General features: G+C 51.3%; 1 protein-coding gene and 2 pseudogenes across 3 annotated transcripts; 2 read left to right on the forward strand and 1 right to left on the reverse strand.

Moving 5' to 3' along the window:
• Positions 1-10,601: 10,601 nt before the first annotated feature.
• Positions 10,602-11,680, reverse strand: LOC308519258 (speckle-type POZ protein-like; annotated as a pseudogene). The gene has a single exon. The product of its transcript is annotated as a speckle-type POZ protein-like (transcript).
• A 3,065-nt stretch (positions 11,681-14,745) lies between these two features.
• Positions 14,746-16,197, forward strand: LOC308520628 (F-box only protein 31-like; the record flags this gene model as incomplete). The annotated part of the gene is made up of 1 exon (XM_081093234.1): positions 14,746-16,197. The coding sequence occupies one exon, from the start codon at positions 14,746-14,748 to the stop codon at positions 16,195-16,197; it is 1,452 nt and encodes a 483-aa protein (XP_080949360.1).
• A 10,608-nt stretch (positions 16,198-26,805) lies between these two features.
• On the forward strand, positions 26,806-39,643 carry LOC308519259 (histone-lysine N-methyltransferase PRDM7-like; annotated as a pseudogene). The gene is made up of 10 exons: positions 26,806-26,871; positions 26,974-27,097; positions 27,250-27,357; positions 32,547-32,566; positions 33,726-33,882; positions 34,477-34,578; positions 34,777-35,048; positions 35,466-35,533; positions 36,639-36,832; positions 39,301-39,643. The product of its transcript is annotated as a histone-lysine N-methyltransferase PRDM7-like (transcript).
• Positions 39,644-72,089: the final 32,446 nt, after the last annotated feature.

Genomic DNA, 72,089 nt, shown 5'->3' on the forward strand with positions numbered 1-72,089 from the left:
CTGTCTGGTCCGGTTTTTTCTATAACACCACCAGGCCTTAACACTTGCATGCTCCCACTTACACTTACATCCGCCTCACTGCTCGCCTCACGGACCTTCTCATCTCACGGACTACCACAGCTTGGCCTCGGGAGCACACGGGACAACTCCTTCAAACACAGCCCGCCTCTCACCTACACCACCACAGCGCCTCTACCCTCACAACAAACAGGAACGCCTTAGGGTTCACAGAAGCATGACAATGAAAACTGGATCAACCGACAAACACAAACCACACACTCCACGAAACAATCTTAACGCAAACCCTATCTCATAGGACCGTTCTGCTATAAATACATACAAGGACGATGCAAAACACACAACCACAACAAAACCAAGGACACATCTCAAGCACATGCACAAGAACACTCAGGGACAAAGGCTGTTGGAAGCAAAGTGACCCTCTGGCGGATCCAAGGAGAGGACTCAGCGGGTCCAAATGCACAGCCACTCCCCAATCACATACCTTCTGCACCACAAACCTTGCCTTGGTCCTAAATAAACCTCCTCCGCCCCTTCCTGCCTTCCTTCTTTCCTCCATCCCTCCCTCCCCCCTTCCTTCCTCCCTCCCAGCAACATTAGGACCCTTTCAAATACCCACAGGCACTTCCTCCTTCCAGCTCCTGACAACTCGTCTCAACTACTTTGCACCCCGATGCTGCCCTTGCTCTCTCCTTAAAAGAGGACCTTGTTTTAGACATTGAACATCACAGGAGGACACCTCAATGCATGACTTCAAATCCAGGCATGCCTGAGAGGTGGGGTAGGAGGGACAAAACAAAGTGGACGAAACCTCTGGGCTGAGACAAAAACATAAATACATAAAGTGAGGTGGCTGCAGGACACTTCAGGCTTAACCATTCGCACAATCACAATACAGGGAGTTCTGCTCCGAGCCACAGGGCCAGGGCTAAGCCCTCAGGGGTACGGGAAAACGAAACTTACAAGGGACAAGGATATTTCACAACAATCTCAGCTCACACACAAAAGAACAAAAGCCTCCATCCACATGCAAATACATCTTGCTCAGGGAGCACATTGCCTGAGGACATGAGGAACCAATAGAAAATCCTTTGCAATTCAAAGGTTGGCCTCTCAGGCCATCCTTATGGGAGGCTTTCGGCCTGTTCCTTTGCTGAGGCCACAGTGCACCACTTCCCTCGGGGACTCATGTGAACCTGGAAACGGCACCTAAGACACATCCAGGAATCAACAGACCACAAGCATCCCATCTGCTGTCTCCTACTAAAAAGTCACTTCCATGCCATCACGGACTCCAGCTCAGCACTCAATACTGGGATTTGTGGAAGAAAGGGGCCACATGCTGACCTGACAAGCTCAGGGGGGGGCTGCATGGCAGTTTTGCAGACTCGGAGATGTGAAGTCACCACAAAGGATGGTCTGAAATTAAACCTTAACTAAAAGCAGTGATGGTGGGCAGTTATGTCCTAAGCCGATATCACCTTTACCGTAACTGAGCCTGTCTTTTTGCATCTAATATAACATGTCCTTGGGATGTCTGGGGAACTTGTGACTTCCCTTTTTAGGGAGCCCCTGGGGCACAGCCAGGTGTGCTGGATCCAGGACAGATGCAGCAGATTCCTTCATTTATCATGTCAATTGTTCCTGCACCCAACTAAGTATGTGTCCATCATTTTGCTTTTTATCCTATCACTGAGGTTTCCCCCCATCCTTCGCTTAATCCCACCTCCTTAAATGTGTCACCAATGAATTTCATGTATAAATACGGATGTAACCCTGCTATTCTCCGAAGGACTATCTCCATTCGTTGAGGTTCTGCTTCCCGGCATATGTTGACAGTTTGGCTCAAATAAACACACAAAAATTCTTTACAGGTTTAAATGGTTTTTTTACGTTAACACTGCTTTTACTTAAGGTTTAATTTCAGACCATCCTTTGTGGTGACTTCACGTCTCCGAGTCTGCAAAACTGCCATGCAGGCCTCTCCTGAGCTTGTCAGGTCAGCATGTGGCCCATTTTGTCCACAAAACCGCTCGTCACAACACTGGGGACTGCTGGCCTGCTTCCAACACACTTGCCCGGGGGGAGCAAAAACATACACAACACAATGGACAGGGGGACCGCGTGCCTCAGGGAACATGACAAATGGAAAGACACCTTTTTCTTTAGCACCAGCTGAGCTGGGACACGGTCACACTCAAGCAGCAATTTCAGGGGGGGATAGAGCCAGCAGCCTTAGGCATTTAGGAGAATTGGGGTCCATGGAAATAACACAGGGGCACACACTGGGAGAAGGGACATTACCACAACACAAGCAGGCCGGGGGCACTCACATCTCCATCACACAAGGGAGCAACACTCGTATTTGCATAACACAAACGAAATGCAAATAGCTCACAAAGATAAAGATTTACACAATAAAGACAAAGAAGCCCTGCATTAGGGTGGAAACAGGGAACACCCACAGGGAATGAGGGGCGACAACCTCACGGGGCCCATGGGAGGGTCACCCTTGGAGCCCAGGACTTACTAGAGGAACCAACTCCAAGGGGAATATGGACCCGCAGAGGGAATAGCAGGCAACACGATCTGCACCCTTGACAGGACATATGGAAAGGAACCCACTGGGACCCTTTTCACCCTCCCTATGTGGCAGTCTGCACTTCGTCGTCAACACAGCTCCACACTTACTATAACACTTTCTGTCCAGGAATTCATTCTGCCGTTCCGGCGGGGAAAAAATACGGGTTCCAGTACAAAAACGACGTAGCCACGGGATACCCCACCACCACTTTCATACACCCACTACCAAGGGGCACCTCTGCCCTCAGTGCCCACTCAGGACCCTCACATCGTGCAGGGACGACAAGCACATCTCTCCATCACAAAGACACACACACACACATTCCTCTGGGTCTGCACCCCTTCCCTCCCAGCACTGACAAGGGGTTCGCCACACACTGCTGCACTGAGTGAGCACCCTCCCTGACTAGTATGTTCCTTGGGGTCTGCTTTAACTACAGAGTGCTGAGGACTTCTGGCAGCCTCATGCTCTAGCATTGACAAACACCGGCTACTGCTTCCATTCACTTTTTCAAGTGGCCATTTCAAACCCTTCCCAGCCCCCTGGACCACAAATACACATGTTCTCCTGCGCTTCTTTCTTTTTTTTTTTTAATATATTTTTAATGATTTTTTACAGAGAGGAAGGGAGAGGGATAGACAGTTAGAAACATCGATGAGAGAGAAACTTCGATCAGCCGCCTCCTGCACATCTCCCACTGGGGATGTGCCCGCAACCCAGGCACATGCCCTGGACCAGAATCGAACCCGGAACCCCTCGGTCCGCAGGCCAACGCTCTATCCACTGAGCCAAACCGGTTTCGGCTCTCCTGCGCCTCTTGACACCACTTCCTACACGCCTTTACCCGTCCTAAATGGAACTTTTACCAGCAGGAACCAGTGCTTGTTCATTGATGAACTTTCTCACTCCACCACCGTTCCATCCAGAACAGTCACTGACTGTGTGTGAAACAAACTGATGAAACACAACACATCTTTCACCATCACAACATGGGGGCATCCAGCTCTTCTTCTTTTCACCCCCTTTTGGAAATACATGATACAAAAATGGCTACAAGAACAACATTGGGTCTTTCCGTCTCTAAAACACTCATTCAGAATCGGCATATGCCCCTTCGAATTCACATCTTGACAACAGCATTAGGCTATTAGGAAACTTCCTCATCAGGAACCTCAATGAGAGCCTTTGTGTGTCTGCCTGTCTGTCTGTCTGTCTGTCTTTCCATTTGTGGTGCTGACATAAATCCAGGTGCAAAGACCTGGGCCTGCTTCCACACCAGGGGAGCCAAGTCCAACTGCAGGACCAAGGTTGGCATAGCTCATGGTCGCTCATACACTTCCCTCTCACCCAGGATCTCATGGCACTCACTGGGCACTGACACAACAACAGCACCTTTGCAGGCTGTGCAACAAACAGGGGATCCAGTCACTGCCTCCCAGCTCACCTGCTCTGAAAGACAAACATCTCCTCCTTTGGACAATGTCCCCTGAGCCACGTGGTCACCCTCTCTGCTCTGCTGGGTGCTTCAGCATTCCCCACAGATGTCTTACAGCTGGTCCCAGCGTCGCAATTCCTCAGACCAGCTGCTTCTGTACAAGGTTTCTTGTTAGAGGGGAAAGGAAATTGCATCAATCATCACGTGGAACACTCATTGAAAGGGAGTCATTGAAAAAAGGATGGCATTTCCATGGGAACAATGGGAACCTCTCTGCCTACAATGATTGACAGCTTCGGTGGGTGATCTCAAACTCTCAGAAACAACCATTGAGCCACACCTTCACACTCCCCTTTTCCCACATCAACACAATCCTGACACAGCACCTCGGGACCAGGGGAAATCTGCCCATTGGGATATTGTTTTCTCTGCGTCTCAGCGGACTCGGGAGGAGCCAGCCTGGACTCATGGAGCTGATGACGCCCAAGCAGGGGCCCTGTGCACACTGGGAGGTGGGCTCTCTAGCCCAGATCAGGAGGGGCAACCCCCCACCCCCAGCCTCGCATTGAAACACCACACATTTCCAAGTGGCCCAGCACCTCTGGTCAGCATCTCTCAGAGGGTGAAGGAAAGCTTTGCACAATCAAGTCCTCATTCACATTAAAAAGATTGCTGTCCCCCATGCCCAAACCTCCACATACAGGAAGGTTCTGGTTGGAATAGTCACGCCTTCATTTGTTGAATACATCTTGTCCAGGATGTATTCCAGGATTAGCCTTGATCTTCATGCCCAGCTTTCTCTACCATTTGTTTCCATTTACACTGTGAGACACCTCACTTCCTTTGGAAGGAAATGGAAAATTCTCCAGGATGGGATGCTCGCTGTTTCGGTGCAGATGTGCACACAGGTTTTAAACTGAGATACTGTGAACATTCATGGACTGGAATTCTCACGATGACTAAGGAAGACAAGTGCTGGGTGTTTTCAGTAAAATCTGGTACCTTTTGGGGGGAGAATAGGAGCAGATTTCACAGTTTCCAGTTTTAGTTTAAATCTCTTCTTCTGGATCTGACACAGAGGGACAGGGAGACAGAGAAACAATCAGGGGATGTGCGTGCCCTTACCAGGAATCAGTGTGACTTCTTGGTTCATAGGTCAACACTCAGTCATTGAGCCTCGCTTGCTGGGCTGTGTGTTGCTATTTGGATGACCTGTTTCTACAAAGACAATGAGGCCCTGGCTAGGTAGATTACATGCCAGGGGGATGAGAGCCTTTACCTTGCTGGTGTTCTCATGCTGCTTGGAGCATCAGGCCTGTTTCCATCATCACAGCAGGTGGGAGCTGTGCCATCAGGACAAGCCTACTTCTACCTTCTGCCTATTGCTTCATAACACAGAATGAAGGTTAAACCATGCAGGCTGTCTCGACAAGGAGACCAGTCATTTACCAAACATTCTGCTTTGGTGACAACACATGACCCCCAAAAGTTCCTTGGGCAGCGGTACACAGGAATACTTACTAAGTTGCTAAACATTTCCCAAGTAAAACATTCACACTTACAAAGTTTTTAACATGCTCATTTAATTACACTTAGGAAGGCAACTTTGGACAAGAAATGCCATTTTCTAAAATAAAATCTATGTATCATACAAATGTAGAATACATCACACAGATAACTGCTGGCTCTGATTCATTTTTCATACATATCATAACTACATACAATAAGTTGGACATCACTTTCCAAACCACTGCTGTGTGAATGGCTGTACAAAGGGGGCTTGGGTCTTGGGCAGAGTCACCATGAAGTAGGTGCTGTCTGTGGAAATGGAATCCAGGCTTCTGGAGTCAAAACCAACGAAGAAGGTACCTCGGGAAGAATACAAGGAACCAGCACAGTGGCCACAGGTTCCATATGTCACCTCTCCAGGCCACTGCGGCCTCCATTACCTGTCTGTCCCTCGGTATCTCTGTCCCTCCGTTTCTGTGTCCCTCGGCCTGTGTGTCCCTCAGCCTGTATGTCCCTCGGTCACTGACACCAGGTGAGTCTGCTTGCATCTGCTCAGTGTGGGTGACTCTGGGAGCAGCGACACAATGCAGCACAGGGGAGCGCGTGCAGGATCCTCTGTCCATTCCCTGCCTCCTTCACACCTCGCTTTCCCCTGATACTCCTGGCCTCACCCCTAACGTGGTGGCTTGGGAAACCCTGCAAGGACCCCGCTAGAATGGCCTCGTCTTGTTGTGTCAGGACCTTGCCAGCTGAGGGACACTCGGACATTTTATTTTTATCTTATATACACATCGCGTTGAAAAACATCAGTGTAGCTGAATGCCCTGCTCATCATGGTGCCTTTCTTTAGGGGTATGCTGCTTTTTCACACCCTCCAAATCTTTTCCTTCTTTGTACTACTTTCTTGTTTATGTTTTCGTTAATTCTGACCAGAGGAGATGTTTTTTACAGAGAGAGGGACAGAGGGAGGGAGGGAGGGACTGAGGGAGGGAGGGAGGGAGATAAGGAGGGGAGAGGAGAGACAAGAAACAAAAAAGCAAACATGAATATGCAAGAGACACATGGATCTTTGGCTCCCACAGGAGCCCAGACCGGGGCTGGCCATGAAACCTGCATCCCAGGTATGTGCTCTGGACCAGGAATCCCACCAGCGACCCTTCCCTGGCCATCGAAGGTCGAACCAGCAAACAACGCTGGCTAGGGCCTATTCCTTCCGCTTAGCAGATGACAACACATGTCATTCTTTCTTCTGGCAGAAGGCAGCCAATCTAGGATGATCACTCATCATTGATCTTTCTCTCTTCTTTTCTGAAATAGTAGAAATGTATATTTCTAAAAAAACCACTGTGGCCCTGGCCAGTGTGCTTCAGTGTGGAGAGTGTCAGCCTGCACATGGAAGGGTCCCTGGTTCGATTCCCAGTTCGGGCACATGCCCAGGTTGCACGCTCCATCCCCATTGGGGAGGGGGGCATACCGAAGGCAGCTGATCCGTGATTCTCTCTCATCATTGATGTTTCCATCTCTCTCCTTCTCCCTTCATCTCTGAATTCAATAAAAATATATTTTTAAAAAACACAATGGGTTTCAACACAAAAGGATAGGAAGCAGGCTGAGGAGCTGCACAAACAGTACAAGGTGGACCTGGAGCACTGGCTCAAGAGTCTGTCTCCTGAAGAGTACGCTGCCTACACAGAGAGGACCTCTGGGAAGTGTAAGAACATGAACATGCGAAGAGGGGCCTGGCCCCAAGATCATCAGCACAGATGTGCAGTCTCCATCAGCAAGGACTCTGCAAGGAGGGCTTGCACGGGAGTAGGGGCTACAGGCTCCCAGGATGGCATCTTTAGAGACAAATGGGGACTATTCTCATTCCTCAGGGGGAGCTGAAGAAAAGAAGGAACATGGGGGAAAGGCAGAAAGCAGCAGCTCCTCAGACTCCAGCAGTAGCGATGAAGACGCCAACAGCTCTGGCTCATCTTCCTCGGGGACACCTCTGACTCAGACTCCAACTCAGATGTGTTCATTCCTGGATGGTGGGACAGACAACGTCCCAATTGAAGACTTTGCCATCTATGTACTTTGAAGGACTCTTCTCCCTGTCCCTGTTTATTGCTTTGCTGCTTCCTTCCTTTCTCCTCCTCCTCCTCCTCCTCCTCCTCCTCCTCCTCAATACAGAGTATGATGCATTGGGAAGCAGGGAATCAGGACAGTAGTCTCAATATCAGGTCCACGACCTCTGAGGAGAGAATTCTCCTGGGAGAAGAAATATATGTGCCTTGGATTGGGTACCCCGACACCATCAGTACCACTCTCCCTAGGAGCCCCAAGTCATGAATGATTTTGAAACAAATGGTGACATGATTGGGCAGATGTGAGGAGCACACTGCACTGGACTGCATATTTCTGAAGAAAGAAGTTTTCCTTTCCTCATTTTCTGTCTGCCAGGGGTGGTCGGGGGCCACCATGAGCCTGTGACTCCTACATTCTCTGCAAGAACTCTACCTCTGGACTCTTACACTACATCGGATGTGAGAAAGGAGTTGCCATTCTTTAGGTGACAGTGGGAAGCATCATGTAGCAGGCGATATTCAGACATGTATATTTAACTCTGACATCTCTATGAGACTTCCTAATTTCAAATAAAATAATATTTTCTAAGTTTAGCTGTTTTATTTGAACGAGGGCCTGCATGGAATAAATGTTTTATAATTTGGAGCACTGCTGCTCCAAGTAGTGTCTGCATTTGTTCTTGGAAAATCCTTCCTTTTGTTCCAGGTTCAAGTGAATCTCCTAGTTAGCTTTCAGGGTTGATGGATGTATCAGTGGATGTATGAATAAAGGGATAGATAGATAGAAAGATAGATAGATAGATAGATAGATAGATAGATAGATAGATAGATAGATGATAGATAGATGATAGATAGATGCATAGACACATAGATAGATAGATAGATAGATAGATAGATAGATAGATGATAGATAGATGCATAGACACATAGATAGATAGATAGATAGATAGATAGATAGATAGATGATAGATAGATGCATAGACACGTAGATAGATAGATAGATAGATAGATAGATAGATAGATGATAGATAGATGCATAGACACATAGATAGATAGATAGATAGATAGATAGATAGATGATAGATAGATGCATAGACACATAGATAGATAGATAGATAGATAGATAGATAGATAGATAGATAGATGATAGATAGATGCATAGACACATAGATAGATAGATAGATAGATAGATAGATAGATAGATGATAGATAGATGCATAGACACATAGATAGATAGATAGATAGATAGATAGATAGATAGATAGATAGATGATAGATAGATGCATAGACACGTAGATATGTAGATAGATAGATAGATAGATAGATAGATGATAGATAGATGCATAGACACATAGATAGATAGATAGATAGATAGATAGATAGATAGATAGATGATAGATAGATGCATAGACACATAGATAGATAGATAGATAGATAGATAGATAGATAGATAGATGATAGATAGATGCATAGACACATAGATAGATAGATAGATAGATAGATAGATAGATGATAGATAGATGCATAGACACATAGATAGATAGATAGATAGATAGATAGATAGATAGATAGGTGATAGATAGATGCATAGACACATAGATAGATAGATAGATAGATAGATAGATAGATAGATAGATGCATAGACACGTAGATAGATAGATAGATAGATAGATAGATAGATAGATGATAGATAGATGCATAGACACATAGATAGATAGATAGATAGATAGATAGATGATAGATAGATGCATAGACACGTAGATAGATAGATAGATAGATAGATAGATAGATAGATAGATAGAGGTAGATAGAAATATAAAGGTACCTGTGTCGCCCTGGCTGCTGTCCTCAGTGTTTACAGCATTGGCCTACCCTCCAAAGGGTCTTGAGTTCAATTCCTGATCACGAGCACCGACCTGGGTAGCAGGTTCGATCCCTGCACCCAGTTGGGGTGTGTTTGGGTGGCAACCGACTACTTTGTCTCTCACATAGGTTTCTCTCTCTCTTAAAAGCAATGGAAAAATATCCTCCGGTGGGGATTAACAAAAACAACAAAAAGAGGTATGTGGATAGATACATAGATACATAGAATGAAACAAACGTGTAAATATACACTACTAGAGGCCCGCTGCACAAACATTTGTGCACTTGGGAGGGTCCCTAGGCTTGGCCTGTGCCCTCTCGCAGTCTGGGACTCCTCGGGGAATGTCTACCTGCTGGCTTAGGCCTGCTCCCCGGGGGATTGGGCCTAAGCAGGCAGTCAGACATCCCTCTGGCAGCCCTGGAGCCCTCGGAGGATGTCCACTTCCCAGCAGGGAGCAGGCTTAGCACCATTTGGACATCCTCCGCGCTGCTGAGGAGAAGGGAGAGGCTCCCACCACCACCGCTGTGCTGGCAGCTGGCAGCCTAGCTTGTGGCTGAGCAGAGCTCCCCCTGTGGGAGTGCACTGACCACCAGGGGGCAGCTCCTGCATTGAGCATCTTTACCCTGGTGGTCAGTGTGTATCATAGTGACCAGTGATTCCCAGTCACTCTGCTGTTAAGGTCAATTTGCATATTACCCTTTTATTATATAGGATAGAGGCTGGGTTAGGGGCCAGCTGGTTTGCCCTGAAGGGTGTCCTGGATCAGGGTGGGCATCCCACTGGAGTGCCTGGAAAGTCTGTATGAGGGGTTGATGGTCATCTTCAGGCTGGCGACACCCCCTTCAGGGAGGGGGTTCCTGCTGCGGTGTCTGGCCAGCCTGGGTAAGTGACTGATGGTTGTTTGCAGGCTGGCCACAGCCCCTTCAAGGTGGGGGTCCCCGCTGGGGTGCCTGTCCAGCCTGGGGGAGGGGCTGTGGGCCGTTTTCAGGCTGACCACACCCCCTTCAGGGTGCGGGTCCTGCTGGGGTGCCTGGACAGGCTGGGTGAGGGGCTGATGGCTGTTTGCAGGTTGGCCAAGTCCCCCAATGGGGGCCCTCACCCCATGACGGTGTGGCCATTCTAGGTGAGAAACTGAGGGCTGTTTGCAGCCACCAAGTGGGGATGGGACCCCACCATGGCCTGCCACTCTTCACTCTCCAAGACATCCTCAGCATGAGAGTTGATGAAATCCACTGCCTGAGGTTTCAGTTGATCTGCTCTGTGGAGGTCAGCCAAGGTAAGCATTTCTGCAGCATCCTCCTCAGAGAGGTGTCTGCAGAGGGCTTCCTCACACATGACCTTCAAACGCTCCAGGGCATACTTGTCAGCAGCTGCCAGCAAACCATCAGCCACTTTGTCCAGGTTCGGAGCCTTCCCCGTGTAAATGAAGCACATCATTTCCTTAAAAACTCCAGGCTCCGTGTCAATGATTTCAACCCAACTCTTGTTGCTCTCCTCCATTGCATGTGCAAACATGGCCCTAAACACTGGGGAACGAGCTGCTAAGATAGCTTTTGTGAGCCTGGAATTCCTGGCCAGCAACACAAAAACAACAGTCTGTGAACCATGAATTTTCCCAAAGTCCTCCTAGTGCATGGACCACCTGGCACTCAGGAACCTTCACCATCTTCGTGGTGCTCTGGCCAGAAATGGTGACGAAATCTTGCACCACACTCACCTCAAAGAAGAGGGCCAGCTTGTCATCAGGGAGAAGACTATTGTCTTCATCCAAAAGAACATCTCTACGGATGAATTTCTCGAATCCCCCAGGATTTGCCTTGTACAAAGCTATATACCCGGTGACTCTCCAAAGATTTGATTTCTTCTTTCTTGTAATTCAGGATGGAGAGTTTGAATTTTGCCAAAAATATACACTTTGGAGAACTGACCAGAGACAAGTAAAGTGACAGATAATCTTTGCTTACTTTATCTAGCCCTTTCGGGTATAGTCTCAAACGCCATATCAGTTGATCAATGGCTTCTGATGAAAAGGTTGTACTTTGAACGACGTCACCCACTTCCTGCCAGCAAAAGCTAAAGTTACCGATGGTCCACATGTGGGAGAATTTCACTACCTTGATCTCAGTGTGGCACCAGCTCTCAGCTACAGGGCCACTCGACATTTCTGCTGGAGGTGGCGGACTTGGGACCCTTGACATTGCAAGTTTGAAGGTTCAACAAGATTTCCAAAGTCAGAGGACAATGATTTCTGTTCTCTTTTCACCCACGTTTAGTCAGTAGTGGGAAGATGAATGGTGGGGTCCAGCCCCAGCAGGTCCAGGGGTTCCCAACGGTGTGGACAGCACCAGCGAAGAAAGACTGACACGGAGACAGCGTTCAGATGATCAGCACAGCCAGCTTCTCTAGCCAGGTTCTCTAGCCAGGTTCTCTCTTTATTCTCCCGTTACATCTGTGTTGATACCACTTGATTTTAATCCTATCCATTCTATTCCAATGGTTAGGGCGTTTGTTATCTCCATCCCAAGGTCACTACTATACTGTTCTGTTCAGCTACAAGAAAGTAACTGAAGGAGATTATCTGAAGTAAAGATTATGTAGCTTAAGCGTGATTGTTCACAGCTGAGGTGATTAACTACCTGCCTGGCACTTAGTTAAGGAGTTTTACTGATTTATTCCCTTCCTTAGTCTTGTTAATCCCTAACTCCAGGGAAAAATTCCCACCTGGGGTAACAGCCTTTCTCAGAGAGGTGACCCTGGTTAAAACACATAGCACTAAGAAGGGGAGCAAACATATGAAGAACACTATGCCATATACGCCAGGTCCCTTGAAACATATGCTGTGCAGATGTTTCTTTCCTGCAGTGACTGTGTCAGGCAGCAAGGATGGACTGGCTTCCGACCAATGAAGTTGTCTTGTCTAACAGGAACTCTCTCAGAGTGGGGCCTACAGCTTCTGGTACCTGTCCTTCTGCATTGGCTTCATTCTTTCCACAACATCCAGGCTTTGCTTCTGAAAACAACTGTCTGAAAGATGCACCTAAAACATAAATGCTGTTTTGCTGACGTGGCTCAGTGCTTGAGCGACCAGGTCAGGGTATAGGGCCACCTTGCAGGCTCGATCCCCAGTGTGGGGCTTGCAGGAGGCAGCAATTCAGTGATTCTCTTTCATCATTGCTGTTTCTATGTCTCTCTTCCTCTCCCTTTCTCTCTACAATAAGAATAAAATAAATAAGACATAAATGCTATCACAGTGGACAGATGCTCAACAATATCTAAGATTCATTTAGTAATATTTATTGAGTTTTTGGTGACTGCCAGCCATTGCTTAAAGTGATCCTATGGAGGTAGGGAACGTCCTGCCTCAGGTCCATCTAAGGCCCCCAAAATCATTTGGTCTGGTCCTCCCAAGGCATAAGGGTCATTTAAAGGTTTGACCAAATTGCAGCAGCCTAATTGTCAATAATTGCATTTCGTTTTGTATGGCCCTCAAATGATGTAATAAATATCCAAATGGCCCTTGGCAGAAAAATGGTTCATCGCCCCTGTAATCTAATGTATTTACACTTCAATATAGTCCCTGGAGTAGACCCACAGGGAACACTCCCTAAAAATCCAATTACTTTCCCTTTCCACCACTGAAAAGAAATCACACATTATCCAATACTTGGGTACTTTTATCAAATTTCCAAAAATGTCGTCAATCTCATGTGTAAAAAATGATTCTTGTGAACACAATTGTTTTCTTCCCACTGGTAATTAGAGGAGCATCTTTTCCTGTTTCTTTGCTCTTTAATTTTCTTTGCCATAAAGAAGCTCTTCATAAAATTATTCATATTTCTATTGCATGATCCATTAATTTTATGATCTGCAAGTATAGATTTTTCATTGCATTCTAAAAACAAATTACTTTCTGACTAAAATGACAGGTATGACATACTGACAGTAAATCCCCTTCCTGTTCTAGAATACAGCAGGAACTCTATCTACCAGCAAGCACTGGACATTACTGTTGGCCAAAAGACAGAGCTAGCCTCCTTCCAGCCTCTGGTCATAGCTTGCTCATCCTTCAGTTAGTACATCATCTTGTTTATGTGTGTTTCCATTTAAAGACATCTTAGTTGTGACTGGCTTTTTTCACTTAGCATGACATTTTTAAGGTTTATGTATGCTATATTCTAGTGTATGGGTATACCACGTTTTGTTTACCCATTCATCAGTTGATGAGTATGACGGTTGTTTCCAGTTTGAGGCTCTTATGAATAACGGCGCTGTGAACATTGTGTAAAAGATTTTGTGTGAACAGGTTTCCATTTCTTTTGGGTATGTACCTAGAAGTGGAACTTCCGGGCCATCGGGTGACTCTGGTTTTCCAATGTGGCCCCGCTATTTTACATTTCGCCCAGCAATGTACGGAGGGGTCCGATTTTTAAGCATTCTCATGAATGTTTTATTTTATTTTATTTTTTTAATCTTTAATTTCTTTATTGGTTAAGGTATTAAAAATGTGTCCTCATCCCCCCAGTAACCACCGCCCCCACCACCACCACCACCACTCATGTTCTCATCCCCCTGTTGTCCATGTCCATTGGTTTGGCTTATATGCATGCATACAAGTCTTTTGATTGATCATTCCCCTTACCCCAACTCTCCCCTACTTTCCCTCTGGGGATGGATAGTCTGATCGCTGTTTCTCTGTCTTTGGATCTATCCCTGTTCATCGGTCTATGTTGTTCTGTATATTCCACAAATGAGCGAGATCATGTGGTATTTATCTTTCTCTGACTGGCTGATATCACTTAGCATAATGCTCTCCGGTTCCATCCATGCTGTTGCAAATGGGAAGAATTCCTTCGTTTTTACTGCAGCGTAGTATTCCCTTGTGTAGATGTACCACGGTTGTGTTTTTCTTTTTTTACTGCATTTCTGTGGAATGTCCCTCCCCCACCCCCCCATAGGCATATCCCTGGAGGCATCTCCCTACAGAAAGCAGATTAGTGACTGCCTGGGGCTAGGGCGGGAGGACAGGGAGGGGGCACTGGGAAAGGGAGGTGACTGTTAATGGGTATGGGTTTAAAGTCCTACAATTGGCTCCTCTCTGAGGGGGCGTGGCTAGGCCCTGGGGGGCGTGGCTGGACTTTAGGGCGGACCCAGTCAGCTTAAAAGCCTGCGGAGGAGGAGGAGGAGGAGGAGGAGGAGGAGGAGGAGGAGGAGGAGGAGGAGGAGGAGGAGCCACATTCTCTGTGCTGGCTGTTCAGCTAGGAGGATGGAGGAGTGCGCTTGCCTCTGCGGCTTGGGCTCTTCGCGGGGATGTTCGTGTCCTCAGGAGCCCCAGGACCCAGGTGAGACGGCAGCGTCCGAGGGCAAGCCGGCCCCGGCAGAAAAGCACCTCGAGGCGGACGCCGCAGCGCGCTGCTGCGCGGGGAGTGGAGGAATCGCGAGCCCCAGGCCGCCCCCGCACTGCTCACTGCATGACCTGCCTGTGGAGTTGCTGATGGAGATCTTTGCCTCGCTCCCCGGCACCGACCTGGCCAGCCTGGCCCAGGCCTGCACCAAATTCCGCCACATCCTGCACACCGACAGCATCTGGAGACGGCGCTGCAGGGAGGAGTTTGGCGTTTGTGAAACCTTGCAGAATCTGGAAGCGGTAGGTACGTCTTACCGAGAAGGCTATGGGAAGCTGCTCCACCCATACAGACACATTTTGGGATTGTGGCAGCGAGATGCTGAGGGCCTTAAAACACTGCTGTATGTCGCGGTGGACGGCTTAGGCATCACTGCGTGGACGGACAGGCCTTGTCCTCACACCCGTGTGGACGGCACGATGAGGTTCAAGCCCGCGTTCCGAATCCGCCTGACGGAGACGAAATCAGCCACGGTGGAGTGCATGGAAGGCCGCCACCGCAGGCCCCACTGTCGCCGCCTGCAGATTCGGAAGGACAGGCTCCGCACCCGGTGCCAGAAGACAGACCACCTGAAGGATTTACCGACGCGGCTTCTGGAGAAGTGGGGGCAGATTCTGGTGCCGGAGGACAGACAGCGGTATGACTGCCGGACCTACCGCCGCCTCTACCTCCCGCCCAGCCGCCCGGACAACCTCATCAGGCCAGGCCTCTTCCAACGCAAACCCGATCACTATGGCCTCATCGCCGTGCTCAGCTTCCACGGGAAGTGTGCCAGGCTCACGCCCATCACGGGAACCTTATTCCCGACGTTGCAGATCCACCTCCTGCGCCGCATCGAGATGCAAGGTGGCGAGATCTTCGGGGACGTCGACGAGCTCTCCCGCGTGGTCCGGGAGATGGACGAGCAGGTGCTCCGGGAGCAGCAGCAGCAGCAGCAAGAAGACGGGACTGAGGAAAGCGAGGGCCATGGCGGGCAGAGCCCTGCCCAGCCCAGCGCCGGGGAGTCCGGGGCTGCCCCTGCGGAGGAGCCGCCTGTCCCGTTTGTTCTGCCTGAGGGCGTGCGCTCAACGGACCAGAACTACCCCCGAACCTGCCGGATGTGTTTCTATGGCGTGATCACTTCTATCTATAATGGCTTCACCGAGTCCAGCACTGGCATCGTCGTCACCCTGTTCGATGAGAACCGCTTCGGGTTCCTGTGTCTGCAGGAGAGAGCCTTCAGCCTGTTCGTCAGAGTCCAGAACACCTTCCGGAATGCGGAGGCACCATCGCCGCAGGCCTTCCTGGAGATGCTCTCCAGAATCCGGTCCTGACCCCCTGGGAGGACGGGCTGGCACGCACTTTGAAGATCTGACCAAGTTACCCACCTTGGTTTGTTTTTTTAATCCTCACCCGAGGATATTTGATGTTTAGAGAGAGTGGGGGGGAGAGGGAAAGAAAGAAAGAATCGATGGGAGAGAAACACATCAGTCGGTTGCCTCCTGCCCAAGCCCGGAACAGGGCCAGGCTGGGTAGGGGCCAGCAGTTGAGGTCGAAATAAACCTTAGACCAGTGGTCTCAACCTTCCTAATGCTGCGACCCTTTAATACAGTGCCTCATGTTGTTACAAATTGAACATAATGAAAGCATAGTGATTCATCACAAATAAATAAATAAAGACATCTTAGCTAACATCTATTGTTTATTTATTCACATTGAACTCATGGCCAAGAGCAATGGAGCTCATTCCTTATGAAAGCTTCTCTAACAGACACATTCTCTCCACAAAGCAGAGCGAGTGCTTTGGCACTAAGGCTGCCAGCTGTTTTAAACAGCAGGGGCCACCGGCTCCTGGGATGGCGTCTTCAGAGACAAATGGGGACTGTTCTCATTCCTCACGGGGAGCTGAAGAAAAGAAGGAACATGGGGGAAAGGCAGGCAGCAGCAAGCTCCTCAGACTCCAGCAGTAGCGATGAAGATGCCAGCAGCTCCAGCTCCTCCTCCTCGGGGGACACCTCTGACTCAGACTCCAACTGAGCTTTGTTCCTTCCTAGGTGGCCGGACAGAGAACTTTCCAACGGAAGTCTTGGGCATCTATGTATAGTGCAGGGCTCTTCTCCCTGTCCCTGTTTGTTGCTTTACTTCCTTCCTTTCCCCTCCTCCTCCTCCTCAATACAGAGTAGGATGGGTTGGCAAGCGGGGAATTGGGACAGAACTCTCAATATCAGGTCCACACACCTGGGAAGAGAGGTTCCTGCTGGGAGAAGAACTATATCTGAGCCTGTATTGGGTTCCCCTACACCAGTGATGGTGAGCCTTTTGAGCTCGGCATGCCAGCAGTTTGAAAAACCCTAACTTAACTCTGGGGCCATGTTGCATATAGAAATTTTTTGATATTTGCAACCATAGTAAAACAAAGACATATTTTTGATATTTATTTTGTATATTTAAATGCCATTTAACAAAGAAAAATCAACCAAAAGAATGAGTTCGCCTGTCACATCTGACACGTGTGTCATAGGTTCGCCATCACTACCCTACACCATCAGTACCACTCCCTCTAGGAGCCCCAAGCAATGAAGGATCTTGAAACAAACAGATGACTGGGCAGCTGTGAGGAGCACACTGCACTGGACTGCGTATTTGTGAAGAAATAAGTTTTGCTTTCCTCATTTTCTGTCTGCCAGGGGTGGTCGGGGGCCACCATGAGCCTGTGAGTCCTACATTCTCTGCAAGAACTCTACCTCTGGACTCTTACACTACATCGGGTGTGAGAAAGGAGTTGCCATTCTTTACGTGACAGTGGGCAGCATCATGTACCAGGCAATATTTATACATGTATATTTAACTCACATCTCTAGGAGACTTTCTTACTAATTTCAAATAAAATTATATTTTCTAAGTTTAGCTGTTTCATTTGAACGAGGGCCTGCATGGAATAAATGTTTTATAATTTGGAGCACTGCTGCTCCAAGTAGTGTCTGCATTTGTTCTTGGAAAATCCTAAATTCCTTCCTTTTGTTCCAGGTTCAAGTGAATCTCCTATTTAGCTTTCAGGGTTGGTGGATGGATGAGTGGATTTATGAATGAAGGGATAGATAGATGATAGATAGATAGATAGATAGATAGATAGATAGATAGATAGATGATAGATAGATATAGATAGATAGATGATAGATAGATAGATAGATAGATAGATAGATAGATGATAGATAGATAGATAGATGATAGATAGATAGATAGATAGATAGATAGATGATAGATAGATAGATAGATAGATAGATGATAGATAGATAGATAGATAGATGATAGATAGATATAGATAGATAGATGATAGATAGATAGATAGATAGATAGATGATAGATAGATAGATAGATGATAGATAGATAGATAGATAGATAGATGATAGATAGATAGATGATAGATAGATAGATAGATGATAGATAGATGATAGATAGATAGATAGATGATAGATAGATAGATAGATAGATAGATAGATAGATAGATAGATGATAGATAGATATAGATAGATAGATAGATAGATAGATAGATAGATGATAGATAGATAGATAGATAGATGATAGATAGATATAGATAGATAGATGATAGATAGAAAGAAAGAAATATAAGGATACCTGGATAGCCCTGGCTGCTGTCCTCAGTGTTTACAGCATTGGCCTACCCTCCAAAAGGTCTTGAGTTCAATTCCTGATAACGAGCACCTACCTGGGTAGCAGGTTTGATTTCTGCCCCCAGTTGGGGTGTGTTTGGGAGGCAACCAACTAATTTGTTTCTCAAATAGGTTTCGCTCTCTCTTAAAAGCAATGGAAAAAAATATCCTCAGGCGAGGATGAACAAAAACAACAAGGTATGTGGGTAGCCACATACATAGATACAGAGAAAGATATGGACGTGTAAATACACACTGCTCTGTTCTCCTGCTCTGCCTGTGGATTACTGTGGCAGGACCACGTTGCTTTGATTATCTGGTTTGCAGATATATTTGAAAATCTATTTAATGTGAAATTAAATTAAATCCTTTCCCCCGTATATTCCTGACTATTTCCATATTGTTCTCTCATGTATATAAGCAAAATAAAATAATTGTATCATTTTTATGTGAAAACCATTAAATTTTCAGCATTTAGATAACTAGATATCTTAGTGAATTATATATACACATTCAGGGGAGAAGCCCTATGTGTGCAGGGAGTGTGGGAGAGACTTTACACAGAAGTCACACCTCATCAGACACCAGAGGACACACCCAGGGGAGAAGTCTGGTGTTTGCAGGGAAGGTGAGTGACTCGTTAGCTCTCAATCGCACCTCAGCAGCTATAGGTCAAGTGTAGGCACCACATACCTCATATCCCAGCTCTGAGGGGCTTCAGAGGAAGCCTGCTGGCCCATTTCCCTCCCCAAGATTATAATTAGTACAGAAGTAACTGGTCAAACATCCTCCACTTTTATGAGGAGAGGCAATAGACAAACAGTTCCTTAAGTGCTGCCTGGATGTCAACACCAATGTCCCTCATGCTGTTTTTTTGGCCTCGATTTAATAAAGTTTGTGTCCATACAAACCTGAAGCCGACATGCCTCATCCCCATTACCACTGAAAGCAGAGTTCCAGGAGGGCCTCAGAGAACCCTCAGCCACAGACCTGAACCCGGGAAGGCGGAATCTGGCGTCAGTCCAGTGAGGTTCCTGCCAGGGAGAGGGATTGAGACAGACTCACCAGGAACGGGAATCGCCCCCACCAACCCCTTGGCTTCTCCTGGCTCCTCCCTGATTCCTCCGACCGCTGTAGCCTCAGAGGTGAAAGCCAGGGAGGGCGTGTGAGCGCGTGTGTGTGCACGCGTGCGTATGTGTGTGTATGTGTGTGTGTGTGCCCGTGTGCCAGTGCATGCACCTGTGCTGCCTCAGTCTGGGCACTGGTCGCCCTCACCCATCTTGCTGCCTGTGTAACGTTGGCATCTCACCTGGGGCACAGCATGTGGGCGCCAGGTCTGTCCACAAGTGTTAGAGTCTCAGCTCTGCCCTCACTACTGTGTGACCTAAGGCAAGACCCCCAACGTCTCTGTGTCTCTTTCCAATCTATGAAGGGGGAGGATGACCCAGCCTTTGGAGTGTCATTCACAATTAGGTCAGCACCGGCGCATGTGGCTCAGGGTGGATAGAGAGCTAGTCTCTCGGTGAACAGCATCTGCCAGGCCTTGAGGTGACAAGGGAGGCAGAGGGCGTGGGGCCCGGGAGCCAGTTCAGAACTCGAGCAGACCCACTGCTCTGCGTGGACTCGGCTGCCTGAGCAGGAGGCGTGGGGTCAGGCATGCGCCTCCCCCCCGGCCACCCCCTCCCACTGAGCCTGGGCAGGCGGCACTGAGAGTGACCAGGACACAGGCCCTCGCCACCCTGCTGAGAGCTGCTCAGAGCACCTCACCTCACAGTGTGTGTGACGCCCACCTCGCAGCAGCTCCTGGTGCTGGCCTTGTACCTGGGTCAGCGGGTCTAACCCTCCCCTGACCCGTCTGAAATCCTTAACTGCACGTTTCTTACGGGGAGTCTGATGGGCCATGAACCCGCGTGAGTAGAGCTGGCAGGCCGTGTTGGTCATTCCTGGCCACCGGTTCACAGGTAACGTCCACCGAGGCCAGGAGCACCGACCCTGTGGGCCCATGGGTGGGACTTAAGCGAGGCTCCAGGGAGCAGGTAAGCGTCTGTCTGGGGAGGCGACGGGGCCACAGCAACCAGAGGCCCTGCTTTTCTTACAAAAGAGCGGACGTCAATGCAGGGAGCAGGCACACGCAGTGAGGGCCCGTCACCCCTCAGCCTGAGGGACCAAGCTCAGCACCTGTTCCTGGAGGAGGGCTCCTGAAGGGGGCACCCAAATCCACGACCTGGGACCATGACCTTCCCTCTCCCGCCCGGCTGGCGTGGCTCAGTGCTTGAGTATCGACCTATGAACCAGGAGGTCAGGGTTCAATTCCTGGTCAGGGCACATGCCCGGGTTGTGGGCTTGATCCCCAGTGTGGGGCCTGCAAGAGGCAGCGGATCCATGATTCTCTGTCATCATGGATGTTTCTCTCTCTCTCTCTCTCTCCACCCCCCTTCCTCTCCCTTTCTATATGATATCAATAAAAAATATATTTTAAAAAATGATGGCATTTCTATGTGAATAATGGGAACCTCATACCCTACAATGACTGAGGGCATGGGTGGGTGACCTGAAACTCTCAGAAGCAACCATTGAGCCACACCTTCACACTCGTGTTTTCCCACATTAACCCAATCCTGACACACCTCAGGACCAGGAGAAATCTGCCAGTTGGGATATTGTTTTCTGTGGGTCTCAGCTGACTTGTGAGGAGCCAGCCCACAGTCATGGAGCTGATGATGCCCAAGCAGGGGCCCTGTGCACATTGGGAAATGGGCTCTCTCCCTCAGGTCAGGAGGGGCCACCCCCACCCCCAGCCTCACACTGGAAGACCACATATTTCCAAGTGGCTCAGCACCTCTGGTGAGTATCTCTCAGGGGTTGAATGAAAGGTTTGCACAAGCAAGTCCTCATTCACATTAAAAATGTTGGTGTTCCCGTGCCCAAACCTCCACATACAGGAAGGTTCTGGTTTGACTAGTCACACCTTGATTTCTTGAATACATCTTTCCCAGGTTGCAATGACTAGCCTTTCTCTTCATGCCCAGCTTTTTCTACCATTTGTTTCCATTTCCAGTGTGAGACGTCTCACTTCCTTTGGAAGGAAATGGAAAATTCTCCAGGATGCGATGCTCCATTGTTTGGGTGTAGATGTGCACACAGGTTTTAAACTGAGATACTGTGAACATTCATGGACTGGAATTCTCACGATGACTAAGAAAGACAAGTGGTGGGTGTTTTCAGTAAAATCTGATACCTTTTGTGGGGAGGATAGGAGCAGATTTGACAGTTTCCAGTTTTATGTTAAATCTGTTCTTCTTGATCTGAGACACACAGGGACAGGGACCTAAAGAGAAACAATCAGGTGATATGCGTGCCCTTACCAGGAATCAAGGGGACTTCTTGGTTCATAGGTCAACACTCAATCAATGAGCCTCGCTTGCTGGGCTGTGTGTTGCTATTTGGATGACCCGTTTCTACAAATACAATGCGGCCCTGGCTGGGTAGATTACATGCCAGGGGGATGAGAACCTTTGCCTTGCTGGTGTTCCAAGGTTGCTTTGAGCATCAGGCCTGTTTCCATCATCACAGCAAGTGGGAACTGTGGCTTCAGTACAAGTTTATTTCTACCTTCTGCCTATAGGTTCATAACAGAATGAAAGGCAAACCATGAAGGCTGTCTCAACAAGGGTACCAGTCATTTACCAAACATTCTGCTTTGGTGACAACACATGACCCCCAACAGTTCCTTGGGCAGCGATACACATTCATACTTGCCAAGTTTCTAAACTTTTGCCAAGTAAAACATTCATTCATACAAAGTTTTAAACATGCTCATTTAATTACACTTCGGAAGGCAAATTTGTACAACAAATGTCATTTTCTAAAATAAAATGTATGTATAATACAAATGTATAATACATCACACAGATGACTGCTTGGCTCTGATTTGTTTTTCATGCATACAATAACTATATAGAATAAGTTTGAGATCACTTTCCAAACAACTGGTGTGTGAATGGATGTCCAGAGAGGTCTTGGGTCTTGGGCAGAGTCACCATGAAGTAGGTGCTGTCTGTGGAAATGGAATCTAGGGCTCTGGAGTCAAAAACCTCTGAGAAGGTACATCTGGGAGGATAAAAGGAACCAGCACAGTGGCCACAGGTTCCCGGATGTCACCTCTCCAGGCCACTGCGGCCTCGATTATCTGTCTGTCCCTCAGTCTCTGTGTCCCTCAGTCTGTGTGTCCCTTGGTCACCAACACCGGGTGAGTCTGCTCCCATCTTCTCAGTGGGGAGGACTCTTGGAGCAGCGACACAAGGCAGTAAAGGGGAGCACGTGCAGGACCCTCCTCTGTCCATTCCCCGCCTCCTCACACCTCGCTTTGCCCTGCTTTTCCCGGCCTCGCCCCCTAGAGCCTCGCCCCAATGTGGTGGCTTGGGAGACCCTGCAAGGACCCCGCTAGAATGGCCTCGTCTTGTTGTGTCAGGACCTTGCCAGCTGAGGGACACTCGGACATTTTAATTTTATCTTATAGACACATCGCGTGGAAAAACATCAGTGGAGCTGAATGCTCTGCTCATCATGGTGCCTTTCTTTAGGGGTATGCTGCTTTTTCACACCCTCCGAATCTTTTCCTGCTTGGTACTTTTTTCTTGTTTATGTTTTGGTTAATTCTTACCAGAGGATATGTTTTTTACAGACAGAGGGAGGGAGGGAGGGGATAGAGAAGAAACAAAAAAGCAAACATGAATATGCAACAGACACATGGATCTTTGGCTCCCACAGGAGCCCAGACCAGGGCTGGCCATAAAACCTGCATCCCAGGTATGTGCTCTGGACCAGGAATCCAACCAGCGACCCTTCCCTGGGCATCCGAAGGTCTAACCAGTGAACAACACTGGCCAGGGCCTATTCCTTCTGCTTAGCAGATGAGAATAAATGTCACTCTTTCTTCTGGCAGAAGGCAGCCAATCTAGGATGATCACTCATCATTGATCTTTCTCTCTTCCTTTCTGAAATAGTAGAAATGTATCTTTCTAAAAAACCCACTGTGGCCCTGACCAGTGTGCCTCAGTGGAGAGAGTGTCAGCCATGAATTGAAGGGTCCCTGGTTCGATTCCCAGTCAGGGCACACGCCCGGTTGTGGGTTTGATCCCTAGTGGGAAGAGGGGGATACAGGAGGCAGCTGATCCATGATTCTGTCTCATCATTGTTATTATTGATGTTTCCATCTCTCTCCCTCTCCGTTCATCTCTGAAATCAATAAAAATATATTTTTTAAAAACACACTGGGTTTCAACACAAAAGTTTAAGTTGAATATTTTTTCACACTATGAACACGTTCCCATGATAACCCTGCATCTGGAGGTGCCATCAACAATGACAGCCTCCCTGGTACTGATTGCATCAATAATGGCAGCCTCTAGGTTACGGACCGAATTACTGAACGCACAGGTTCCCCATGTCACTGCAGCAGCCAAGGCCTCCCTTTGCAGGGCTGTGACAGGAAGGGGTGAAAAAGCCAGACCCGTGACTTCAGTCCATCCAGGGAAGAAATAATTGCACCCTGGACAGCCTCAATGATTTTGTAGGGTTTTCTGTGAATTATTGTTGTTGTTGTTGTTGTTTGGAACAGGGGTTCCCTCGGGGGTGAGGACGACGGAGCCCAACGCGCTGGGGCGTCTGCATGCACGACTCCGGAGACCAGGTTCAGAGACACAGATCTAAGTTTATTGAGGAAGTAAACACATTATCTCCCTTGTTACAGCCGTATATAAAGGGATGAGCTGCCAATGCAATAGGGACACGCTTGCTATGTTATCAAATGGGCATGAGGGTCGTGGCTAAGAGTAGGTGACTCTTGGAGATTTGTCAGGCAGGCGTTGCCACTTCCTGGTGTGCCAAGGAAGCCTGTTCGCTGGAGTGTGCTCACAGCGTTGCTTCGGCCACAGCACTGAGATAAATCTCTTGAGCTCTGCCCACAGTTGTTTGTTTGTGGGTTTTGGGGTAGAATTTTTCATCAAATTCACAGGACATTAGCTAACATTTCAGCACCACAGATAGAAGCACAAGGTGTTATTCTTTGAATGGCCACAAGAGGGACGCAGAGGATCGTTTTTTGCAAAGGAATTCCCTGACAGCTTCCTTTGAGGCAGTGGTTCTCAACCTTCCTAATGCCGCGACCCTTTAATACACTTCATGTTTTCCTGACCCCCAACCATAAAATTATCTTCGTTGCAACTTCATAACTGTCATATTGCTACTGTTATGAATCGTCATATAAATATCTGATATGCAGCATGTATTTTCATTGTTACAAACTGAACATCATTAAAGCATAGTGATAAATCACAAAAAAAATATGTAATTATATATGTGTTTTCCGATGGTCTTAGGCGACCCCAGAGAAAGGGTCGTTCGACCCCCAAAGGGGTCGCAACCCACAGGTTGAGAACCGCTGGTCTAGTGGGAATCCCTGTTTCCCAGAAGGCAACTCCCCGCCTACCGCCTGGTCCTCTCGCTAAGGAAGCAAACACATGCGCCTGGAAGACAGTCCGGGACCTAAATACCGTCGTGAGGAACACAGACTCGGTCAGGCGGCAGGAAGGCCGCGTCAGCCCAACACCTGCCCGGGCTTGGGACTCACCGCTCCCAGGGTCCCTCCGCGACGCTGCGGGAATCCAAGCCCTGGACACCGCCCAGCGGCGCCATGGCTGAAGGCTTCTTGATGGACACTCGCAGGACCCAGGGCAGCCAATCACCACGGGGGGGGGGGCTTGGGGGGAGGCGGGCTCTTTCCACAGCATTCTGCCCTTGACTGGCAGGAAGGCTCCACCCGGCGCCCCGCCCTTTCCGCGTTTCTGACCGCCCATTGGCGGGCCGGGCACCGTGACAGCAGCACTGATTGGCGGCTGGCGCTGACGCTCTGGAGGCGGGAAGCTTCCCCTCGCCCCGCCTCACACCGCCTGAGGGCGGGAGCGCGCGTCCAGGAGCGAGGGTTTGAGGGGACCTCCGGCAGGTGCGCAGCGCGGCCGGGAGACGGACAGGAAAACCGGGGCCTCGGGTGGGAACCCCTTTGCCGCCGGCCTTCAACCCCCCAGCCGAAGACCCGGGGTGTCCTCCCGAGAGGCCCCCAGGCCTGTCAGCCTCCAGGGACCCCAAGTCCGATAACCCGGAGGACCCCCGGTCTCAGCGCCCAGAGGAACGCTCAATCCCCCAAAGCTCAGACCCAGCACAGCCCGGGCTCCCTAACCACGGCACCCCGGAAAGACCGCATTCCCAACTCTGACTCCCGGAACCATGGAGCCTGTCCCTGAGACCCCAAACCTCTGCACAGGACCCACGAATCCCCTCACCCGAGCTCCCCAAGGTTCCTGGCCAGAAAGACCCGGATCCTGTCCCGCGGGGCCCGTCTCCTCAGCCCCTTGAGGCGCCTCCTCCCGCGTCCATTGCTCCGGGATCACGGGTGCCATTCCCGAACCCGGTTCCGTCCCGGCACAGCCACCCATTGTCTGGGAGCCTCCACCTCCACCCCCAGGGCCCTCAGTCCCCCCACCGCACCCCTCAGTCCCTCTTCCGCACCCCTCAGTCCCCCACCGCGCCCCTCAGTCCCCTGACCACGCCCTCAGACCCCCCACCGCGCCCCTCAGACCCCTGTCCGCGCCCCTCAGACCCCTGACTGCGCCCCTCAGACCCCCGACCACGCCCCTCAAATCCCAGACCGCGCCCCTCAGACCCCCCCACCGCGCCCCTCAGTCCCCCCTTCCGCACCACTCAGCTCCCCGACCGCGCCCTCAGACCTCCCACCGCGTCCCTCAGTCCCCCCAACTCGCCCTTCAGTCCCCCGGACCACGCCCCTCAGTCCACCCACCGCGCCCCTCAGACCCCCCATGACCGCGCCCCTAAAACCTCTGACCCCGTCCCTAAGTCCCCCGTGCCCTTCAGTCCCCCAACGCCCCTCAGACCCCCCCCCCCCACACCCCTCAGTCCCTCCCCAGCTCCCCTCAGTACCTCCCCCGCTCCCCTCAGTCCCCGGACCGCGCCCCTCAGTCCCCCCTGACCACGCCCCTCCGGCCCCCAACCCCCCCCTTCAGTCCCCCCCTGAGACGCCCCAGCTGCCTTGGGAAGGAGGCGCCCCCTCGTGGGACTCAATGGCCGCGGCCCCAGCACCTAGTACCGGTCCGGGTCTGTCTGGTGGGGTCGCCCCGCCCTGAGGGAGCAGGTCCCTCAGCGCCTCCTCCTCCCACAGGCACCGCGGCCTCGGGCTGGGGCTCGGGTGGCAGCACCATGAACCCCAACAGGGACCCGCAGGAGCGCCCCGAGGAGGCGGGGAGAGCGGGACGCAGGCCCAAGGTGAGGGGGTCCGCGGGGGTGGAGGTGGGGACAGGGTGGAGGCGGGGCGCCCCCCCTCGGGCCGGGGCTGACGGACAGACGGACGGACGGTCTCTCCCCCAGCCCAGGGCCGCCTGCAGGGACGTGTCCGTCTACTTCTCCCGGGAGGAGTGGGCGCAGATGGGCGCCTGGGAGCGAGCGCGGCACCGCAACGTGAAGAGCAACTACGAGGCGCTGCTCAGCATCGGTGACCGGGAGGGGGGGACGGGGCCGCGGGGGCCGGGGGGGGTGGGGGGGCTCCGTCCAGGGCCCCGGGCTCCGCCCCGCCCGGCGCTGGCTCTGCTGTTCGTCCCTCAGCTCTTCGCCCGCAGGACAGACTCTTTCTTTCTCTCCTTCCAGGTCTCAGGGCCCCTCGACCCGCGTTCATGTGTCGCCGCGGGAGGACGGCCAGGCCCCGGGCGGAGGACTCCGAGGACTCGGATGAGGAGTGGACCCCGAGGCGGCGAGGTGCGGGCGGAGGGCGCGCAGCTGCCTGACCCCGACCCGGTGTGGGTCGGGCGGCCTCTCGGGAGTTACCGGGGAGGAGCAAGAGGCAGAGCAGTTACACACCAGGGGGTGTTCACATAAACCCCTTTTTATGAATAATTTATTTTACAGAGAGAGAGAGAGAGAGAGAGAGAGAGAGAGAGAGAGAGAGAGAAACCTCCATCGCTGCCTCCTGCCGGCCCCCCACCTCACGGTTCATAGGTCGAGGCTCAACCACTGAGCCACACTGGCCAGGGTCATAGAACCTCTTTCAATGTGTAACAATAATTATATACAGATTTAGTGTTGACACTATCACAGAGATCTCCCATCTCTCCCCTTTTGCTCACCTTCACCCAGACCCACCCCCCAAATCTACAATAATAAAACCATAATCTCCAAATCCAGGGCGGACCAGCTGAAGGACCCGCCAGATGACCAGGCTATGACACCCACTAGCGCCAGGCCAGCCAAGGCCTGTGAAACGCAATTGTTCCGGCCCCACCATCCCCCATGATGCCCTGCAGAGGGAGGCCCAGGCCACTAGTCACTGGGTTATCAATGGGGGCTCCCCGTCACCCCAAAGAGGGAGGCCCAGGCCACCAATGCACAGCTGGGGCTGCTGAACCGGACCTCCCTCTGCAGGCGATGGATCGCAGGGCTCCCAGACTGTCAGAGGCACAGAGGGCACAGGCCAGGCTGAGGGATTCCCACCTCACCCCCCTAACCCCCCGCCACCATTCCCGGTGCATAAATTTATAAATTCGTGCAATGGTGCTCTAGCATATATATATATATATATATAGTAGGCCCGGTGCACAAAAATTTGTGCACTCGGGGGGGAGGGGGTCCCTCCCCCCGGCCTGTGCCCTCTCGCAGTCTGGGACCCCTCGGGAGATAACGACCTGCTGGCTTAGGCCTGCTCCCGGGTGGCAGAGGGCAGGCCCAATCCCTAGGTGCAGCCCCTGGTCGGGCTCAGAGCAGGGCCGATTGGGGGGTTGGGGCATCGTCTCCTGTCACACTCAAGGCAGGGTCGATGGGGCAGTTGCAGCGCCACCCCCCGTCACGCACAGAGCAGGGCCCATCAGGGGGTTTGGGCGCTGCCCCCTGTCACGCTGATTCCGGTGCAGGGAGGCCTCACGGCTCCACTGACCCCGGTGCTGGGAGGCATATTACCCTTTTACTATATAGAATAGAGGCCTGGTGCACGGATCCGGGCCAGCTGGTTTGCCCGAAAGGGTGTCCTGGATCAGGGTAGGGGTCCCCACTGGGGTTCCTGGCCAGCCTGGGTGAGGGAATGATGGCTGTTTGCAGCTGGTCACACACCCTTCAGGGTGGGCGTCCCCACTGGGGTGCCTGGCCAGTCTGGGTGAGGGGCTGAGGGCTGTTTTCAGACTGGGGGTGACTAAAGCTCCCAACCGCTCCTTTTTTCCTTTTTTTTTTTTTTTTAATTCTGGACCAGCTTTAGCTTGAGGCTTGGCTCCAGCTCTTAGGCCCCCCGCTGCTGAAAGTAGGTTTCTGGCCTTTGCATACAATGTTGCGATCCTGCTGGCTGAAGTCCGGCGGTATTTGTTACAATGTTTAAAACTGCAGGCTCAGAGGCCTGCAGCCGCAGGCGGGGAATGTTGGTTTCCTCTGTCACTGAGGCAAGCAAGCCTCATATTAGTTTCAAGCTGCCTGGCTGCGGGCCGCCATCTTGGCTGACAGTTAATTTGCATATCTCGCTGATTAGCCAATGAAAAGGGTAGTGGTCGTACGCCAATTACCATGTTTCTCTTTTATTAGTATATATATATATATATATATATATATATATATATATATATATTTAAGCTGTTCTCTCTCCGGGAGCACACCCACCCCTCTCCCTCCTCCTCTCTAATCCCCCCTCCCCAGGTGTGCATCTCCTAAACTAAGAGACCCAGGAGACTTGCACCAGGGAGTACGGGCAGCCGCAGCTCATTCAGGCTAACCCCCTGAACCTGGCTCCAAGGCCCCTTTTCTATGACTTTCCAATGAGACAAAGCCGCCCAACCTAAGCTGAATTCTTTCCTTTAACCTTTCTAGAGCAACACAGCAGCCCAGCCTAGGCTCTCTCCTGCTGCTGCTTCTATCTTAAGCCCTTCCTTGTTTCACTGTCCCCAGCTTCAATAAACATTCTCTCAAAATAAAAATAAATACATAGCCATGGCTGGGTGGCTCAGTTGGTTGGAGCATCCTCCCATACACCAAAAAGGTTTCGGGTTCCATCCCCAGTCGGGGTGTGTATGGGATACAACTGATCGATGTTTCTCTCTCACATCCATGTTTCCCTCTCGTTCTTTCTCTTCCTCTCTCTCTAAAATCAATAAAACATATATTCTCAGGTGAGGATTAAAAAATAATAGTAGAGGGGTATAAATGGTGGTGGGAAAAATAAAATAGAATAATAATATAATCATATAGTTATAGAACATTAACAAGTAAGTATACAAAAATATAAAAGTGAGTAAAAAATAACTAATTCAGAAGAGTTGTCATCACATAGAAGGAGGAAGGTTTGACAGGAGAGCAGTGCGCTAAGACCTGCATGGGGAATAATGGGAAAATTATTACACATGGTAGTTAGGGGGTTGGGTTGTGGGCCAGGGTAGGAAGAGTTCATCGTTGTATCAGGCTCCATGTCAGCCATGGCATCATCTGCCAGGTTGCATGAAAGTCTGGTTGGTAGGGTCTGTAGTTCCATGTGTCTGAGGATGGAACATAGCTGAAGTCACAACGTTATCTCCAACTTCCCCGAAACTCTCTTTCTGGGGTGACTAGACCTGAGTCTTTGTTCCTAAGACTGTGTGATGCTGATCAGAATCTAGTGACTAGAGAAGGTGGGCACAGTCCACATGTGCAAAGGAGGAAGGATAAGAAAGAAAGGAGGCAAGGTGGTCCTGGTGCCATCGGACTGGACAAGGCCAGTGTGAAGACAGAAGACAGAGAGGAGAAAGGGCCAGGTTGCAGAGTAGAGATTCTTTGCAGTTACATGACCTTTATTATATTTGTGTCATGAAAGGACAATTTTTTATTTTTTGCTTTTTAGGGAAATTTTATCTTTTAAATCCTCACCCAAGGATATTCATTGAATTTAGAGAGAGGAAGGGAGGGAGACAGAAAGGGAGACAGAAACATCAATGTAAGAGAGGAACATCCATCAGTTGCCTCCTGTGTACGCCCCAATAAGGATCAAACCCAAAACCTTTTGGTGTAAAAGATGATACTCCAACCAACTCAGATGCCCAGCCAGGGCTAGGCCACTCTACACAAATAAAAGAGAAACATGCAAATTGGTGTCACTCTGCCAGGCCCATCAGCCAATCAGGATACACATGCAAATTAACCCAACAAAGATGGCAGTTAATTTGCATAACCAGGGCAGCCGCTGAGGGAAGACTGAAGACTGGAGAGACTTGGCTTCTCCTCTGCGGCTTGATCAAAGGGCTGGGACCCGGGTGCCAGAGGAAAACCAGTGCCAGGGAAAGGAAGGCCTATTGCGTTAATCTTCGTGCAAGGGCTTCTAGTTTCAATATATATACTAAGCAGAGGATAATGTACAGATGGGGTTTTGTCTATTTTTTTAGCATATATTTATTGATTTCAGATAGGAATAGAGTAAAAAAGAGACAGAGATAGAAACATCAGTGATGAGAGAGAGCCATCGATTAGCTGCCTCCTGCACACCTGGGGGATGAGCCCGCAACCCAGGCATGCACCCTTGGCCGGCATAGAACCCAGGACCATTCAGTCCCCAGGTTGATTCTCTATCCACTGAGTGAAGCCGACTAGGGCTATTTTTAAACATTTTAAGAAAATTAGCTAATGCTCCTAATAAAAGCATAAGCCTAATGAAACCTCAGAAAACATTTTCCAATCATCCTTGGTCTGTCCTTGGATTACTCTCTGATTCAGAATTCTGAAAGATAAGAATCTCCAGATTTTGAAACAATTACCAACCAAAACTGATTTCTTACCCGGCAGGCGTGGCTCAGAGATTAAACGTCGACCTATGAACCAGGGGGTCACATTTCAATTCCCGGTCAGGGCACACGCCCAGGTTGAGGGCTCGATCCCTGCTGTGGGGTGTTCAGGAGGCAGCTAATCCATGATTCTCTATCATCATTGATGTTTCTATCTCTCTCTCCCTTTCCCTCTCCCTTCCTCTCTGAAATTATATATATTATTGATTTCTCACCATCTTTTAGCTAAACCTTCTTGGGTGGCCTTCAGAGTGGAACAGAATAAACATCAGAAGGTGAGTATTTCCCAAATCCTGTGGAAAAGAAAATCTTCCTCCTAGATGCAAATGCAGGGAAGAGGAGGAAAAAACACAGTGCACCCTGGGAACTGCCACCTTCCTTTCCTGACCTCTTCAACAAAATGCCCAATATCATCTTAGTCCTTAATAATATCAGCTACAATAGTAGCTACCACGGGTTTTATCTTCACAATGCTTCAGACTCTACGAATTCTACATCAATAAACTCACTTAAACCTTAACACAAACCTATGAGGTAGGTACTATAACTATCACCATTTCTGAAGAGGAGACTGAGGTTTCAGACATACACAAGTGTTTGAGTATATGTCTGAAATCACAGTATCGGTCGTTGTGCAATCTAATCCATAGCTTCATCTCTAAACCACTTACAACCTCATTAAAATTTCCATAGTTTTATGCACTTCCCACTGTCTTATCCATACATGATTACATCTTTCACTGACTGATGATTCCAAATGCAGTTCTTCTCTGCTACGCTGCAGTAAGAGATGCACTAAGACTTCCAACTTGCAGAAGCTCACTGATATATAGGCAGTTTGCACGGTGCATGGTCCCAGATGAAGATGGATATAGCAACCCCAGCATCAGAACCTCCCAGTCAAATAAAAGAAGGCATCTCTCAACTCTGGGGAGCTTCAGGTTTGACGATTCAGAAATAATAAACAATAAAATGACTTAAGGACTTCATAGAGAGGACACACTATTCAATAGAAGCTCATCCATCTGGAACTGGTTTTGAATGCTCGTTCCAGTCAGAAGAAATATGGCTTTTTTCTCTGAGCTCTAATTAGGCCAGTGTCATCTTGTTTGAATCATTTGCTCCGCCTGCCTACCTCTGCATTTTGAGCTCTTTGGTTCACACCAGATTCTTCTCAGAAGTCCCAGGCCCAGCTCAGGGTCCCTGAGGGCCCCTGAATATTGGCTGAAAGGGTGCTTTTAAATTTACAAATTAAACTAGAATAGGGTCAAAGAATAATGAAGATAATTTACATATGATTTCAAATATAGAGATGGCTGAGAGGTACATTGATAGCAGGACTGTAATTTCACATTCATACGATATCAAAGAGCTCCCAGAACACTTTGCTGAACATTATATGTCATGTTCATTATAACATTAAGAATTAGCATGTTATAGGTCAGGAAAATGAAGAGAACTAGCTAGTAGCACAACCTTATTCAAACAGAATTGGTGGGAACCAACTAATCTAATTACAAATATTCTTTCCCTGATATAGTCAATTGCACATTTTAGCATAATTTCCTTTATTGTCATGATAGGTTTCTGCCAGCCATTTCTTTTTTTTAAAAAAAAAATATGTTTTTAATGATTTGAGAGAGAGGGGAAGGGAGAGGGAGAGAAGCATCCATAAGAGAGAAAAACATGGATCCGTTGCCTCCTACACAGACCCCAACCTGGGATCTAACTGTAACTGGGGCATGTGCCCTGACCGGGAATGGAACTGGCAACCCTTCAGTTCAACCAACTGAGCTACACCAGCCAGGGCTCTGCCAACTATTTCTTTCTTTCTTTTTTTCTTAATCCTAACCAAAGGATATTTTCTCATTGACTTTTAGGGGGAATAGAAAAAAGAGGGATAGAAAGAGAGAAATATCAATGTGAGAGACACACATAATGACTGGTTGCCTCCTGCATAAGCCCAGACCAAGGCCCAGGCCAGGGAGGAGGAGCCTGCAACCAAGGAACTTGCGCTTGACGAGAATTGAACTCAGGACCCTTCAGTCCGCATGCCGACACTCTATCAACTGAGCTACACTGGTTAGGGCCCAACTATGTCTTATTCTCTTCCCAGTATCCTTCACTCTCAATGTTCTATAAAGAAAGAGCCTTAAGGCATGGGTTCTAGTCTTCGATTCAAAACCCACATTGGCCATTTCTTTTTCCTCTAATATTCATACTTCCCAGGTATTTCAAAGAGTTGTTGAAGTGTTCATTACAGTCATGTGGGTGAAAATGTATCATAAACCCTACATAATTAAATAAATGCATATTACTTTTTAATATGTGACTTTCACATTGAAGGCAAAGTCCAGGGCGCCATTAAGTAATGAGTCCAGTTTGAAGGAATTGTCAGGAACAGCAACTTTGTTGACCACAAGTGGCTCAGAGCAGACCCAGAAACCAGTGCCCCTTCCTGGAGAAGCAAGTACCTCCGGACAGCACACTAGATCGAAATTGGGTGAGTTAAATAATTTGGAGATTTCAGTTCCACTAATTCCTCTAGAAAGGCTGATCAGTATAGCCTAGGTATGTGGGGTGGACTTTGCATAGGCCTGGATTTAAAACTGGAGTTAGCACTGAAGCTTTGAGCTAATCTTACAAACTCTCTGAGATCCTAAATGCTAATGTGTAAAGTACACATAAGGAAACATGGTTCGCATATAGTTTGAAAGCTTTAAATTAAATCTCAAACAATTGACACATGCAAGTTGTCCAATAAGTCTATCTGTGATAACAGCAACCATATTATCTTGGTATTGTGTGCCCAGGTCTTTACTCAGTGCCTAACACATAATGTGCCCTCAATACATACTTTATGAACAATTAAAGCTTGGGAGGGTGAACTTGATAATGGGATCATCTAGAAACTAAAATTGAATCAGCCATCGGTAGTCAGTGAGGAGTGCTAGTCTTTTAGTTAACGGAGGAAAATACCAGATAATATAAAAGAACAGGTGATCATTTGATGGGAGGACATTGTGTGTTTTCTGACAAGACAGGGACTCATGTTCCAGACCTCACCCCCTCATTCACCTGCTCTTCTCTCATGTAGACCTCAGGAGAAAGGAGATCGAAGTGAAGATGTATAGCCTACGAGAGAGGAAGTGTCATGTCTACCAAGAGATCAGCGAGCCCCAGGACGATGACTACCTCTGTAAGCTCACCCTCACCAAGGAGCATGTTATGTCTTGATGCAATAATTTCACCTGGTCTTTGGGTGCCCAAATCATTCCCTTCCTCTCGTGACCGGGAGTACAGGATTGAGGCTCACTGATGTGAGCTCTTTCCGAAGCTCTTCATGTGCAGGAACTTGCACTGTACCCTCCCTAATCCCTGTTGCTCTTGTCTCCAGATTGTGAGAAGTGTCGAAACTTCTTCATTGACCGCTGTGCTGTGCATGGGCCTCCTACGTTTGTAAAAGACAGTGCCGTGGACAAGGGGCATGCCAACCGCTCAGCCCTCACTCTGCCCCCTGGGTTGAGAATCGGACTATCAGGCATCCCTGAGGCTGGGCTTGGAGTGTGGAATGAGGAATGTGATCTGCCCGTGGGCCTGCACTTTGGCCCTTATGAGGGTCAGATCACAGAAGATGAAGCCACAGCCAACAGCGGCTACTCCTGGCTGGTGAGAACTTTACCTCTTCCCTGTCCTCTGGCTTATTCATCCCTCCTGTGGCATGGGGGGCCCCCACCTTCTACATGCTGGGACATAGATGTCGACCATATGGTTAGTCAGCTCTGTGTACTGAGCGGACTTTGCATGAACACGGAGCTCCTCTCTAAGTATCAGAGGGTAAATGGGAGCAAAGTGGTACAGACTCCTCCCTTGTGGGGCTCCTGCTTAGTGGACAAATTGACTCAGACGTGTAGATGATGAGTAAGAAAAATATCCTGTGATCACCATTGGCAGTTGAATCACCATGCAGGCTGAAAGAGATTTGATGACAATAGAGTAAAGTAATTATCCTATTATGTACACACACACACACACACACACACACACACACACACACGGCCTTTAACTTCTTTTCCTGAAATGCAGATCACCAAAGGGAAAAACTGCTATGAGTATGTGGACGGAAAGGATACATCTCAGGCCAACTGGATGAGGTAAGGTCACTAGGCTTCTGGGTGCCAGAGAGGACACTCATGCCTCATAGCCCACACGTCTGTCCTTCCCATCATGCCTCCCTAATGGTCTCCCTGAGTCCTCTGTTCCCCTTTTTTCTCCATACAGTGATATTCAACATCAAGAGACATTTAGGAAAAGAGGAGGTAAAAGTACAGCATATGTCCTCAAAATACAAGTCTCTAGTTGGGGCACTGACTGGGAAAAACCTTGATGACCCTGGATTACTCTGTGATTCATCTAATGGGCATTAGTTAAACACCTACTATGTTCCAGTTTAGAGGAAGGAATTCATTACTTACACAGATTACACAAACCATGACCCTAGGGAGGACTTATTGCAGACAGACATGAAAAATTTTATTTCATTAATATTTAACTTTAATTTTCCTATTATCAAGATGTGCCCAGTGCCCAGATAGCCTTAATCCAAGGATAGTCTAAACCTGTGAGGGCAGCACATCATCCCAGCTTCAGTTCTAACTACAACTGAGTGTTGGAGCCGGCATAGTAATAGTGCTCACGGCCCTTCCTGAGGGGCTCTCTTGTATCAGGGGACACAGATTATGAATAAACTAGTATTGTTCTGTGTTATTTTTCTAAGACAGAGAGACCTCCACGTTTCTGTGGGAACCTGGGGGAGGCAACTGAATGATGCCTTCAATAAAGTGTGGGGAGACTCGAGAAAGGCTTCTGAAGAGAAGGTAGACTTGGGCTGAGTGTTGAATGATGTGAGCTGATCCAGAAGCAGAGTCCTAGATCAAGCACCGAGTTCTGTGGTGTGACACAGAACCTGATTTAGAGCTTAGAGAAGCTAGAGGACACCGGGTTTGATGGGGAAGTCGGAATCAGGCTTTGGAAATGGCATTAGGCAGGATGAACACTGTGCGCAGGACTTAGAGACAGGAATTCACGTGACCTTGTGACAGAGGCTTGGACATTGAACAGAAGCTTCCCCAGGAGCGTGGGTGTGGGTGCCATCAGAGCTGAGGGCCTTAAGCTTCAGTGAGGAGCTGGACACGAATATGACAGGTAGCAGAAATTCATCACCTGTGGTTTTCTTTCCTTTCATCTGCCTCAAACCAGGTATGTGAACTGTGCCCGGGATGACGAAGAGCAGAACCTGGTGGCCTTTCAATATCACAGGAAGATTTTCTACCGAACCTGCCAGGTCGTGAGGACGGGCTGTGAGCTGCTGGTCTGGTATGGAGAAGAGTATGGCCAAAAGCTGGGCATCAAGTGGGGCAGCAAGTGGAAGACAGAGCTTGTGGCCGGGAGAGGTAGGCACCACTCTTCTTCAACATGGAATGAAAGAATTTGTAGAAGTTTTCAGGGTCCAACTCTCAAGTAGAGTAAAATCCACTCTACAGTCAGTAAAGATTCAAATCAGATGCTTCAGAAATTGATGATTCATCACATAGGTCTTTGATTCTTAGGAACAATTTTAATATTTTTATTTTTGCTCTAATTTTTAAAAATATGCTTTTATTCGTTTTAGAGACAGAGATGAAGGGAGAGGGAGAGAAATATCAATCTGCTGCCTCCTTCACGCCCCCTACTGGGGATCAAGTCCACCACCCAGACATGTGCCCTGACCAGGAATCAAACTGGCTACCTCTGGGTGAACGGGACAATGCTCAACCAACTGAGCCACACTGGCCAGGGCCTATTTTTGTTCCATTTTGAAAAATGCTTCATGCACACAATACACAGCATCATATAGTGCTGAAAGGATTAGAGGCAAAAAAAAAAAAAAAAGCTTTCAGGCACTTACCAGCTCTCCAATCAAGGCAGGTGTTTGTTTTCTAACACTTTTAGCTGTTTATTCTTCATTTACTGCATATTTCTAAATGAAATGTGTGTGTTAACATGCATTCATTCATTATTTCAGTGACTCGTCATGTGAATTCCTACTCGGTGCCACACAGGGTTCTGGGAGGTGGAAATACAGATTAACACGATGATCAGAATCACTGCTCCTGAGCAGCTGGCTGGTGAAAGAGGGAAACCCAGGCAGACATACATGCATGTGCTTAATATAACACAGTGGTTAGAGCTTTGGAGAAAACGGGCCCAGGACTAGTGCCTAGGGATCAGTGTGAGGGGAGGGTGGGTGTGTCGGATTCCGAAGGTCAGGGAAGGGCTTTCTCAGGAGACAACACTTACAACACCTGTGGCACAGGGTCCCGGGCAGAGGGAGCAGCTGGTGCAGGGAAGGAAACAGGTGGGGTGTTGATCTGGCTGAGGGCTACTCCCGTCTCAGTCTCGGTACAGAGGGTGAGAACGGAGGTTGGACAGATGCCTAGCAGCCTGGAAATACAGTGCCTATGATCCAAGCTGAGTTACTGGGGACTTTCTTGAGTGAGACGGGACAATTGGACAGTTTTCAACTAAAGACTGGCATGTTCTAAAATTATGCTTTGTTAATTTTTTTGGAAAATAAACTTCAGTGGGGAATCCCCTCCCTATTATTTCAACGGCAAGTGAGAGAGGAAAGTGGATTGGCTGGGGAGGAACGGGAGTCAGGAGTGTAAGAAGCAGGTTGGGGAAATATTTTTATTGTTGTTGTTAATCCTCACTCGAGGATATTTTTCCAATGAGGTTTTTTTTTTGACAGAGAGTAGAAGGGAGGGGGAGAGACAGAGAGAGAGAAATATCAATAGCTTGCCTCCCACACACACCCCAACCAGGGCTGGGGATTGGGCTTGCAACCAAGGTACATGCCCTTGACTAGAATTGAACCGAGGACCCTGGAGTCCCCAAGGCGACGCTTTATCTACTGAGCCAAACTGGTTAGGGCATGGTTGGGGAGATATTTTGAAACAGGACTTTGTAGTGTATTTGAAATAGGCTAACACTGAAAGAAATCAAGTAGGAATACTGTGTGAGGAAAGACATATTTCCATTTTATGATTTGTGGAAAACTGAGAGAGAACCAATTGCTAGTTGGGGCCTATGGTTTCTCTATTTTTAAATATTTTTAGTGATTTGAGAGAGAGAGGAAGGGAAACGAAGAGAGAGATAGAAATATCAACATGGATCAGCTGCCTCCGGCTGGGATAGAGCAAAAAACGTGGGCATGTGCCCTGACCAGGAATCGAACTGGTGACGTCCTAGTTCATGGGTTGATGCTCAACCACTGAGCAACCCGGCCAGGCCTGTGGTTTTTCTCTTTAACATGACTTAGAAGATACATGTATATGGAAAGGTCACAATAGTCCCACCCATATAAGGAGTGAAATGGCTTCTGATGGTCCTTGATCTGTAAGACCTTTTTTTCTTTTCAATCCTCACCCAAGTATATTTTTCCATTGATTTTTAGAGAGAATGGAAGAGGGAGGGAAAGACAAAGAGAAATATCGATGTGAGAGAAACACATCGACTGGCTGCCTCCTACACACGCCCTGACCAGGGCCCAGGCCGGGAGAAGCCTGCAACTAATGCACATGCCCTTGATGGGAATCAAACCCATGGCCTTTCATTCCACAGGCTGGGGCTCTATCCACTGATCCACACTGGCCAGGGCTGTAGAAAAGACTTTTGATATGGGGTCTCTGGGTTTCTGAAGAAGAGTAGTGCAGACAAAGAAGAAGAAAAGTAGACTGTGAAGGAACACTTTGTGGGAGGCAGAGCTTCCACTGTCAACACAGTTAGAATGATTCCGGAGACAGGCCTTACCAGGAGACAGTGCGTACGGCACAGGAGCCTTGCCCACACCTGCCCTGACCAAAACTTTCTTCTTCAGCAGAACCAAAGCCAGAGATCCACCCATGTCCCTCCTGCTCTGTGGCCTTCTTCAGTCAGACATTCCTCAGCCAACATGTGAAACGCAATCACCCCTCTGAGATTCTGCCAGCCAGGAGCACCTGCAGGAAAACACCTCCAGTCAGAGGAACCCGGCCCAGGGGGTCAGAATCAGCAGCAGCAGCAACATCCTGGTCCACATGGCTGGAATGACAAAGCTGAAGGGCAAGAGGTCAAAGGAAGGTCCAAACCTTTGCTTAAAATCATCAGGCACAGGGAAACTTCAAGGGCCTCTTTCAAGCCTCCCAACGAACAAACAGGGAGCTCCAGTGAGTGTGAGAGAATAATGGAGGAAGAGCCCAGCACAGGCCAGAACATGAATCCAAAGAACACAGGCAAATTATCTGTGGGAGTAAGAATGTCAAAAATTGTAACATTCAAGCCTGGAGGGTGTGGGCAAGGCTTCAATGATGGGTCACATATCATCACACACCAGAGGACACACTCAGGGGAGAAGCCCTATGTGTGCAGGGAGTGTGGGCGAGGCTTTAAAATGAAGTTCAATCTCATCGGACACCAGAGGACACACTCAGGGGAGAAGCCCTATGTGTGCAGGGAGTGTGGGCTAGGCTTTACAACGAAGTTCAATCTCATCAGACACCAGAGGACACACTCAGGGGAGAAGCCCTATGTTTGCAGGGAGTGTGGGCGAGGCTTTACAACGAAGTCAGATCTCATCACACACCAGAGGACACACTCAGGGGAGAAGCCCTATGTGTGCAGGGAGTGTGGTCGAGGCTTTACACATAAGTCCAATCTCATCACACACCAGAGGACACACTCAGGGGAGAAGCCCTATGTGTGTAGAGAGTGTGGGCGAGGCTTTACACATAAGTCCAATCTCATCACACACCAGAGGTCGCACTCAGGGGAGAAGGCCTATGTGTGCAGGGAGTGTGGGCGGGGCTTTACACTGAAGTCACATCTCATCACACACCAGAGGACACACTCAGGGGAAAAGCCCTATGTGTGCAGGGAGTGTGGGCGGGGCTTTACACTGAAGTCACATCTCATCACACACCAGAGGACACACTCAGGGGAGAAGCCTTATGTGTGCAGGGAGTGTGGGCGAGGCTTTACAACGAAGTTCAATCTCATCAGACACCAGAGGACACACTCAGGGGAGAAGCCCTATGTTTGCAGGGAGTGTGGGCGAGGCTTTACAACGAAGTCAGATCTCATCACACACCAGAGGACACACTCAGGGGAGAAGCCCTATGTTTGCAGGGAGTGTGGTCGAGGCTTTACACATAAGTCCAATCTCATCACACACCAGAGGACACACTCAGGGGAGAAGCCCTATGTGTGCAGGGAGTGTGGGCGGGGCTTTACACAGAAGTCACATCTCATCACACACCAGAGGACACACTCAGGGGAGAAGCCCGGTGTTTGCAGGGAGGATGCATCATGAGCCCTAAATCGCACCTCAGCAGCCACAGGGCAAGTGTAGGCACCACATACCTCATACCCCAGCTCTGAGGGGGCTTCAGAGGAAGCCTGCTGGCCCCTTTCCCTCCCCAAGAGTGTAAATAGTACAGAAGTAACTGGCCAAACATCCTCCACTTTTATGAGGAGAGGCAATAGACAAACCGTTCCTTAAGTGCTGCCAGGATGTCAACACCAATGTCCCCCATGGGTGTTTTCTTGGCCTCGTTTTAATAAAGTTTGAGTCCAGACAAACTTGAAGCTGACATGCCTCATCTCTCTTATCACTGAAAGCAGAGTTCCAGGAGAGCCTCAGAGAACCCTCAGCCACAGACCTGAACCCGGGAAGGCGGAATCTGGCGTCAGTCCAGTGAGGTTCCTGCCAGGGAGAGGGATTGAGACAGACTCACCAGGAACGGGAATCGCCCCCACCAGCCCCTTGGCTTCTCCTGGCTCCTCCCCTGATTCCTCCTCAGAGGTGAAAGCCAGGGAGGGCGTGTGCGTGCGTGTGTGTGCCCCTGCATGCACCTGTGCTTCCTCTGTGTGGACACTGGTCACCCTCACCCTTCTTGCTGCCTGTGTAGCATTGGCTTCTCGCCTGGGGCACAGCACGTGGACGCCAGCTCTGTCCACAAGGGTTTGAGTCTCAGCTCTGCCCTCACTACTGTGTGTCCTAAGACAAGACCCCCAACGTCTCTGCCTCTTTCCAATCCATGAAGCGGGAGGGTGACCCAGCCTTTGGAGTGTCATTCAGAGCGGGGTCAGCACCGGCGCCTCTGGCTCAGGGTGGCTAGCACGCGCGTCTCTCGGTGAACAGTGTCTGCCAGGCCTTGAGGTGACAAGGGAGGCAGAGGGCGTGGGGCCCGGGAGCCACTTTAGAGCTCGAGCAGCCCCACTGCTCTGCGTGGACTCGGCTGCCTGAGCAGGAGGCGTGGGGTCAGGCATGCGCCTCCCCCTGGCCACCCCCTCAACTGAGCCTGGGCAGGCGGCACTGAGAGTGACCAGGACACAGGCCCTCACCACCCTGCTGAGAGCTGCTGGGTGCACCTCACCTCACAGTGTGTGCGAAGCCCACCTCCCAGCAACTGCTGGTGCCTGGCCGTGTACCTGGGTCCGCGGGTCTAACCCACACCTGACCCATCTGAAATCCTTAACTGCACGTTTCTTATGGGGAGTCTGATGGGCCATGGACCCGCGTGAGCAGAGCAGGCAGGCCGTGCTGGTCATTCCTGGCCACCGGTTCACAGGTAATGTGCACCGAGGCCAGGAGCACTGACCCTCATGGGCCCATGGGTGGGAGTCCAGCGAGGCTCCAGGGAGCAGGTAAGCGTCTGCCTGGGGAGGCGACGGGGCCCCAGCAACCAGAGGCCCCGCTTTTCTTACAACAGAGCAGACGTCAATGCAGGGAGCAGGCACACGCGGTGAGGGCCCGTCACCCCTCAGCCTGAGGGACCTAGCACAGCACCTGTTTCTGGAGGAGAGCTCCTGAAGGGGGTACCCAAACCCACGACCTGGGACCATGACCTTCCCTCTCCTGCCCGGCTGGCGTGGCTCAGTGCTTGAACATCGACCTATGAACCAGGAGGTCAAGGTTCAATTCCTGGTCAGGGCACATGCTCGGGTTGTGGGCTTGATCCCCAGTGTGGGGCCTGCAAGAGGCAGCGGATCCATGATTCTCTGTCATCATGGATGTTTCTCTCTCTCTCTCTCTCTCTCTCTCTCTCTCTCTCTCTCTCTCTCTCTCTCTCTCTCTCTCTCTCTCTCTCTCTCTCTCTCTCTCTCTCTCTCTCTCTCTCTCTCTCTCTCTCTCTCTCTCTCTCCTCTCCTCTCTCTCTCTCTCTCTCTCTCTCTCTCTCTCTCTCTCTCTCTCTCCCCTTCCTCTCCCTTTCTATCTGAAATCAATAAAAATATATTTTAAAAAATGATGGCATTTCTATGTGAAGAATGGAAACCTCATTCCCTACAATGACTGAGGGCTTGGGTGGGTGACCTGAAACTCTCAGAAGCAACCATTGAGCAACACCTTCATACTCGTGTTTTCCCACATTAACCCAATCCTGAAACACCTCAGGACCAGGAGAAATCTGCCAGTTGGGATATTGTTTTCTGTGGGTCTCAGCGGACTCGGGAGGAGCCAGCCCACAGTCATGGAGCTGATGACACCCAAGCAGGGGCCCTGTGCACATTGGAAGGTGGGCTCTCTCGCTCAGGTCAGGAGGGGCAAACCCCCACCCCCAGCATCGCATTGAAACACCACACATTTCCAAGTGGCTCAGCACCTCTGGTGAGTATCTCTCAGGGGGTGAAGGAAAGCTTTTCACAATCAAGTCCTCATTCACATTATAAATGTTGGTGTCCCCGTGCCCAAACCTCCACATACAGGAAGGTTCTGGTTTGATTAGTCACACCTTGATTTCTTGAATACATCTTTCCCAGGTTGCAATGACTAGCCTTTCTCTTCATGCCCAGCTTTTTCTACCATTTGTTTCCATTTCCAGTGTGAGACGTCTCACTTCCTTTGGAAGGAAATGGAAAATTCTCCAGGATGCGATGCTCTGCTGTTTGGGTGTAGATGTGCACACACGTTTTAAACTGAGATACTGTGAACATTCATGAACTGGAATTCTCAAGATGATTAAGGAAGACAAGTGGTGGGTGTTTTCAGTAAAATCTGATACCTTTTGTGGGGAGGATAGGAGCAGATTTGACAGTTTCCAGTTTTATGTTAAATCTGTTCTTCTTGATCTGAGACACACAGGGACAGGGACCTAAAGAGAAACAATCAGGTGATATGCGTGCCCTTACCAGGAATCAAGGGGACTTCTTGGTTCATAGGTCAACACTCAGTCATTGAGCCTCGCTTGCTGGGCTGTGTGTTGCTATTTGGATGACCCGTTTCTACAAATACAATGCGGCCCTGGCTGAGTAGATTACATGCCAAGGGGATGAGAACCTTTGCCTTGCTGGTGTTCTCATGATACTTGGAGCATCAGGCCTGTTTCCATCATCACAGCAGGTGGGAGCTGTGGCATCAGTACAAGCCTACTTCTACCTTCTGCCTATAGGTTCATAACAGAATGAAGGGAAAACCATGAAGGTTGTCTCAACAAGAGGACCAGTCATTTAGCAAACATTCTGCTTTGGTGACAACACATGACCCCCAACAGTTCCTTGGGCAGCGATACACACTCATACTTACCAAGTTTCTAAACATTTGCCAAGTAAAACATTCACTCTTACAAAGTTTTTAACATGCTCACTTAATTACACTTAGGAAGGCAACTTTGTACGAGAAATGTCGTTTTCAAAAATAAAATGTATGTATAATACAAATGTATAATACATCAAACAGATGACTGCTTGGCTCTGATTTATTTTTCATACATACAATAACTATATAGAATAAGTTTGAGATCACTTTTCAAACAACTGGTGTGTGAATGGATGTCCAGAGAGGTCTTGGTTCTTGGACAGAGTCACCATAAAGTAGGTGCTGTCTGTGGAAATGGAATCCAGGGCTCTGGAGTCAAAAACCTCTGAGAAGGTACATCTGGGAGGATAAAAGGAACCAGCACAGTGGTCACAGGTTCCCGGATGTCACCTCTCCAGGCCACTGCAGCCTCGATTATCTGTCTGTCCCTCAGTCTCTGTGTCCCTTGGTCTATGTGTCCCTCAGTCTGTGTGTCCCTCAGCCTGTTTGTCCCTCGGTCACTGACACTGGGTGAGTCTGCTCCCATCTTCTCAGTGGGGGGGACTCTGGGAGCAGCGACACAACGCAGTAGAGGGGAGCAGGTGCAGGACCCTCCTCTGTCCATTCCCCACCTCCTTCACGCCTTGCTTTCCTCTGCTCCTCCTGGCCTCGCCCCGCTCCCAGAGCCTCGCCCCAACGTGGTGGCTTGGGAGACCCTGCAAGGACCGCGCTAGAATGGCCTCGTCGTGTTGTGTCAGGATCTTGCCAGCTGAGAGACACTCAGACATTTTATTTTTATCTTATAGACACATTCCGTGGAAAAACATCAGCGGAGCTGAATGCTCTGCTCATCATGGTGCCTTTCTTTAGGGGTATGCTGCTTTTTCACACCCTCCAAATCTTTTCCTTCTTTGTACATTTTTCTTGTTTATGTTTTGGTTAATTCTTACCAGAGGATATGTTTTTTACAGAGGGAGGGAGGGAGGGAGGGGATAGAGAAGAAACAAAAAAAGCAAACATGAATATGCAAGAGACACATGAATCTTTGGCTCCCACAAGAGCCCAGACCCGGGCAGGCAATGAAGCCTGCATCCCAGGTATGTGCTCTGGACCAGGAATCCCATCAGCGACCCTTCCCTGGGCATCCGAAGGTCTAACCAGTGAACAACACTGGCCAGGCCTATTCCTTCTGCTTAGCAGATGAGAGCAAATGTCACTCTTTCTTCTGGCAGAAGGCAGCCAATCTATGATGATCACTCACCATTGATCTTTCTCTCTTCCTTTCTGAAATAGTAGAAATGTATATTTCTAAAAAAAACCACTGTGGCCCTGGCCAGTGTTGCTCAGTGGGGAGAGTGTCAGCCTGTGTATTGAAGGGTCCCTGGTTTGATTCCCGGTCAGGGCACATGCCCGGATTGCGGGCTGGATCCCCAGTGGGGAGGGGGTGATACAGGAGGCAGCTGATCCATGATTCTCTCTCATCATTGATGTTTCCATCTCTATCCCTTTCCCTTCATCTCTGAAATCAATAAAAATATATTTTTAAAAAAACACACTGGGTTTCAACACAAAAGTTTAAATTAAAAACATGTTCCCATGATACCCTGCATCTGGAGGTGCCATCAACAATGACAGCCTCTCTGGTACGGATTGCATCAATAATGGCAGCCTACAGGGGAAGGACTGCCTCAGTAATGCCCGCCTCTAGGCTACTGAGTGCATTGATCATTGCAGCCTCCAGAGTACTAGCTGCCTCAGTAATGCCCTACAGAAGCCGCTGAGTCTAGTGGTAATAACACGTTCTTGCGATACCCCTGCGCCTCGCTGTACGGACTGGCTGCCGCAATCATAGCGGCCGCCGGGTTACTGGCTGCCTCAGGAAAGGAGACCTGTCCGGTACTGGCTGCCTTGGTAACGACGGCCTCCCCAGGACTGGCTGCTCCAATCATGGCAGCCTCTAGGTTACGGACTGAATTAGTGAACACACAGCTTCCCCATGTCAGTGAAGCAGCCAAGGCCTCCCTTTGCAGGGCTGGGACAGTAAAGGGTGAAAAAGCCAGACCCGTGACTTCAGTCCATCCAGGGAAGGGATAATTGCACCCTGGACAGCCTCGATGATTTTGTAGGGTTTTCTGTAGGTTTTGTTTGTTTGTGGTTTTTTGGGTAGACTTTTTCATCAAATTCACAGGACATTAGCTAACATTTCAGCACCACAGACAGAAGCATAAGGTGTTATTCTTTGAATGGCCACAAGAGGGACGCAGAGGATCGTTTTCGCAAAGGAATTGGCTGACAGCTTCCTTTAAGGCAGTGGTTCTCAACCTTCCTAATGCCGCGACCCTTTAATACAGTTCCTCATGTTGTGCTGACCCCCAACAATAAAATTATTTTCGTTGCTACTTCATCACTGTAATGTCGCTACTGTTATGGATCGTCATGTAAATGTCTGATATGCAGCATGTATTTTCATTGTTACAAACTGAACATAATTAAAGCATAGTGATTCATCACAAAAACAATATGTAATTATATATGTGTTTTTTCGATGGTCTTAAGCGACCCCTGTGAAAGGGTCGTTCGACCCCCAAAGGGGTCGCGACCCACAGGTTCAGAACCGCTGGTCTAGTGGGAATCCCTGTTTCCCAGAACGCAACTCCCCGCCTACCGCCTGGTCCTCTCACATGCGCCTGGAAGACAGTCGGGGACCTAAATACTGTCAGGAGGAACAGAAACTCGGTCAGGCGGCAGGAAGGACGCGTCACCCCAACACCTGCCCGGGCTGGGGGCTCCGGGCTCCTGGGGTCCCTCCGCGAAACCACAGGAATCCGAGCCCTGGATACCGCCCAGCCGCGCCTGGCTGAAAGCTTCTTGACGGACACTTGCAGGACCCAGGGCAGCCAATAACCACGCGGGGTTGGGAGAGCGGGGCGGGCTCTTTCCACAGGATTCTGCCCTTGACTGGCAGGAAGGCTCCACCCTGCGACCCGCCCTTTCCGCGTTTCTGATCGCCTATTGGCGGGCAGGGCCCCGTGACCGCAGCACTGATTGGCGGCTGCCGCTGATGCGCTCTGTGTGCGAGAAGCTCCCCCACGCCCCGCCTCACACCTCCTGAGGGCTGGAGCGCGCGGCTTGAGAGGACTTCGGCCAGGTGCGCAGCGCGGCCGGGAGACTGACAGGAAAACGCGGGCCTCGCGTGGGAACCCCTTTGCCGCCGGCCTTCAATCCCCGGCCGAAGACCCGGGGTGTCCTCCCGAGAGGCTCCCACTCTGTCAGCCTCCACGGACCCCAAGTCCGCTAACCCGGAGGACCCCCGGTCTCAGCGCCCAGAGGAACGCTCAATCCCCCAAAGCTCAGACCCAACACACCCCGAGCCCGGGCTCCCTAACCACGGCACCCCAGGAAGACCAAATCCCCAACTCCGAGAAAGAAACCCTGAAGCCTGTCCCTGAGACCCCAAATCTCTGCGCAGGAGCCCCGAATCCTCTCACCGGAGCTCCCCAAGGTTCCTGGCCAGAAAGACACGGATCCTGTCGGGGGGGGGGGGGCGGGGGGGGGCCCGTCTTCTCAGCCGGCGACGTCTCTGCCCCTTGAGGCGCCTCCTCCCGCGTGCATTGCTCCGGGATCTCGGGTGCCATTCCCGAACCCGGTTCCTCCGGGCACAGCCCCCACCATTCCTCAGGGCGCCTCCACCCCCACCCCCAGGGCCCCCAGTCCCCCCACTGCGCCCCTCACACCTCCCACCGCGCCCCTCACCCCCCCACCGCGCCCCTCAGTCCACCCTGACCGCGCCCCTCAGTCCCCCCCGACGGCGCCCCTCAGACCCCCCTGACCGCGCCCCTCAGAACCCCCCTGACCGCTCCCCTCAGTCCCCCCACCGCGCCCCTCAGTCCCCCCACCTCGCCCCTCAGTCCCCCCTGAACGCGCCCCTCAGACCCCCCTGACCGCGCCACTCAGACCCCCCCACCGCGCCCCTCAGTCCCCCCCTGACTCAGACCCCCCTGAACGCACCCCTCAGACCTCCCCCACCGCGCCCCTCAGTCCCCCCCTGACCACGCCCCTCAGACCCCCCTGACCGCGCCCCTCAGTCCCCCCACCGCGCCCCTCAGTCCCCCCTGACCACGCCCCTCAGACCCCCCTGACCGCGCCCCTCAGTCCCCCCACCGCGCCCCTCAGACCCCCGAACGCGCCCCTCAGACCCCCCTGACCGCTCCCCTCAGGCCCCCCACCGTGCCCCTCAGTCCCCCCCTGACCGCGCCCCTCAGTCTCCAAATGGGGAAATGAGTACACCTTGACTTAAGAATTTATGGGGAAAATGAGTGCATGCTGGGAACAGTGCCCATAGTCAACATCTGCACTTTTCTCTGAGAAGATGGGGGCCTGATCTGAAAGGCACAGGCAGAGAGTGCTGAACCCATCCATCAGTTCTTAAATCAAGATGTTTAAATTATGTTATTTTTTCGTTAAGTATAAGTGAATATGTCCATACATAGAATATATTTGCTAAATGTGAACAATTTACACACTCAACACATTCTAAAGTTATTTCTCTGTGACACAAGCTACGATACGTTAAAATGGTGTCGATAGACTTTTTACTAACTTGGACGTAGACAATTTGGCCCTCATGTGAGTACACACAGGCATTTAAAAGACATGAACATTTTGGTTTCATACTTTAATAGCTTGCACGTTTTTGTTTTATTTCTGAATTTACCATGTACTTTATTGTTTAAAAACTTTTAATATGGGTTGTATTTTATCCTTTCCCTTAAGTCTGGAAGATACTTCTTCCCAGAATAAATATTTCAAAGGGATCCAATAGTTAGACTTTTCAATATACTTTTATTTGCATTTAACTTGATTAATAAATGACTTTTTAAATGTGAAAAAAATAATATGCCTTCAATGTCATTAAAACTTATTAAATGTATGCACAAACCCACAAAGTCATTTTTCTTTTTTAAAAAATTTTTTAAATTAAATCTTTATTCAGATTTTTTTTTAAAAAAATGGTGAATTCTGACCAGAAACAACTCTTATTTGGTCTGCAGTGGCGTCAACATGAAAAACATCAGATTAATTGATGACAAAATTTAAAAGATCTATCCCAAATCTACTTCAAGATAAAACCTTTCCAGATACTTTAGAAAAGCACTTAGTCCTACAGGATGCAGTGATCAAGGCCTCATTTTCAGACCATGAATACCTTATGGTAAAAGTTGGAAACATGACTTGTCATTTCTCACAATCTTCAGTTCTTGGAGTTGTTAACGATTGCTCATGCTTGATGACTTTCAACCACTTTCTGGCAATTGCTGATACACTTCGATCTCGTGTGCATCTGCTTGCTGCTGCCTTGGTTGAGGACATGCTACAACAATGGCCTTCTAGCTTGGCCGACAAGATTAAATTATTTCTTGCTGCTATGGATGAGGCTGCAAAAAAACTTTCGCATGATACTTAATTTGATGCTATGAAATCCCTTTATCTTACTCTATTGGCAAAGTCTTACAATTTCACAAGGAAGCAATAGCGTCTTCGTTTCACAATGTTACCTTCCAGGCAGTTTCTGTGTTACCTTCGCAATTAATAAATATGCTCTCAGATTAGTCAACCTCTGGTGCTGAAAACAGCTCAAGTGCCATTTGAGGATAAAAGTGTTTTTTCTTTCCAGGAATAGATATTTCTTCTGGAAGCAAACAATAATTCACAAGAATGAGGCAAGAAATATCTGACTCTTCCTGACTAGGAGAAGTTGGAAAGGAAGTTCTCCATGACTCTCCAGCAGAATACATCCGAGGACATGTAAAGAAACATGCGATGTGGCCTCCTGTAAGAAGGAATTGGCCATGAGCAGAAGCTCAGAGAGCCCAGGGCAAAAATGCAGCTATCAAATCTTTCTGGACTGTCAGGCATAGGGATCCACTTGTTTCCAAGTCTAGCATTCTTCAGGTCATCAGAGATGATGAGGTTGAGGTGGGCAGTTTCTGCATCCAGAATCACATTAACTGCAGAGAGAATTAGAATACCTAGCGGGGAGTCAATGGGCAACATCCCCTCAGGTTCACCCCACCTCCAAAAAACATGGACAGATATCCATCAGGCCAAGACCACTCGCCTTGATCTGGCACTTACCGGCATGTGCCTGAGCATCAATCAGTTCTGGAACTACAGAGAAAAAAGAGATGAGGGGGGAAATCCTGAGCATTCCCATTCAGAGGGCTAAGTCTACCTGGATCCCCACAACAAGGAAAGACAAGAACCCATATGTTCAGGACCTGACTCCTCTGCTTGGCTATAACCCCATTCCTCCCAGGCACCAGGGCCTCTCTGGTCTGATGGGTTGATCCAGTGAAAGGAGATTCCCACAGAACCTGTGAGGGCCTCTTATGACCTTTCTCTTGCCTCTGTTGGAGGCTGAAGGCAGAGTCAGAAGACTATGAGAGATGGAGAAGGGATGCCTGGGGGCTCTGGGCTACATGGATCTCTGGGAGGAAGGGAGCAGCACCTTCTATCTTCCCCCAAGCCCACCTTCCTAAGAAATGCTTCATGCTCTTCTCCACAAACTCTGATTTCTGGTGGAGCAGATGGATCTTCTCTTTCACCACTAGAGGGGTGGCCCAAGGCTCAGGGACAGTCACTGTCTTGACTCTAGAGATAAAAGACTATTGTCCAGAGAGGGCTGGAGCGTGGAGTGGACCAAGCTCACATAAAATGGAGGGAGGTGCAGCCTCCACAGGGCACACCCAGCCCCGCCTGGGCTTTGCAAAAAAAAAAATAAAAAAAATTCCTCCCTGGACTTCAAGTTTTAAACATTGGTCCTCAACTTCGACCATGAATTTGCATCACCTGGGGAGTTTTTATTTTTTTAAAATCTATTTTTATGTATTTCAGAGAGGAAGGGAGAGGGAGAGAGAGATGGAAACATCAATGATGAGAGAGAATCATTGATCAGCTGTCCACAACCTTGGCATATACCCTGACCGGGAATTGAACCATGACCTCCTGGTTCATAGGTCAACACTCAACCACTGAGCCAAGCCAGCCAAGCTCACCTGGGGAGTTTTTAAAAGCACTGATGTTAAAACCACGAGTTTTAATAATAGCCTTAAAATGCTTCTGATATTGAAATGCTCAGCCCAGAATTATCTATGTCAAATTAATTATACTTCCTCAGTCATTTTCTTTCTATTGAAATAAAATGATAATAGAGGAGGGAAAAAAACACACACAATGAAATACTACTCCACACCCATTAGTATGGCTGTTGTTAAAAAAAAAAAAAAATAGCCCTGGCCAGGTAGCTCAGTTGGTTAAAGTGTCATTCCAATATATTAAGGTTGTGGGTTTGATCCTTGGTCAGGGCATGTACAAAAATCAACCAAGGTATACATAAATAAGTGGAACAACAAATCAGTGTTTCTCTCTCCCCTTTGCTGCCTCTCTAAAATCAATCAATAAAAACAATTTAAAAAGAAAAAAGAGGGGGCAGGGCTCCCTCCCTAAGAACTGGGAGCTCGCCACAGCGGGCAGGCCTCAGGGCTTAGGGAAGAACAGGCTGTAGACTAGAGGCACTGAGCCACCGATGGGTTGTCATAAACTGCAGTTTCACTGGTTCCCTGAGACAACAAAGCGCCCCCCATACAACCTGGCTCACTGAAGTCAGTACGCCCTCCTGAAAGGCCCTTGCCCTCCCCTCCTGACTCCACACGTCCACCACCTCTCCTCTGAAAGGCCGCCCCCCAGCACCGGTCCTTGTCTCCTCAGTCACAGCACTCAGCTGCCCCTGATGCTGTGGGACACGGCCCACAGCAGGTGCTGGCGTGGCCCTGCAGGCCCGGGAACCATGCAGGCTCCAGGGAGGGGCCCCACAGACAAATGCCACTCCCACTCCAAGTCCCGGACAGGTCTGGGTGGCTTTAAAAACTCCTCTCAGCCTTTCCTGCAATTGGAGCCAAGTGTCCAGAAGAGCAGGAGACTGCTGTCTGCTCCTGAAATAGCCCATTAACCTAAAGAGGAAGGGAGCCCCAACAGTCCTTTAACCAACGAGGGGGGCTAAAAATAGCCCTTTCCGTGGGAGAGGCCGGGACAAAGAAGGAACGGTCTAGGCAGCAACTGGGGAGGGTTCCAAACTTGAGCATCTCATGGCTGCCCAACCTGGCTGCCACCTACTGGACTAGGGCATCAGCCCGGTGGGGTCACAGCATGAGCTGTGGGCTCAGCCTCTGTGGTCTCGATGTGGAAGGGCCTGGATGGCTGGTCCCCTCCTGCTGACCTTTAGTCAAAGCAGCACTTACTGAAGCTCCCAAAATCCTCCTGTCATTGCCTCCCCACCCTCTGTCATCTCCTCCCTCTCACCACTGAGAAAATGGAGGTGTGAAGCAATTAGGTGATGATTAAGTCAGGCACCCAAGTCCATGTCATTGACAGGACAGACCCGGGCTCCACAGCCTGATTCCAGTGTGCACAGGTGGACTAGCCACAGCTCAGGTGTCCCCTCTGGGAGCCCTCCCTGGGCCCACCTGCCTTGTGCTCTGGTCCTGAGTGCCTGGAGAGAAACAGACTCAGACACATATGCCCACCATCACCTCCTCCCTTCGGGGCTCTGAGACGCGGCTCCTCCCTAACCTGGGAATGCTGCTTGGCCCTCTTTTAGCTGATGCCCCTCCCACACCTGGCTTCCCACTCTGCCAGGTCTCTGCTGAAGGGCACCTGGAGAGGCAGTCCCCCACCCTTCACCTGCCTCAGCTGTGCCGAAAACAAAGGAGACCGCCCTCCACCTGCCTCTCCTGGCACCAAAGGGACAAAGGCTTGTTCTAACCTTCCTTAGGCCACTTGCTGTCCAGCCAGCCATCTGCTGTCAGCCAAGGTCAAGCCTTTGTGTCAGGCAGGAGCACGTGGAAAGCTGGGACTGAGACCCCACAACCTGGGGCATTTAACCATGGCATTTATAGCATCTAATTCCTCTCATGTGCCACTTTACAGCTGTGTCCCTGCCCCTCACCTTTCCGGGAAGGCGCTGGAGACAAATCTGAATGTCTCTGGAGCCCCACCTCCTGTCACCCTGGTGGCTCAGCTGGTCTCAAGATGGCCCAACCGGAGAGCAGGCTGACGCCAGCCAGCCCTGGGCTCCCTTGCTAACACAGCTGCAGGCCAGGATGCTGGTCTAGTCACATGGCTCGTAGGTGCTCGGGACTTCCACCCCAGAATGCACACTGCATCCCAGAACGAAGCCTGGCCCTATGCAGGGCCCCTTCTGCTGGAACTGGAACATCCACGCCGTCCTAGGGCAGGATTAGGAGGACTGGGGACCATGTGGCGTCCCCTCACAAACCCTGCTTTCTGTCTACACACCAATGGTGTGCGCCGTGACCTCTGCCATCAGCATCTAACACGTTTAGGCTCCACTGGCTTCAACTACAAACCACAAAGTTCACCCAAAGCCACCCTCCAGAGAGAAGTCCACTTACGCCAATGGTAAAGTTGAATTTGAATGGTGGCCCCTCAAAGAAGGCGGCACAGTTGTCGTCACTGCCTGTCACCAGCCAGTATGGCCTGGTCTGCTTGATGTCCATGCTGTTGATGACTTTGTTGTGTCCTGTGATCTCGCCCACAGAAGAGCCACTGTCCCACAGGAAGACGGCTCCAAACATTTATCCAATGAGAGAAGCCACGGGAAAAATAATCAGTCCTGTGAAGCTGGATGAGACACGGGAAGCTGAATGTCCAATTCAGCCCCGGCTCATGACCATGCTTCACACTCCCATCCACACTCCCATCCAAATCACACACTGATGACACTGCGATTTGGGCTCTACACAGTATTTGTCGAAAGCATGGAGACCACATGTCTGGGGAAGGGGCTGGAGGTCCGTGCTTGTGTGGCCCAGGGCCAGCAAGCCTCCCTGAGAAAGCATCCTCCAGGGGACCAGTTTTATGGTTAATTTCTTTACTGGGCAGGACCACAAAATACACCTGCCATCCCCTCCGAGTGGAAATGATGCCTTGCTTTTGGCTGGCATTCTGTGAAAACGTATTGTTTTGGTTACTATTTGCAATCTAATGAAAAAGAAATTGTTAAGACCAACAAGAATGGTTTGAAAGCCCAGCTGGTGTGGTTCAGTGCTTGAGCATCGACCCACGCACCAAGAGGCTGCTGGTTCAATTCCTGGTCAGGGCACATGCACGAGTTGCATACAGGTGTGCAGGAGCAGCTGATCGATGATTCGCTCTCATTGATATTTCTACCTCTCTCTTCTTCTCCCTGCTTCTCTCACTCAAATCAATAAAAAAGTGTATACACACACACACACACACACACACACACACATATACATACACACACATATACATACACTAGAGGCCAGGTGCAAAAAAATTTGTGCACTGGAGGGGGGGTTCCTCAACCCAACTTGCCCCCTATCACATACTGGGAGCCCTCAGGGGATGTCCTACTCCCTACTCCCTGCTCCCTGCTCCCCTTGGGGAGTGGGCCTAAGCCACAGTCTGGCCTCCCTTTTTGGGAGGCGACCGGACTGGTCAGGGGAAGGCATCAGCCCCATCACCCCACTGCTGCAACTACTGCCAGTCACCGCAGCCACCAAGGTGTTTTCATCAACACGGACTCCAGTCCTTTCACCATGAAAAAATGACAACTTTCTTTAGGCATTTTCAAGATGTGTCTTTCATAGGCTATGACATTTCTTTATTATATTTTTTATCCTCACCTGAGGATATGTTTCCATTGATTTTTAGAGAACGTGGAAGAGAAAGTGAAAGACAGAGAGTAATATCAAAGTGAGAGGAACACTTTGATTGGTTGCCTCCTGCATGAACCCTGACCTGGGAGTCCTGACTTCAGTGGGCTTCTCTCCAGGCCAGGGAGAAGCCTGCAACTTAGGTACATGCCCTTAGTCAGAATTGAACCCAGACCCAGCAGTGGGCAGGCTGAGGCATTATCCACTGAGCAAAACCAGCTAGGACAGGATATGACATTTCTTAACCCTCTAGCAGCGGACCTTCCTTTTTTTCTCCAGGAGTGTGGTAAAAAACCTTAGATCACCTATTTGGATTCTTATTACCCAAGTTACTGGTGAGAATATTACCAGTGGCATACAGGGAGCTAAGCCAATGAGCCGTCTGAAAAGGTGTTTCCTCTGTAGTTCACACCAATTGCCGGCTCGGCCCCTGCCCAGGCCTAAAGCCTCTGGCAGAGTCATTAGACCTGGACAGGGGACCTCCAGCTCCCTCAATCGTTGGCTCAGCCACTGCTCCCCATGATCGCTGGCTCTGCCATCGCCAGCTCCCTCCCTGCTCCCCGTAATCGCTAGCTTTGCCCCTGCACAGGCCGAATGCCTCTGGCCAAGGCCTTACGCCTGGGCAGGGGACCCCCAGCTCCCACCATCGCTGGCTCCTCCCCTGCTACCCCCAATTGCTGGAACCGCCCCTGCCCAGACCTAACACCTCTGCTGGGGCATTAGGCCTGGGCAGGGGACCCCCAGCTCCCACCTTGGTCGGCTCCTTCCCTGCTACTCGTGATGCCTGGCGTGATCCCTGGCACCGCCCCTGCCCAGATATAACACCTCTGGCCAAGGAGTTAGGCCTGGGCAGGGGACCCCCAGCTCCGCTCAATCACTGACTCCACCCTTGCTCCCATCAGGCCTGGGCAGGGGACCCACAGCTTCCCACGATCGCTGACTCCGCCCCTGCTCCCCGAGATGGCTGGTTCCACCCCTGCCCAGGCCTAATGCCTCTGACCGAGGTGTTATGCCTGGGCAGGGGACACCCAGCTCCCCACGACCTCCTGCTCTGCCCCTTCCTAGGCCTAATGCCTCTGGCAGAAACATTAGGCATGGACAGGGGACCTCCAGCTCCCCCCCCATCGCTGACTCTGCCCCCGCTCCCCGCGATGGCCAGTTCCACCCCTGCCCAGGCTAATGCCTCTGGCCAAGGCATTAGGCCTGGGCAGAGGACCCCCAGCTCCCACCATCGCAGGCTCTGCCGCTACATAGACCTAATACCTCTGCCCAAGGTGTTAGGCCTGAGCAGGGTACCCTCAGCTCCCTATGATCGCTGACTCTGCCCCTGCTTGCGATGGCTGGCTCTGCCAATGCCCAGGCCTAAAGCCTCTGACCGAGGCATTAGGCCTGGGCAGGGGACCCCCAGCTCCCCAGGATCTCCTGCTCCACCTCTGCCTAAGCCTAACGCCTATGGCAGAAGCATTAGGCATGGACAGGGGACCCCCAGCTCCCCCCAATCGCTGACTCCGCCCCTGCTCCCAGCGATGGCTGGTCCTGCCCCTGCCCTGGCCTAAAATGCCTCTGGCCAAGGTGTTAGGCCTGGGCAGGGGACCCCCAGCTGCCCATGATCGCTGACTCCGCCCCTGCTCGCTGACTCTGCCCCTGCTCTCTGCGATTGCTGTCTCCGCACCTGCCCAGGCCTAATGCCTCTGACCTAGGTGTTAGGGCTGGGCAGGGGATCCCCAGCTCCCATTGCCAGCTTCGCCCCTGCTTCCTGCGATCACTGGCTGGGGGCGGGCAAAGGCACCCGGTTCTCTGATCAGGGGGCAGGGCTGCCTCCTCGGTTTCCGATCACCGGCAGCAGCAGGCGGCTACTTCTGTCCTTCCCCTTCGCCTCCCAGCATTGCGCCTACATATGCAAATTATCCGCCATCTTTGTCGCCCTGATTAGCCAATGGGAAGGGTAGCGAAGTATATGGTTAATTACCATGTTTGTCTATTATTAGATAGGATTTATTAGATTTTAAATAAATAAATAAAGAATGACCTGAAACTCTATGGAAGAATTGATACCTACCGCATACACATTACAAAGAGGCTCCCAATAAGGCAGACAGGCATATGCCTGCCAAGTTCAAGTCCTGGAGGGCAGCCATAGCACCCCAGAGGAAACCTTGACTGCACTTGGAATAAGAAAACCAGGGTTCATCTCTGGTCACTAGACCTTGGAGTGCAGCAGCCACTGAGGGCCACCTACTCAGTGTCACTCACCCCGTCTTCCTTAGTTAGGGGACCTGGGGTGATGTGCCCAGCTGGGAAATGTCAGCCTCCCTGGCAGCTGCTGGGAGGGACCCAATCCTGCTCTGTGAGAGCTGTATCTCTTTCACTGCCTCCCTTTGCCGTTTCCTGTGCTGGAAGGTGAGCATGATGGTGGCAGGAGTTCTAGGACTCCAGAGACAGACAGACAGAAGGTGCCTGGGCCCTGAGACAAACCCCGAGGAGCTCACCCACTGTTACCTATCACTGAAGCCCACCCTGAAGGAGCCATGGCCCGTGCGGCTCACACCTCTGTGAGGAGGCTCAGAGCCTGGCACCTAGGGGGACTGGACACACACTCGTCCCAGCTGGCACACTGAAGTCACCGCACCCCTCCCACAGGGACACCCGGAAAGAAGATCAGGGGACATGGAGGGGAGAGCCAAGGCCAGACTCACTTCTCCCTTCTCCGACCACGGCGATCCTCTTACTGTCTTCCGTCCAAGCAATGTCCTTGATCTTCCCAGCGAAAGGCTGGTACTCGTACTTCAGGAGGTGCTCCTTCTGCGTGGTGTCACAGACCCGCAGCTTCCCCGACACATCTGCGGACATAATGGGTGGCGGGAGCCCCGGTCACCATGTGTCCAGGGCTGCAGAGCTGTGCAGCCTGGGGGCACAGGCCTCCCTGCAGTTGGCCAAGGCCGCCTGGGAGGAGGGGTGTGGTGTAGGTCAATGACCCCGGCCACTCGCTGACCAGCGCCTGCTGCCTTCACGAGGCCCACTGCTGGGTGTGTGCCCCTCACCAGATTCCGGGATCACCACATTCCAATAGGTAACAGGAAGCCCAGGCACCATCGCAGCCTCGCTTTATGACCATCTTTCTTTACTTTGTAGGGGACCTAAATGGCACACGAGCTTCGGTCACTAACTTCCTCAACACTGGGGACCGGAAGTTCTTCCAGGGTACACGGTGTGTATACCAGTGACACCTGCCTCTCTCCTACATGGCCCTGAGTTACTAACAGAATCAAGGCGCACAGCTGGGCAGCCGGGTGTGTGCCAGGCATGCATGGTGGTCCCCATTGGGGGGTCTGTGAACCCCACTCCCTTGAAGCTCCACTGCACCTCAGGCAGTCAGCAGCCTCACTCATCACAGCACATCCCAACCCCATGACTCAGCTGCAGTGAGTAAGCCTCATGGGAGATGCACAGGGTGGGTGTGGGAAGGAGTGGTACTACAGACAAAACAGAGTGCCAGGCCTCGGAGCATCTGCCTCGGATCAGTGATAGAGTAGCAGCCCCTCCCTCCCTGCCATGAGTCAGTCACCACATTCCAAGCACCAACCCCCACATGCCCCTCCCGCAGGAGCACTGAATTCCCATTCGCAGGAAAAATGGAGGCCTTGATGCTAAGACTGGAGGCCCAACTCCTCAGCTTGGAGGGGTCTGGGGAGCCCTCCCAGCAGGTGAGCGGACGGTGTGTTCCCAGGACACACTTCAGCACCTCACTAACTGGACAGCAGTTATGTGAGAGCTTTGGTCGCCTTCAGGTGGGTCCCAGGGGAGAGAGAGCCACAACACCCCAGATGCAGCCCTGCCCTGGGCAACTCTGCAGCCCGCAAACACCTATGACCTTGCCACCTCAGGGGGAAGTGCCAGCGGGAGGGCTTCCCGAACATACACGAGTAGACAGGCATAAAGTCTCACCAAACCAACCCTCAGCACACCACAGGCTCTTGTTAGATGGTCACAACTAGTCAGTGAGTGAGCTAAGGTTCCACAGGAGGCCCCACACTTGAGAGCAAACAACTGGCATCTAGTCCAGCTGTGGGACAGAGAGGAGACACGCTGCCGTCTCATGCACATCACTAGCTGAGGGGCTGCCATGGGCCCTGGTCCGCTCCGGGCCAGATCTAGACAGCTGGCCTGGCATGTCACCTGAGGGGAGTTCCAAAGGACCTGGACTCTTTAGTCCCTTCGCTGAACAAACTGGCCAACAGTGTCAGGAAGGGTTCGCACGCACACAGGCAACAGCAGGCCATCCAGGGACTGCGCTGAGCCACAGAGAACACAGCCACAGCACAGCCCAGGCACCCACCTGCACACAGGCCGAATCCTGCTCCCCCACCTCCCCGGGCTCCGCACGTAGCTGGCCTGTGCTCCACTCCAAGCACTGCCGTTCTCTCCTCACTGCCTCCCCAGCCAGACCAGCAGCCTCCTCCATCAGCCCTGCTTGCTCATCAAGTTCTTTTCAGAAGCAACTGGAGCCAGAAAAACACATCGGGCTGGAGACCAGGCGCCCAGGCCCCGCCTGACGAGGGCAGCCCTGGTGCGGTCACCAGAGGATGACGAGTGCCATGGGTGCCAAGCCTCAAACTAAGTGCACAGCAGGTACTGGAACATTAGCCAGAGAGCATAGAGGACAAGCACCTGCCTGGGGTCTCAAGGGGACAGACAATGAATACACGTCCACCATGTATGGGCTGCACCAGAATCCTCTGCTCACGATGGCTCTGCAGCCTGGTCTCCACGTCCCTCCCCTGAGCAACGCTCTCATCCTTCTTTGGCTCAGGGGCCCACTCCCGAAAGCCTGCTCCATGCAGCCCAAGTCACCTGGGAATCACTGCCTGGGCGCCTGGGGACTGAGGACGGGCACAGACCGCCAGCATCAACGTCCCCCGAGGATGCCACCTCTAGGAGGGACCTGGAGCTGCCCTGAAGATGGCGCCACACGGAGAAGCATCACGTGGCACTGCGGCTACCTGAAGGCAGACATGGAACGCCTTGCTCAGGGTTGGGCCCTGGAGTGGGCTTCCTCACACAACAGGCCTTCTGAAGGGTTCAAACACTCAGCAAATGGGAACCAGCCACACTTACAGGAACCTAAGATCCAGCAGAGGGCTGGCGCCCCATCTGGAAGTGAGCGGCAGGTTTCCCAGGCCCTGGGACCCCCGCCCCCCGCAGGCATAGCAGGTACCAGGAACATTAGCCAGAGCACAGCGCTCTCCCAGCTTCCTCCTCCTCCACACTGCAACCCCCAACCCCACCCGCTTTAATTCAGCCCAGGACTCTCCTTTCCTCGCTGCAGGAAACGTGTCCTGTCCTCACTCTGGGCAGAGCACCAGTGCGCTGCGGAGTAAATGTGATCTCCGCCCAAGAACACCTGCACCCGAGGGCAGCCCTGTCTCCCTGGTTCCTCCATTCAATGAGGGCGTTTGTAAGAAAATGTCCAGCTGACCCTTCTCTTGTGTGGACTGCCCTTGCTGACTCGGCATTAGCATCTGAGGCCACTGATAACTGTCTGAACACCATGCCTGGGGACATGGGTGGGGCAGGGCAGGCCTGGCCTCGCCAGTGATTCAGCAGCCAGGCTACAGGCTCAAGGCACCAGGGCGGGAAAGCTGTGCCAAGCAGGCAATGGGGGCCCTCCAACCACATGTCTCTCTTGAGAAAACACACTTTTAAAAGGTACCAGGGCCAAATCTTGGGGTTTTAACGAAGAGACATTTTGCTGGCAAGCTAGGCCAGATTAAAAAACCCCACATGGCTAAAATAAATCACAGGATAGAAATTAGAGCAAGTTTTACACATGGAGTTAGAGTAGGTCAAAACACAGATATCATGAAGTGCCCAGTACGTGCCAGACTCCTGGCCAAGCCCTCCACATACAACCCCAGCCGGCCAGCCAGCACTGGCGTGTGCTGGTTTCAGTGACAGACACTGTTGTCATTGCCTACTATGCAAGAGCTATCCTAGTATTTACATCCATTGCACACTGGACCCTTCCCCACCGACCTGGTGGGTGCTGGCAGCCCCGTTTACAGAGAGAGCACGAAGGCCCAGGAAGGCAACTTACTCAAGGACGGCTGCACAGCCAGGGAGGGGCGATCCCTGCAGGGACAGGTCCATGCCTGGCCGGCCATGCCCAGAGCAAGGGCAGTGTAGACAACAGCCACCAGCGTGTTTCAATCCTGGCCCTTCCCTTCTCGCCGGTTAGGTCCCTCAGCACTTTGGTTCTGCCTGTCCCTCTCTGGGCATGGGAGGAGGCCCACACCAGCTCCTTCACCTGGCTCTCCCTGGGGCCTGAGACAGGCCAGGCACAGGCCAGGCCGACAATAAATAGCTGTTGAGTGTGTGAAGGAATGGGGTCAGGGTAATTCACTGTAATTTCTGTGCCTCCCTTTCTCATCTGTAAATGGTAAGAGATCTACCTCAAAGGGTTAGGTGAATAAAGACAGCATCCTAGAAGGTAAAGATGTGTGTGCCCAGCCGCTCACTGAGCCGGCGCCCAGCTGGAGAGCAAAGGGTCAAATAATGAGATGAGCTCTGACGGAGGCTGACGCCGCATTGTGCTAGGTCCCAGGAAAGGAGCAGCAGGAAAGGTAACACAAGACAAAGCTAAATTCAGACACACATACACACACACCCGCGCGGGCTCCAGTGATCATGATACAGCCACTATAAAGGCCTCTGACCAACCTCACAAGCACTTTTCTGCTGACCTCGGAGGCTGAAACCAGCTGCCAGGCTGCAAACTAGAAAGCACTGGAATGGGGCTTCTCAGTGGCTTATACTTTTCTTGACAGCCCCAAGAAACTAATCACATTGGTCCAACCTGCCACCCCCACAATCCTTCACACACACCCCTGCCCCCCTTCCTAGGCAGGAGCGCAGCCAGGCCCCAGGGCCACCACCAGCCACATGCACACAGGTACCTCTAGAGGCGATGTAGAATCCGCTGGGCACGTACTTGGCCACCACCACCTGATGGGCATGCTCCGTATAGATGTCAGCAAGGGCTGGGTTCTGTAGGGAGGAGACCTGAGTGAAGACAAGGCAAGTAGAAGTAGTCAAACTACTTTCCGCTCTCCCAATTAATGGATGTGGGGGGAAATGACACACCCACAAAAATTACTAGCAAGTCAAAAGCATCACAAAGAAAATCCCAGAAGTATACACACCTACTGCCTGCCTCTGGGTGATAGAATTCTAGGTCATTTTACCTCTTTTTGTTTTGTCTACGGTTATGGAAGTCAAGGTAATGTTCTCTCCTATGTATCTGTGAAATATGCACATGAAATAGGAGATTCATTTTTAAAAAATCGGATCCTAATTGTCCCCTATTTGTGCAGGCTGAAGCTGCATTCTTCAAGTCAAGTTGGTCTCGCCTGCTCAGAGCCAGCCCTTCCCCAGCTGGCAGGCAGGGCAGGACCCAAAACAGAGCCTCTGGCTTTGAGGAAGGAGAACAGAGTGGGCACATGGATGGAGGCTCTCCTTGTCAAAGCCCTCGGGTGGGAAACACGGATTCCTACCCCCACCCCTTGCATAGCACAGAGTGAAGGCTGGCTGGGCTCTGGAGCAAGAAGACAGCCAGCAACTGGGACTAGGAGCAGCTTGACTACTCACAGTGAGGTCTTTACATATGATTTACTCAGAGTAGATCCCCTCCCCTCCCCGCAACACTCACCCACATCCAGGAGGCCTCAGCAAACCCGGACCACGCTGAGATGCTCCCAATTTTCCCTACAGCCGTCCTTGCTTTCAGGAGGAATAAAGACTCGGCCACTGAATCCCTGACACCTGCTGTCAGCTTTCTATGAACCACGTGCCCTTTGAAGAGGCAGCTTCCCACAGACCAGGCTGTGGACGCAGGTTCTATCCAGAAGCAGCTGCTGCAGGTGCAATTAACTTGACCCCCAACTGTCCCCCCACCTGCTCCAACCACTTGGTAATCTCCCTTCCCTCATCTCCTTGCAGGATCAGAGGCCTGTAACCTGCTCAGCCTCCTGGCCACAGGATCCCTGCACACCCCACCCTATCCAACCAGAGGCCAGAGAAGAACACCCTCAATTCTAGCCCCATCAACCACTGGCCCCTTTCCACTAATCTTGTAAATGCTGTTCCCTCGACCAGCAACATTTCTTCCTGGCTGCTAACACTACTTATGCATCAGACCTAATTGAAGAGTCACCTCCTCTATGAAGCCTCCTGTGATGGCCTGCCCTCTCTCTTCTGTGCTTCCCAAGCATTCCACATGTCCCGGAGGCAGCTATGACATGCAACACAGTCCTCACATCCACGAGCCATCACATCTCGTTAGCCATCACAGCAGTCAGCAAATAGCTGGTCCTCAATAAATGCATTCTGAGGGAAAGGAACTCTGAGCAGCCCTCACACGGATCCCATGTCTGCCCCTAAGACTTAATACTTATTGTTATGTGATGAAGTAGGCACTTGATATATGTGGCTCATAAGTTAATGAGTCTTGGAATAAACATTTGCTAATGAAATTAGAAGATATCAGGTCTCCAATAAAGATATCATGAATGGCAGAAAAGCAAATGAAAAGGTGCTCAGCATCACACTAGTCCTTTGGGAAATGCAAATTAAAACCACAATGAGATACTCCTATGTACCCGCGAGAACCAATAAAATTAAGATGTTAGCAGGCATGCGGGGGCAGGGGAGGGGAGCACGGGAATTATTGCTGGTGGGGATCCTGTCTAATAATAGACAAACATGGTAATTAACCGTAACTTCGCTACCCTTCCCATTGGCTAATCAGGGCGCTATGCAAATTAACTGCCAACTAAGATGGTGGCTAATTTGCATACTGCAGGCAGGGCGGGACAGCGCCATCCCGCCTGCTCCACTGCCATCCGGGCCTGCTATTTGCGACCCGGTCTGCAGGCGGCCGGTATGAAAACAGACCCAGGGCTGGCAGCAGGACCGCAGCGATGGGACACCAGCCACGCCCACAAACAGCCCTCCCGTGGGGATCCCTGGCTGACCAGTGCTAATGCATCGATCCACCACTGGCCATGCCCAAAATTGGCCTGGGGTGGGGGGGATCCCCCCGCCTGACAGGTGCTAATGCACCAATCTGCCAAAACGCACACCCCACAGCCTTTGCCCTGCGCGAACTACGCAGCCGGGAGAGGGGAGTGGGGCCGCTGGGAGCAGGGCGGAAACTTCCCGGGGTTTGCGTCAGGCAGCCAATAGCAGAGTGCGAACTATCCCCACCGGTAGCTGCTTGCTCATTCACCTACGTGCTCATTCATTCACTCAGTCACTCACTCATTATTCACTCACTCAGCAAACCCTCTCAAGTCCCTGGCACCAGGCCAGGCACTGAAGTTCAAGCAGGATAAGACAGAGCTATGTCTTCAAGATGTTAGTAATTCAGGATACAACCAGGAGAGGGGCCCCAGGCTGTTGGGAACAGGGGGGAACTTTCCCAGGGTGGGCTTCAGGGAGCCGGGAGTGAGGCCCGAACTTCTGCCGTGTTGCCATGGCAATGCGTTCCTGCCCGTTAGCTGCTTGCTCATTCACTTACTTGCTCATTCATTCACTCATTCACTCACTCATTATTCACTCACTCAGCAAACCCTCTCAGGTCCCTGGCACCAGGGCAGGCACTGAAGTTGAAGCAGGATAAGATGGAGCTATGTCCTCAAGATGTTAGAAATTCAGTATACGGCCAGAAGAGGGGCTCAGGGCCACTGGGAGCAGGGCAGGAACTTTCTTAGCGTGGGCTTCAGGCAGCCGGGAGTGGGACCGGAACTTCTGCTGCGTTGTCATGGCAACGCTGCAGAAGTTCCCGACTGGTAGCTGTTTGCTCATTCGCTTACTCGCTCATTCATTCACTCATTCACTCACTCACTCACTCACTCAGCAAACCCTCTCAGGTCCCAGGCACCAGGGCAGGCACTGAAGTTGAAGCAGGATAAGATGGAGCTATGTCCTCAAGATGTCCCACTCCTCACCCTCACCCCCGAGTGCACAAATTTTTGTGCACTGGGCTACTAGTTTTTTTCTTACCTAATAATAGACAAACATGTAAATTGACCGTACCTTCACTATGCTAACCAGCCAATCAGGAGTGTGCAAATTAACCCAACAAAGATCACGGTAAATTTGCATACGTAGGTGTGAAGCGGAGGAGCGAAGACTGAAGGCGGCTCTGGCTGGAGAGAAGGCCTGGGTCCTGGGTGCCGGAGGAAAACTGGTACAGGCAGCCATGGGAAGGGAAAGCCTATTGCATGAATCTCTTCATGCAACAGGCCTCTAGTTTAAAATAAATAGCCTGGCTGGTTATTTATAATTAAACATAGACTCACCGAACAAAAACCCAGCAATCTACTTCCAAGAGAAAGAGACGCACACGTCCACAAAAACTCCTGTGCATGCAGTCAGAGGTGGAAACCAGAAACCACTCAAAGGTCTCCCAGAGAAACGAACTGATCGGCCATCAAGAGGAACTGCTACCTCTCCCAACTGCAAGGATGCACCCCAAATACAACCAGGGCTGCTTTCTGTGAAATTCTAGAAAAAGAAAACTAAAGTGTCAGGAAGCAGACCAATCCCTGCTAGGGGCTGGGGGCGGAGGGAGCCAAGTGACTGCCCGGGGCAGAAGGGGCTTTGTGGAACGACTAGAATGTTCCATGTTATGATTATGGATTCTGGGGGTGATCATAAGACTATGTATAGTTGACGAAAGTCAAGTTATACATACTTAAAATGGAGGGATGTCTCTCGCATCTAAATTGCCCCTCAACAAAACTAAGATGCCTGGTATCTATTAAATGTCTGACTATTCCAACCCGCTCCTGTCTGAGCAGCCCTCACTCACGCCTGTCAGCCCTCACTCACTCCTGGACACTGACAGGCTCCCTCACAAAGAAGCCGCCACGCTGTGTGCACAGCCATCATCACCACCATCACCACACCATCACCAGCACAATCACCCCCCCACTACTCCACCCCCACCCCCACCCCCACCGAGGGCCTCCTTCAGGTGTCTTCTGTTAGGACGACCGAGGTCTTACACCCACACAGTGGGCACTACCAGCCCACTTCACAGATGACAGAGCCACCTGAAGGACAACTACCCACTCACGCCGGCAGCCACAGCCTGGAGACCTGGTCACCACCCTGCACTGCCTTTAAAAGGGTGGGCTCCTCAGAGGCCTCTGGGGAGGGAGGGACAACCCTAGGAGGAGGCTCTGTCCTAAGAATTCCTTCCCCTAAATGGGCAGGGCGTCTGCACTCCCAAGGTTGTCCCGGGCAGGCTCAGCACCGGAATCCTGGGCTGGACCAGCCACTGGACGAGACATCACTCTCCCAAATAACACGGGTCCAGTGGGGGTGGGGAGGGGGACAGCAGGTGTCACCAGGCTGAATATGACTGCCTGAGTCAGCGGCTACTGCTCTGCAACAGGGAAGCTGGCCACCGGAGGCAGAAATGACTGTCCTCAGCGTGTCCTGCCACAGGCCAGCCTCATTCCACATCAGCAGTGCCCACTCACACCTCCAGGGGCAGCCTCCCTCCCACGCCCCCTCATTCTCCTATTGTCTGGAGGAACAAAAGCAGGATTTGGGATGAGTAGTGATTTGAGGACAGCTCTGAACCACAGAAAATGAGTCTGGGAGAGGGAAGCCGAGTCTGGGAGCAGCTTGAGCACTCCGCTGGGGCAGTCTCCCTCCCCCATCCTCAGGAGGCCTCCAGAACAGGGCTCCAGTGTCCACCAAGGGGCGCAGAGGGTGGGCACCCTCCTCTGGGACTTCCTTCCTGTGCTCTCGCAGTCAGAAGCCCTGGCACTAGAGGCTCTGACACGTGGATGTGGGCAGAGGCTGACAGAGCCATTAGAACCTGTTGCCTTGCATGCTACCCCAGCCCTGCCCCTCACTGCAGCCCTGCCCAGTCTTCTAAGAGCTCCGAAGCCCACCTCCTCTTCCTATCCGACCCAGATTCTGTCTATTTCTTCCCATTCCCCATGGAACCATGAAAATATGTTTTAAACTGATCTTCCCTTCCATCAATCCACCGTGGTCTCTGGGTCCCAACTCCAATCACCTCATACTCTCCTTAGAATCCCTCCTTCAGGGGCTGCAGGACCTGAGCCCATAGCCTCCACTATTTTCAGATCCCCCGAGGCCCCTTCCTGCCCAGGCCCACCTCAGGGCGCCATGGCACAGGAGCCGCCCTGGCCCCACACCCCGTCCCACAACCCACAGGTTTCCCCCTGAACTCAGGGCCCAGCTCAGGGCCTGCCTGACGCTCAGCCACTTCCCGAAAACTCTGGACTGGAGCCATGATGCTGAAGCCTGCGAGAGCAGTCACAAACGTGATGAGACGCAGGACCACAGCCGCCTGTGGTCCACCCCATCTCACCAACAAGGTGAGGGTGCTCCCACCAGCTGGTAGGAGGGCAGTTCAGGCTCTCACCTCAGAGCCTGTCCCTGCCTTGAACCTGAGCAGGGGGCCTTCCCAGAAGCAGCACACCATGCAAACTCTGCCCCACCCCGCCCCAGGAGAGTGGCTACGCTGCATCCTGAGCCACCCCTTTCAAATTCCGTCTTGGTGCTGAGCTAGGGAACAGAGGTCACCACAGCATTTTACAGGTAAGACTGAGTAACAGCCCAGTCACAGAGCATGGCAGCCTTTCCCTCAGCTCCTGGCCGGTGAACCAGATGAGCTGTCAGAGGTGGGGAAGGCCAATGGACCATTCACTGCTGAAGGGGTGTCAGAGCTTCTGCAGCAGAAGGTCCCCTGGAGCAGCTAGAGAAAGCCTGGGTGCCCTCCTCACTCTGGCCAGGCAAGGTGAGCATGAGTCCAGGAGGCTGAGTTCCCAGAGTCCTGGCTCTCTAAACACTCTCAGCTCCTGAGAGCAGTTTCCAATAGCTGGACCTGCAAGTTAATGATCTGCAGGGCCCTCTGTCCACGGGTGACTAAGGCCAAGTTCAAATTACTGCCCAATACCTAGCTCCAAAGCAGCTACACACAAACCTGTGCTTCCAGAACCATAGGCCTGAACCCAGAGGCTAAGCCCCTACCACGAGGCCTCAAAGGACAACAAGAGTGCATTCCTACCCTCCTGGATCAAGTCTGGGCTGGTGCTGGGACCTGGTGAGCACTGCCCTTCCACCCCTGAAAGCCTTCTCCTTCCTGCCTCCCAGCTCAGTCCCCTCCCAATGAAGCAAACCAAGCCTCAGGCATGACCCTGGGCATGGCAGCAGCCCACTGGACATAAGACTGCCACCTCCTTACCTGTCTTCCCATCCCTCTGCCTGCTCTGGGCCTTGTGAGTCAGGAGGAAAACTGGGAGTGGCTGCTCTGATTCAAATCTCAACACCTCCTGGGCCTCAGTGCACTGTCTCTAACACAGTAGAGTCACCCAATAGGGGGTTGTGAAGACCAAGGCAGACAGTGCACCATCACAGCCCAGGCAACCTTCCAGAGATGCTTGTGAACTAGCTCAGTTAAATCTCACACTAATGCTATAACAACACTAGAGGCCCGATGCACGAAATACGTGCAAGGGGCTTGGCTCTTGCAGCCCCAGCTTTGTCTAGAAGGTTGTCCAGCTGTCTGGTCTAATTAGTATATTATGCTTTTATTATTATAGACTAGTGGCCCAGTGCATGAAATTCATGCACAGGGGTGAGGTGAGGGGTTGGGGGTGTCCCTCAGCACAGCCTGCACCCTCTCCAATTTGGGACCCTTTGGGGGATGTCCGACTGCTGGTTTAGGCCCGATCCCTGTCAGGCCTAAACCGGCAGTTGGACATTCCTCTCGCAATCTGGGACTGCGGGTTCCTAACCGCTCATCTGCCAGGCTGATTGCTCCAACTGCCCCCCACCCCCTCTTCTGGCCTGACCACCTGCAACTCCTCCCCCGACCCCCACCGGCCTGATCATCTTAATTGCCTCTGCCTCGGTCCTGCCACCATGGCTTTGTCCGGAAGGATATCTGGAAGGTCTCCCAGTCTAATTAGCATATTACTCTTTTATTAGTATAGACTAGAGGCCCGGTGCACAAAAATTTGTACACTCGGGGGGGGGGGGGGAGGGGGGGTCCCTCAGCCTGGCCTGTGCCCTCTCGAAGTCTGGGACCCCTCAGGAGATAACGACCTGCTGGCTTAGGCCTGCTCCCAGGTGGCAGAGAGCAGGCCCAATCCTTAGGTGCAGCCCCTGGTCAGGCTCAGAGCAGGGCCAATTGGGGAGTTGGGGCGCCACCCCGTCATTCACAGAGCTGGGCGGATTGGGAGGTTGCAATACCACCCTCAGTCACGATCAGGGTGGGGCCGATAGGGGGGGTTGGGGCACCGCACCCTGTCACACTCAAGGCAGGGTCGATGGGGAGGTTGCAGCACCACCCCCTGTCAGACACAGAGCAGCACCCATCATGGGGGCTGGGACTCCTTACCCTGTCACACACAGAGCAGGGTCGATCAGGGGGTTGGGGAGCTCCCCCCTGTCACGCACAGAGCAGGGCCGATCAGGGGGTTGGGGCACCGCACCCTGTCACACACAGAGCTGCAGGGTGATCAGGGGGTTGGGGAGCTCCCCCCATCAGGCACAGAGCACGGCTGATCATGGGGTTGGGGTGCCTTCCCCTGTCACAAACAGAGCAGGGAGGATAGGGAGGTTGTGGCCCCACCCCCTGTCACACACAGAGCCACAGGGCGATCAGGGGGTTTGGGTGCTGCCCCTGGTCATGCTGATCCCGGTGCCGGGAGGCCTCTCGGCTCCGCTGATCCCAGTGCTGGGAGGCACATTACCCTTTTACTATATAGGATAGAGGCCTGGTGCATGGGTGGGGCTGGCTGGTTTGTCCTGAAGGGTGTCCTGGACGAGGGTGGGGGTCCCCACTGGGGTGCCTGGCCAGCCTGGGTGAGGGGATGATGGCTGTTTGCAGCTGGTCACACACCCTTCAGGGTGGGGGACCCCACTGGGGAGTTTGGCCAGCCTGGATGAGGGGATGATGGCTGTTTGCAGCTGGTCTCACACCCTTCAGGGTGGGGGTCCCCACTGGGGTGCCTGGCCAGTCTGGATGAGGGGCTGAGGGCTGAAGCTCCCAACCACTCCTTTTTTCTATTTTTTTTCTTTTTTATTCTGGGCCAGCTTTAGCTCTGAGGCTCCAGCTCTTAGGCCTCCGCTGCTGAAAACAGGTACCTGGTTTGTTTCGGTTCTATAATGGGAACAATGTATAACTCCAGCTCTGAGATCCCAGCTAGCTGAAAGCAGGTTTCTGGGGTTTTGTTTAGCTTCTATATTTATTACAATGTTTCAAACTGCAGGCTTAGAGGCCGGCAAGGCAGGCGGGAATGTTGGTTTCCTCCATCACTGAAGCAAGCAAGCCTCATGTTAGTTTCAAGCAGCCTGGCTGCTAGCCGCCATCTTGGCTGGCAGTTAATTTGCATATTGCCCTGATTAGCCAATGGGAAGGGTAGCAGTCGTACGCTAATTACCATGTTTCTCTTTTATTAGATAGGACTAGAGGCCCGGTGCACAAAAATTTGTGCACTCGGGAGGGGGGGGAGACGGGGTCCCTCAGCCCGGCCTGTGCCCTCTCGCAGTCTGGGACCCCTCGGGAGATAACGACCTGCTGGCTTAGGCCTGCTCCCGGGTGGCAGAGGGCAGGCCCAATCCCTAGGTGCAGCCCCTGGTCAGGCTCAGAGCAGGGCCGATTGGGGAGTTGGGGCACCGTCCCCTGTCATGCACAGATCAGGGCAGATTGGGAGGTTGCGATGCCACCCTCAGTCACACTCAGGGTAGGGCCGATTGGGGGGTTGGGGCACCACCCCCTGTCATACTCAAGTCAGGGTCGATGGGGAGGTTGTGGTGCCACCCTCTGTCACACACAGAGCAGGGCTGATCAGGGGGTTGGGGAGCGCCCCACTGTCACGCACAGAGCAGGGACGATAGGGGAGTTGGCGCACTACCCCCTGTCACACACAGAGCAGGGCGGATCAGGGGGTTGGGGCGCCGCCATCTATCACCCACAGAGCAGGGCCGATCAGGGGGTTGGGGCGCCGCCACTCTCACACTCAGGTCAGGGCTGATAGGAAGGTTATGGCTCTACCCCATCACACATACAGCAGGGCCCGTGGGGTGGGGGGGTTGGGGCGCCACACCCTGTCACACACAGAGACGCAGGGTGATCAGGGGATTGGGGAGCTCCCCCCTATCAGGCACAGAGCAGGGCCGATCAGGGGGTTGGGGCACCTTCCCCTGTCAGGAACAGAGCAGGGCCAATAGGGAGGTTGTGGCCCCGCCCCCTGTCACACACAGAGCCACAGGGCGATCAGGGAGTTTGGGCGCTGCCCCCTGTCACGCTGATCCCGGTGCCGGGAGGCCTCTCAGCTCCGCTGATCCTGATGCTGGGAGGCTTATTACCCTTTTACTATATAGAATAGAGGCCTGGTGCACGAGTGGGTGCTGGCTGGTTTGCCCTGAAGGGTGTCCTGGATCAGGGTGGGGGTCTCCACTGGGGTGCCTGGCCAGCCTGGATGAGGGGATGATGGCTGTTTGCAGCTGGTCACACACCCTTCAGGGTGGGGGTCCCCACTGGCCAGTCTAGGTGAGGGGCTGAGGGCTGTTTGCAGGCTGGGACAGAAGCTCCCAACTGCTCCTTTTTTTCTTTTTTCTTTTTTTATTCTGGGCCAACTTTAGCTCTGAGGCTTGGCTCCAGCTCTGAGGCCTCAGCTGCTGAAAACAGGTATCTGGTTTGTTTCGGTTCTATAATCGAAACTCTGTATCAACTCCAGCTCTGAGATCCCAGCGCTCTGAAAGCTGGTTTCTGGGGTTTTGTTTAGCTTCTATATTTGTTACAATGTTTTTTAAACTGCAAGCTCAGAGGCCGGCAAGGCAGGCGGAGAACGTTGCAGTCTTCCGTCACGGAAGCAAGCAAGCCTCATGTTCAGTTTAAGCTGCCTGGCTGCCGGCCGCCATCTTGGCTGGCAGTTAATTTGCATATCGCCCTGATTAGCCAATGGGAAGGGTAGAGGTAGTACGCCAATTGCCATGTTTCTCTTTTATTAGATAGGATGATTCTTACTGATATGGAAACTGCTATAAGTGTTTGGCCACTGCCAGGCACAAAATGTGCCCATCAAAATCCAGCTCGATGCCAGAGGTAGTGCTCGGGGCTGTGTGCTGGACTGGAATCAGCCAGTGCTCATGGAGAACCAGACAGGCCTAGAATGTGTGCGACATTCACATCCAGTCTATGGCAGAGGGATGCCCCTTTTCTGGGTGAGGCTCGGAAAAGTGGAAGTACGAAGCCACAAGCCAGGTAACCAAAGCTTGAAATCCAGGTCTTTCTTATGGCTGCACCAC

This window comes from Myotis nattereri (assembly GCF_964212035.1).
Source record: "Myotis nattereri genome assembly, chromosome: 5".
NCBI classification, from domain to species: Eukaryota; Metazoa; Chordata; class Mammalia; order Chiroptera; family Vespertilionidae; genus Myotis; species Myotis nattereri.